General features: G+C 35.4%; 1 protein-coding gene and 2 pseudogenes across 1 annotated transcript; 1 reads left to right on the plus strand and 2 right to left on the minus strand.

The window, feature by feature from the left end:
• Nucleotides 1-9481: 9481 nt before the first annotated feature.
• On the minus strand, nucleotides 9482-14434 carry LOC149237988 (endochitinase 4-like; annotated as a pseudogene).
• A 5739-nt stretch (nucleotides 14435-20173) lies between these two features.
• LOC149237989 (alcohol dehydrogenase 1-like) lies at nucleotides 20174-29742 on the plus strand (annotated as a pseudogene).
• A 38997-nt stretch (nucleotides 29743-68739) lies between these two features.
• Nucleotides 68740-69987, minus strand: LOC149237990 (endochitinase 4-like). Its single transcript, XM_089366899.1, has 3 exons — nucleotides 69502-69987; nucleotides 69255-69369; nucleotides 68740-69131 (listed from the first exon to the last, which is right to left on the minus strand). The coding sequence occupies exons 1-3, from the start codon at nucleotides 69956-69958 to the stop codon at nucleotides 68837-68839; spliced, it is 867 nt and encodes a 288-aa protein (XP_089223025.1). The 5' UTR covers nucleotides 69959-69987; the 3' UTR covers nucleotides 68740-68836.
• Between the last annotated feature and the right edge of the window lie 2102 nt (nucleotides 69988-72089).

The following is a 72089-nucleotide window of genomic DNA, read 5'->3' on the forward strand; positions in this document are numbered from 1 at the left end:
AACCCTAAAACACGCGAGGAGTTGAATTAGTAGAGGAATGGATTTGCTTGAGAATGTCGTTTAGAACTGAACAATTCTACCAAGCTCCAGTACAAAATCCTCCAATAACCAAATCACAAAGAATATCTTAAAGTGGAATCCCGTTGCAAGGAAATATGTGATCTGGATCTTTTAAATAGATGAGTCATTTCCAATTTCTTCTTTCCTTTGTACAATGTCAAAATGGAAGCTCAATTATGGTGAAAACTTGTAAACACCAAATAAAACATAAGCTGCAATGGATCCTGTGCACAAAAATGATGTCCAAGTAGTTGAAAAATTAAACTCAAAATTCTAGTCATAATTGCAACCCTGGGCCTAAGGAATTGACCTAATACATAACTAATAGCTAGCACTGCTAATTAACAGCACTACCTTGAAAATACCTATTGCAATATCAAATTATATCATAAAGGTTTATTATATTATAAATAGAAGAAATACATGTGTAAAGCAGTTTCCTTAAACTTCTATTAAACTGCTTACTTCCTTAGCTGGTGATCGCACTTCACAATGACTAAAAGTTTTGCCATAATTATTTCATGCCATGTCTAGCATATCTTGAAAATCACATAATTTTAAATTCATCCTTTCAAACATTTGTTTCTCATAATTGTTTTTCCATAATTGTTTCATGCCATGTCTAGCATATTTTGAAAATCACATAATTTTAAATTCATCCTTTCAAACATTTGTTTCTCATAATTGTTATATAAATGATCCAAACAATTTCCACTCCTTTTTTAAAAATATTGGATACAAAATGCTATCAAACTCAACTGTAACTAAATTTCTAAGGCTCTATTCCTGCCCAGGTTTGAAACTGGGTCTTTAGTATGGCAAAGATCTGTATTGACCACACCCAACAGACTAACAATTTACAACTTTTAAAAGTGTGGGTTTCTATCATCTCAGCCAAAATGTTCACATGGAAAAGAGTGATATTATAGCCTAAAAAGAACCCTTTTGGGGAGAAAAGGTGCATCCAACAGCTCAAGCATGAATGTAAGTAATTTTCATAAATTAAAATGCAAGAAAAACAACAATTTCTTTTAAATATACAAATATAATTAAGTTATATTTATAAATAACATAGATTCATCTTAAATCTAAATTTTTCAAATCCAAGAAATTTACACTTAGGTTTCTTTTAATCCCTAACAAAACTTAATAAACCTCAAATTAAAATAAATCTGTAGCGGTATTAACTCCATTATTTTATATAAAAAAAAAGGTAAAACGACATTGCTTAAAACAACTATCTAGACAAACTCTGACGAAGGGTAATGGATATTTATCTGAATTATAGAAACCCCTAAAGCTTTGGCCAGTCTCACTCAAAAAAGCTATGGGCAAATCATATTTTAATCAGTTTCTACATGGAAATCAATGAAGAATTCAGTTAACCCTAATGTCATGTAAATCTAGCTATACCCCGTGTTTGATTGAATTTTGAATTGGAACGAACTCTGCAACATGACCCTTTAGCATTCTGAACTTCAAGACAGGTCACATTCGAACTTACCGTGTAACGCTCCTTTAATAGTTCTGCAATTGCTTAGCACGTGATAGAGCATGTGGAAAAGCAAAAGATCTTACCCACCTGCTAGAATTTGAAAAAGCATTTTCTATTAGTATGGAAGGCAAATGATAGTCATTCGAAATTTAACGCAAAACCCTCTCAGTAAACGGATCTGCAATCTTTAAATATTCGAGTATTATTAGCAGACGACAATAAAGAAAAGATTCAATAGCCACAAGATCATTCATTTCCACATTTTTACAATTATATCCCGCAACTGAAGTCGCTGGACTGGACCAAAAAGCCTTACATCGATTTCAATCTTGACGAAGAGCAATAACTAAAACGCTTGCCTGCCTCCATATATGACTGTACATATTCTGCCGAGGTTTCTCAAAAGAATAAGAGCAACTTCAAAGAAGAAATCACAAAATTACCATTTAAAAGTTTTTTTCCAGAGAGAAAAAGCAAGATATATTATATTAAGACAATATAACAGATGACAGATGAGTACAAAAGTCAAGCTATAACAAGCTGAGGATTATATTCCCCACGAAACATAAACCTGGAAAGTGTCCCTCCGAGGAAGAGGAAGAACATAAAATAAACTGTGCATATACACATCACATATAAGGAGCGTTACAGAGATCATGAACCATATGCAGATACAAATATGAGGAACTGAAACCATAGAGAGACAAGAAAATGTATACATCCTACAAGTATGAGGAAAGGGACATAAAGAGGAGATAACAAAATGAGAAATAAACAGCAGATCAGGGAAAGACCAGAAGAGATTATGTGCCAAGGAAAGAGAAGCCTTGCATGAGAAAGGATCTCCCTGTTGAGATTTTTCTGTTTTAGATAAAATAGGAAACAATCCAAATGTGTGACAACAATAGATATCTGTTGCTGGATTAGCTCCAGGTTGTTGGGAGAAAATTAATGCTTCCTAAATTTGATGTGAGAGACAGTTAGATTCTCCCTGCTATAAAAGCGGTGGTCATACGGATAGCTGGGAGGGTGAGTGTGAGAGTTTTATTGATGTAATCTCCTGTTTAATTAATAAGATTGTCGATGCCTTAGTTTGGTGGACGTAGCCCAGATTGGTTGGGTGAACCACGTTAAAAAGCTATGTTCCTGTGCATGATTTTAATTGCTGTGTTTATGTTTTATTGTTAGCTGTGCATCTGATCTCCAACAATTGGTATCAGAGCAATGTTGGAGGCCTGGCGCAGCGGAGGAGGTCGTTTTATGTAGCAGAACTGAAGTGCGTTTGAGAGCTGATCTGGTGCTGGTGCGTTATAGTTGCTGCTGAGTGCGCGCGCCTGAGTAAAGTCAAGCTAAGCGTGGAACGTCTCCAATCCTGGTGCGTTAATGTTCAGCGTGGAGCTGTGTGGCGTAATCAGCGCGGGCGTTTGTCTGTGGACTCTCAGAGGTGCGAGGCGTTTGGTGTTTCAAACTCTGCGATCTGCCATCAGATACTTCTCCGCCCGAAACAGCGATTGTATGTGGAACCGAACAGTTGGATATCAGTGTAAAGGACGCCCGGTTTAGAGAACTTCGTTTTGTGGGAAGCCTGTGGAAGCGTGGATTCTGTATTGACGTATTACTAGAGCCGTCCATTGCTGGAGCCGTCCATTGCTGATTGCTGGAGCCGTCCATTACCCTGCGTGCTGAATTGGTACATTGTGATTCACATAGTAGAATATTGTTTTTTGTTTTATTTAAAGGCAAAGACAGAAAGGCATAGGCAGTTGGTTTTGCTAATTGCTGGTATTTAATCACAAACTTCATTAAAAGTTGGTTTTTTTGTAGATTATTGTTTTTTGATTGATACAAATGGCGAAAACTCAAAGTGCCCGGTTCGAAATCGAGAAGTTTAATGGGAAAAATAATTTCGAGATCTGGAAGGTAAAAATGCATGATCTGCTGGTACAGCAGGGCGTGGCAAAGGCATTGTTGGGCAGGTCTAAACTGCCTTCCCCCGTGACAGATGATGAGTGGAGTGAATTGGATGGCAAAGCCTTGAGCGGAATTCGGTTGTGTTTGGCTGATGATGTTTTATTTAACATCGTGTCAGAGAAGACTGCAGCTGGTTTGTGGACGAAGTTGGAGAAGCTGTATATGACGAAATCCTTGACAAATCGGATTCTCCTGAAACGGCAGCTTTACGGTTTGCGGATGAAAGAAGGTACCTCGATCACTGATCACCTGAATGTTTTTAATACCTTACTGGTGCAATTAGACAGTCTAGATGTGAAATTTGATTCAGAGGATAAGGCAATAACTCTATTGTGTTCATTGCCTGAATCCTGGGATCACTTTGTTACTTCCATAAGCTTTAGTACAGCAGACATTCTTGAGTTTGACGATGTTGTTGGAGCCTTGTTGTCTGAGGAGATGAGGAAGAGGTCGAATGCAGACACCTATACGTCAGAGGTAATGATGGCCAGAGGTCGCTCAAGAGAGAGACACTCCGGGGCAAAGCATAGCGACTCTCGTTCAAAGTCCAAAGTAAAGAAGACAAAGGTGAAATGCTGGCATTGTGGCAAGGCTGGACATCTGAAAAAGGATTGCTGGAAGCGGAAGCAGGCTGCTAAAGAAGGCTCTTCGACAGAAAAGAAGGAAGCCAACACCACAGATACAGGTTCAGTATCTGGTTCAGGTATGAGTGATGAGGTATTGTCTGTTAATGTATCAAAACATGATCAACATTGGTTGTTAGATTCCGGGGCATCTAACCACATGTTTATTCATAAAGATTGGTTTAAGACATATAGATCAGTTGATGATGGAGTCGTGTACATGGGTAATGATGTCACTTGCAGTATTGTTGGAATAGGAAGTATACAACTGCAAATGTTAGATGGCACAACCAAATTGTTAACTGATGTGAGACATGTACCAGATCTAAGAAAAAATCTAATTTCATTAGGAGCACTGGATACGAATGGATATAAAACTGTAATTCAAGGTGGAGTTATGAAAATCTATAAAGGTATTTTACTAGTGATGAAGGCTAAGAAGGTAGGAAATCTTTTTCAATTAGAAGGTAGAACTGGGTCAGATCATGTGTCGGTGTCTAAACAGGACAGTAGTTCCATTCGCCTATGGCATCAAAGGTTGGGCCATATGAGCGAAGGAGGGTTAAAAATTTTGGCTGACCGCAAGTTACTTCCTAATCTAAGATCTGGAAAGTTAGATTTCTGTAAACATTGTCTGTTTGGTAAACAAAGTAAGCAAAAGTTTAAAACAGGCAAACATACTAGTAAAGGCATACTTGATTATATCCATTCAGATGTTTGGGGTCCAGCCCCTACAGCGTCATATGGTGGCTCATCATATTTTGTATCGTTTATTGATGACTTTTCTAGAAAAGTGTGGGTCTACATGTTGAAAAGGAAGTCTGATGTTTTTACAGTTTTCAAGCAGTTTAGAGCATTGGTAGAAAACAGCACTGGTAGAACTATAAAATGTTTAAGAACTGACAATGGTGGTGAGTTTTCCTCCAAGGAGTTTGACAGTTATTGCAAGGATGCAGGGATCGAGAGACATAAGACCACGGTTTATACTCCTCAGCAGAATGGAGTTGCTGAACGCATGAACAAGACTCTTCTAGAGAGAGCAAGGTGTATGCTGAGTAACGCCGGGTTGCAAAAGAAGTTGTGGATGGAAGCAGTGGCAACAACTTGTTATGTGATAAACCGATCTCCATCAACAGCGATAGGCTGCAAGGTTCCGCAAGAGGTATGGAAAGGACACCCTTGTGACTATTCTAAACTCAGAGTGTTTGGTTGTGATGCATATGCTCTAGTGCCTAAACATCAATGAACTAAATTAGATCCAAAGTCTAAAAGGTATATCTTTGTTGGGTATGGTGATGGAACAAAGGGATATAGATTGCGGGATCCTACTACCCGCAAAATCATCATCAACAGAGATGTAAAGTTTAATGAATCCTCTCTTGTACAGTTAGATGTAGATAGTAGATTGAAACAGGATGATGTATTTGATTTCCAGCACATTCAGTTTGACAGCATTTCTAATGATAGTCATAACGACCTTAGTTCAAATTCTAGTCATGAACAGGTTTCAGAATCAGATTATGAACAGGGTTCAGATGGAGGTCATGAACAGGTCTCAGATGGTGATCATGAAGAAGTTCCTACAGATGATAGACAGCCAATTGTGGAAGCACCAGAAACATTCTTAAGGAGGTCTACAAGGATCAAACGCCCTCCGAGAAGGTATGATGATCATGTTACTTCAATTGTTTTGACCACTAATGATGATGAACCTTTGTGTTATCAGGAAGCTGTAGAAGGTTCAAATAGTGACAAGTGGAAAGCAGCCATGAAGGACGAAATGATGGCCTTAGGTAAGAATGGCATGTGGGATCTGGTTGAACTTCCCAAAGGCAGGAAAACTGTGGGATGTAAATGGGTTTTCAAGATAAAACGGGGTGTGAATGATACGGAAGACAGGTACAAAGCGAGGCTGGTTGCAAAAGGGTTTTCTCAGAAAGCCGGTATTGACTTTCATGAGATTTTTTCGCCAGTGGTTAAAATTGTTTCAATTAGAATTGTGTTAGCATTAGTGGCTTTGCTTGATTTAGAGTTGCAGCAGTTAGATGTTAATACTGCATTTCTACATGGTGATTTAGATGAGGAAATATATATGGAACAACCGGAAGGGTTTGTTCAGCATAGCAATGAGAAATTTGTTTGCAGGCTCAAGAAGTCATTATATGGCCTGAAGCAATCGCCTTGGCAGTGGTATAAGAAGTTTGATTCTTTCATGTTGAGTCAGAAATATGTAAGAAGTGAATATGATCATTGTGTTTACTTTAAGCAGTTAAATAATGGCATGTTCATTATCTTAGTGTTGTATGTTGATGATATGCTTTTAGCAAGCAAAAGCATTGAAGAAATCAACAGGTTGAAGACTCAGATGGCAAGGACGTTTGATATGAAAGATCTAGGAGCAGCAAGACAGATTTTGGGCATCGAGATTTTCAGAGACAGGAGTAATGGTAAGCTGTGGCTATCACAACAGAAGTATGTTGAGAAAATACTTTTGAGGTTTGGTTGAAAGGTTTGCTTGGTGAGTTTGGTAGGTTACAGGACAACATCAGGTTACTTTGTGATAGTCAAAGTGCAATACATTTGGCTAAGAATCCGGCCTATCATAGTAAATCAAAGCATATTCCAATTAAGTACCATTTTGTAAGACAGGTTATCACTGAAAGGGGCGTTTCTCTTGAAAAGGTGCATACAAAGGAAAACTGTGCAAACATGTTCACGAAGCCAGTTTTGTTAGAGAAGCTACGTTGGTGTTTGGCTTCTCTTGGCTTGCAGAAAAGATAAAAATAATAAACAAACAGGGCATCAGGCTAATTGTTGTCAAGGTGGAGATTGTTGAGATTTTTCTGTTTTAGATAAAATAGGAAAGAATCCCAGTGTGTGACAACAATAGATATCTGTTGCTGGATTAGCTCCAGGTTGTTGGGAGAAAATTAATGCTTCCTAAATTTGATGTGAGAGGCAGTTAGATTCTCCCTGCTATAAAAGAGGTGGTCATACGGATAGCTGGGAGGGTGAGTGTGAGAGTTTTATTGATGTAATCTCCTGTTTAATTAATAAGATTGCCTGTGTTTATGTTTTATTGTTAGCTGTGCATCTGATCTCCAACACTCCCATCCAAAATTACCTCCATGGACCATGAGCTTGATTCTAACAGTATACCCTTCTTTGACAAGCTGTCAGCTTGTTGGTTTGGTTCTCTGTAGATGTGTTGGATAGAGCATTCATTTACAAGACCCTTATAAAACTTAATCTTGTCCATCCATCCAGTGAGGTGAGAACTCCTGATAAGGCACTTTCCATTGACATGATCGATCATTACTTTGGAATCCCCAAAAATTGAGATGGATTGAATATCCAGAAAAATGCAGAAAGCGAGAAGACCGAAGACCGGCAAAAGCCTTCACGTCAGCCATGCTATTTGTGCCCCTTCCTCCATTCCAAGATATAAGATATTGCAGATTCTAGTCCATAATAATATTGAATCCACAACCACAAGAATCTTGCTGTGCGGCCCCATCAAAAAACGCCCTAGGGGATCTAGAGAGAAGATCTAGCTAAAGATTTCTGTTAACATTTTCCAGATTGGGAGGCTTTATCGGCACAGAGTCATAGATGGAAATGATATGTTGAAATATATCCTTGGAAGGCAGGTTCGAATCTCTGAAAATTTTTCTATTCCTCCATTTCCACGCGCACCATAAGACAATGATAATGATAGGTCTCCATGACTCTCTCTGCCTGCTCCACCATGCGAAAGCTGCGTGCTAGAAACATGAGAAACTATAGGAAAACCATATAAAGAAGCCAGAGCATGCCATATATTCTGTAGAGAAAGGCATGGGAAGAACATATAAAAGTTGGATTCCTCAGCTATCATGTGCTTTAGGGAAGAATATATGCGTTCACAAAGCGAAGATATGCGTTCACAATTTTAAAAAATACATTCTAGAAATATCATCATAGAGTGTAAAATCAACCTATCCCTTGATTTCTCATAGGATTCAGAACATTCCTTAATCCCCAGTGCCTTCACGCCCTTTCTTTCTCTCGATAATTAAATCCACAATTAGATTCCTTTTACAGTCTGTCTGCAGAAATGAGTCTGCAATATTTTCTTTTGTCAAATAGGAAGACCCGCTATACCTTTTATGTTGCGGCAGTGGAGTTTCTATTGCGTGGCACCAGATATGTTGCGGCAGTGGAGTTTCTATTGCGTGGCACCAGAAAAGAGTTTCTATAGCGTGGCACCAGAAAAAACGAATGTAAGAAGGCTTTTCTCAATTTGGAATCCTCCACGCAACGTCACCTCTCTCTCCAGATGGCTGCAATAACTCTCAAAAATAACATGGACACTCACCTACAACTTCAAGCCCATCAGAAACAAAAATGCCATCTCCATTCTATTTATTTCTTCGCCGCTCACGCCTACTACTATCGCTTAATACGAATTCCTGTAATTCCTGCTCACAAAATCAAAATCGATATTAAAAAGCAATAGATGATAATCACTGCGTTGGATAGAGGATTGACTTAAAGGTCTTAGAGGAACTTGGATAGAGGATTGACTTAAAGTCTTAGAGGAACTTGGAGGCCAACATGAATGAAGTAATGAGCAACCTGTGGATGTTCGCAGACGTAATGCGGAATTGAGGATGGAATTGAATAAGGCGGTCGATGTAAGCATAGGCTGTCACAAACACAGAAAAACTGCACTTTAACATACCTCAAAATCCTTTGCAGATATAGCTCTATGCACATTTCTGGCACCTGTACACGCGGTATTTGGGAGGCAAAGAGACGGAGTTGTAAGACGCCGCAAGCCTCTCATTTTTGGGTAGAGTCCGCTCCACCAGAGATGATAACACCAATATGAATTCATGGTTAGAAGTTCCGGGTATGTTGATTTCTGAGCTTTTCTCGCAGCAATTCTCTCATTCTGCTATCTCCATGTTCCCTAATATAAATTCTACTGAATTTTGAGAAAATAGTGGACAGAGATGGGAAGTGGAGAGCTAAAATGTGTCATAAAAAATTGTGTACAAGTGTCAAATAGACAAGAAAAGTGCAGAGGATCGAACTGATTCAAAATAGGCCTATCGGCCTAAATATAATTTAAAAATGTTATTATTCAATATAAAAAAATTATACAATTTAGACTAATATTTAATTTTATATGTGAGACTCAGTTTTATAATTTAAACTTTAAATGTATTTGACATATTAATCGTATATTTGAAAAAAAAATACATACAAACTGAAAGGGATAAATTTAAACATTATGACCATGATAACATTGTAACGGAATGTACCAGCATGCAATGAAAATAGGTATTTAGCAGGAGATGTTAGTTCCAGGATCCATCCCCAACTGCATACAGATTTTCTTGTAGTAATTCACTGTGCTATTCACCTGCCTACTATTTCCACCGTTGCACTCCCCATTGTTGATGGCTCTGATTGTCCCACCGAAACCCTTCCCGGAGGTTTTGCCAGAACGGCACTTGCTGTTCTTCATCCAGAATCACACAGCCATCATGAACGAAATGTTGGCATCTTCCCCCACTTCTTTGGGTTGTTCAGCTCGTCAAACCTAACACTCTGCCCCGCCGCTCCATAATTGTAATTGCTGCATCCAGCAATAAAATCCAACTTACAGCCAGTCAACTTCAGCCATTACATTTTGTCATTACAGTAACATATGCCACTGTGGATTTCAGATTGAGTCACATCAACAATCAATACGCAACAACTTAGCTGGATGGGGCCACGCCCATGGTAGCTCTTCTCGCTCGCACACGGCCACGTGCTGGAACTCTGACCGTAGTTCGATGAAGAATTTATCTCGTTGATGTAGCACAGTCCTGACAACAAAAATAATTGGTAAAACCTTTGTCAGTCATCAAATAATTGAAATCAGAATATGCCCACTTAGTCTGGAAAAAGATGAGCTAGAACTCACACAACTTAACAAAACCAAATTATAAATCAATAGAACTCACACAACTTAACAAAACCAAATTATAAATCAATTTTAATTGAGCAAAATATATAACTCCAGTTTCGTGCATTACATTAATGAAGAAGACAGCGAGTTCTCTCTTATGGACGTTGTTGGATATGGTGGTGCCAAATCCAGAATACGCATTGGCAGCTCTGATAAAAGTGTTGTAAGTGTAGAAACCCTTGCCCTCGCAGGAGCTACCAGCAGCGTTCATTAGGCCATTGAAGAAATTCTGAGAAATTATACTTCCCACGCTTCCACCTCCATAGGGCCATGAGGGCTACGTCCAGCCCTTGGTACTTTTCTTTGCACAATCATCGATAGTTTTCCCTGGCGTGGTGGATAAGTATGTATAGACATTGATCATTAAGGCTCACTAATTTAAGGAAATCTTTAAGTCGATTTCAGATTCCTAGAATATTAGGGAATCTAAGTGACATAAGCAAGGGCCCATGTCGGTCGGATTCCTGAATATTCGAAGAATCTGCAATCGACGAATATTAGGGAATCTCACCGACATAGGCATGGGCCCATGTCGGTCGGATTCCTAAATATTCGAGGAGAATTTGGTTGTCATATTGAGGAGACCTCCCATATTCAATTACCATTTCCAGTCCGTGACCATTTCTTTGCTTTTAAGGAATGTATCGAACAAAATCCACGAAGGGAGGAGATCATTCTAAATTTGTTCAAAATAACATTTGTTGGTTCCGAACGAGTTCGCTAAAATCTTCAATGTGATTTCTTCCAAAAAAAAAAATATTTTTATATATAATAACAAAATTGTAAACATAAATTCTACTAACTAATTATCCTATATATATTTCATCTCCATAATAATAAGTGGAGAGAAATATTAAATAAATTATAAGAATTTATTTAATATTTATTTAAGAAATATTAAACAAATTACAATAATTTATTTAATATTTATTACATTCTTAATGATAATAAGTGAAGAATTACCTAATATATATTTCAATCTTCTCCTTCATAATAATTTGTGGAGAGAAATATAAGATAAGTTGTAATAATTTATCTAATATTTATTTAATTCTTAATTATAATAAGTGGAGATGTGGGGAATATTTTATAAATTAGAATAATTTGTTTAGCTACCATTAAGGGCTAACAAAATATTGAGTAAATTATTATAATTAATGAATTGGAGTTATAATTAATGAAAACGTAATCCCAACACTTCATATGCCTTCTTCAAATTAACTTAACTGTGCACAAAAGGAAAGCTCTCATCTTACCATCTCCCATCATTGCACACCCTCCCATCATTGCATAATGACCTTCGCTATTGGCCCTTTTCGATATACTATGGTGTGTGATGTTTCTCCTCTAAAAAATTGTCGATGTATTACTTAGAATTCCATATCAATAGGATTAGCACATGATTTATCATGTTAAATATCATCAGTACCATAGTATGATGGTCGCACATACGTGCTCACATACTTTTCATTTAAACCAACATGGCCTCCTACTAGCAAAGCTCCTATTATGAAATTAAGTTTGAACCACTATGTTCCTTTGTGTTTGGTTCGCCCTATCAAACCAGATAACCTCACTAATTTGGTACCTTGTAATATGGTTCCCTTGTTTCAATAATTCACAGATGTATTCACACAACCCACGGGTCTACCCCGAACATGCTTTATTGAACACAAAATTGGTGTGGAAAATTCTAAGGGTAGCATGGAAATTTTTCGATTTGGTGAGTTGGAAAAACATATGATAATTTCACTAAACAAATTCCTTGATGAGCATGAAAGATATTATTATGTTGAGTAGAGGAACCAAGAGTCCTACATTTATATGATCATTCTGCTACTCCATGCCATGATTTCTCCAAGGGTGGGTGTTATAGAGGACATGTTGTAGGGACCTTCATTTGGAAGCCACTCCTAATAATGTCGGTAGATGGTCCAGTGTTCGAAGAGGTAGAGAAAGACCTGAGAGTAGGTACACTATAAATAAACCTTTTGTTCGCAAAATAAGTTAGGTGGCAATAAAGATGTACATGAACAAAAACACTTTTCTAGAAAGGAATTCCTGTGGCCATGATAAATGTGATCCATTTAAAGGACATAGGAAAGATATGAAGAAACATAATTATCCATCTACAAATCTTGTTGTATAGTGTCAAATATTAACTCCAAGTACAGAAAAATTATAGTAACATAGAAGAATTATGCTCACAAATCTTCTCAACAAATGCCCCCTCTCAGAAAAATAATAGGCATAATGTTGGTGGTAATTTCATGCCGAGAGATTTACCTTCCCAATCAATTTGTTGGGATCAAATTGATGCAAACTCTTCAAAAGGTCTAGGTGCTCCATATGAAATAGATAAAATTCAACTTCAAAACCCTATGGAACATATACACTAGCAACCTTTTTGAAGCCATGATTTTCAATTTCAAATAGAAAACCTATATTCAAAGAATGGTTTGAATTCAACACCATTTCAGACCTTATGAGGGTATTTTCCTGCGCTTTTGGACCATTGTGTAAAAGGGAATTCCTTATCGTCTAAACAATCCCGTAGATCTAACCCTGGAACCAAATGCTATCATTTTCAGCTTAATGATGGTTGGAAATAAATTCCTGATGCAGGAGCATCCAACTCACCATGACCAGGTGAAGTCTCTGCTAGGTTGGAAAGTTGATTTAGCATTTGGATTGTCTTTTATGTTTAACTTATTAGGACATGTGATAGGATTTTGTTTTGTTTTACTTTTAATTGTTGTGTTAGTCAAAAGTTATTGGTCGGTTAGGGTTGTTATTTGTCCGACAGTAACAAACAATAGTTTAATAATTGTTCTGTCAACTTAAAGAGGAAAAGACAAAAATGTCCAGAGGAAATCTTGTCAAGTAAGCCGAACCGAGAGCTAGAAGTTACACAACTATATTATTTCTGTTCAACTGAAAGCAATTACAATTTCAATTAACTGTAAACCAAAGATGTATAAATGTAGCAATGTAAAACAGGGAAAAGGTTCAGCATTTTCAGAATCAAGAAATAAACAGAGACAGAACGTTTTTCTAAACTGTCCATCTGTGTCATTGCCTACATACTGTACTATTTTATTTTCATTCATTGAACTATTAATACAATGCTAGCAGACAGAAAACGACCACTGTAGGTCGTGTTTCCTTTTGTCCTCGTCGAACAGAAAACACTGTCGAATACGCAAATACAACCATAACCAGAACGAAGAACAAGCGAGTCGAAATCGCAGCTAGAACAGTAAAGCACAGCGAGACCACCGAGGAGATAATATCGAAACAGAGTGCTAGAGGAAATAGAACATAACAAAGGTAATTCAGACGAACCCTTTATATTTTCATAAGCAAACAAAGATCAACAAAATTGTGTTCATATTGTTGTTGTTCAAGTCACATACATATTACATTCGTTTATAAACCAAAATCAGTGCCAGCGTCCACCGAATGGACAAACCCTAGCCTAGGGTGTGATAACAGGGATCATCTTTAACCCAAAAGGGACAACCAACCGAAATAGAAATTGAAACCAGACTTAAGCTTCATCTTTGAAAGTGATTCAGACTGAATACGACTACAAGACGGCAAGTGACAAACCCTATAGAGATTCAAAGACCCTAACTACAAATTGACGGACTTTAAGAGCCAGAGCCTACCGGTAGAGGGTTGCCACATTTGGAGACCGAACCCATAAGAAATCTGCGTACCCAGGTCGAACCATTGACCTGCACAAACCAAACGAAGTTCAGTTAGTATACCTGTATAGTGAGACCTGAAACAGAAGCAGAATATAAACGCAGAAGGAAAGTATAACCTACCTAAGTGCGACCGGACTGAGGAGCTTGTGGAACAGAGCCACCGACAAACCAAAGAGACCTGAGATAGGAGGAGCAGGCTTGTTCAGTGCCTGTACCAGAAGAAGGTTGAATTAAATCAAGGAGGGAACTATTTACCTGGTTTGTAGCCGCGGAAGACCATCATGTTGTCACCTGAGTTCATGGGCACCAGAAGTTAATCGATTTACACATTGTAGCAGAGACAAAGGACAATAACAACAATGGCAAGTGACAATCATTGGACGAGAGACTAGATTCTGAAACTAAACCGCAGAAGAATGACAAAACGAGACTAAGAACTTACTGTGTGAAAAGAATTCGAGCAAGAGTCGCCCAACAGAACAGAACCATCGCGAATGACCGGAAGGCAAAAGCGTTTTGGGCAAAGACCAAACGGAGGGAACCAGACCCGAGGATCGTAGGTGAGCATTTATTAATGCATTAAATTATTCCCAGTTTCCAAACAAAATATCTGTTATCCATATTGCATACAACCGCCGAAACAACAACCAAACACACCACGTCATAAAGCCCGAAACAGGTGTAAAGCCGAGGCTACGTGGAAGCGTGGGCTGGGTCACATCAATTTCACTTGTACGTTATAATGTGGAAGGTGTTGTTGTCTTTCTTCCTTTATGATTCTCAAAAAATTCCTCTATAATCACTCCACCTATCAATCATTATGGGATTGGAGGGTGCTTAATTCCATATCATTAGAATCCTACTACACCTAACCTCAACTTACTTGATTAGCCTAGATATGTTCATGGTTCAATAGTTTAGGAAATAAATTATTGTGTTAATGATATCATCACTCATGCTCTTCCTGTTAACATAGAGCATAAGTCTGTATGTTGTCAACCTTCCTTGGAACTATTCAATTTTCAACATGCATCAAGCACTAGACAAGAGAGACTTATGCCAAGCTTAATTACAAGGTTTCTTTTTCATCGTCGAAACTAGCCAAGACAATAGATTGGGTCAATGTTGACGATAGATTGGGTCAATGTCACTTATTTGCAAAAAACATGTATTTACATGTCCCTAGGTTGGGGTTCCTTTTAACCCAAGCATTTCTATTGTTAATCAATATGGTTTTTCTTTTGCAAAGGCTCATCCATCCAATGCTATGTTCATGACAGGATACATGCTTATATTTGAAAAAAGTATATTTTCATTAGGCTATGGTATTCTTTCACAAATTTTGTGCCCTTCTCTTAATGTAAACTAAGAATCTATGCTCCATCGACAACAAAATCATGATATTTCAATTGGGGCATCTAAAATTGGGTATCAGGGAAAGGATCAAAAGAATTTTGGAGGAAATGGATTTTATCCCAAATATTGAAACTTTGAGCTATGATGGATGACCAATTTTCATCAGAAAATGTCCTTGTGAATCACATGGGACTACATAGAATCCATATGGGGTCATCTTTAAAATCATTTAGGAGATTCATTATAGAACTCGACGTATGTGTAATCTTTTAAATATAGTGGTAATCAATGAAAAAAGAATATACAATGATGTTGGCTATGAGAATCCATCGAAGGGATTTTAGAAATGAGACTGCATGGCGAGATGTTGTGAAATCACGGTGTGAATCCATACAAGATTCCAAGTGTGTTGTCATGTATTCAACTAATATAATATTTTTTCAATAAGTAGAGGCAATGGGTAAGACTAATATTTGTGTGTATACACATGGAGCACAGTTGACCAATACGATATTCATGAATCTTGGTGGACATGTGTGGGAAATGTTTCCCAATCGGTGCCTAGAATTTGCTAGCTCAAGTCAAAATATCTACAGAGACCTCACTACGATGATGTGATTGAAGGTGTTGAATTCTCATAATGGAAGTGGTGGAGGAAGAAGGGATGCTTCCATATCTAAACAATTACTAATTGGGCAACCAAAGAAAGGCATACTATTTTGGAGGAAACTCGTAATGAGGAAGGAAAAGCCTAATAATGTACTTATTATATCTAAAATATGCATTTGCTTTTTCTCATACAAACTAGTTGGGAAACTTAAAAAGGAAGGAAATATCTAAATATGTTTTGTTGTTTCCATACAAAAATATTTGAAATCAACGTAATAAAAATGTTCTTTGCTCATAAAAGGAGACCTCTCCCTTATAATGGAATGGTGGTATTATTTTCAGGATCTTGTTGTTTATGTCTATATTGTTGCATTCTGTCGTGCATGATTAATAATTTTTAGATCTACATTTAGATCATAACATGTTGGAAGAATTTGGATGAGGCTAAAGATTAGACCTATTGGCTGCCACTATAACAGAGAGAGAATATCCAAAAGCCCATAAGCTAGATACACTGGGAATTTATTATTTAGCAAGAGTTGAAGATCCATGAGGGTGGTAGAACCTTCTCCGTGATCCTTAGGACATGATTCAAGGATGAGTAAAAATAACCATATAAATGATTTCGTGATTCTACAATAGTGCAAATCTGCGAGATCACCATTTCGCCATGGTGAGGTCGAGCACGCTGAAAGAAAGATGAATAAATAGATGTGTGAGGCGGGGAAGAAGAAGAAGAAGGGTAACTCCCTGGGTACAATGAATTCCATGGGTTTGCAGGGGAGGAAGAAGAGTACTCAGAAGTAAAATATCGAAACGATGCACTTCTTTGAAATGACGAATCAAAGTAGATTATTCCTTGAAGGGTCCATCTCCCAAAACGATATTTGGCATTCAACACTGAAAATCCCTGCAAGAGAAATGTTCTTATGGAGACACCATCAAGAAACCATTAATCCATTAAGCAAGAAACAATATTAACTATTAGTTTTTCTTAACTATTAACTATTAATCTGATTGCTTAAAAATCTTCAATCGTCTAACATTCCATCCAATGGTGCATAATAGTACATAGTGGCAGATGGGGGAGTTCTTTTTAAAGGGGAACACCTTACGGTGTAGTTAAAATGTATTATTATTACATTTTACCTAATATTACATTTTACTCAATATTTCCCCTCAACCCTGCTAATTTTATAGCTGAGTTTGTTTACTTTCAAACTTCAAATATAAAGAAAAATTACAATAACAAGTTGGCCAATTAAGGAGATATATTGGGTGAAAGGTGAAATGTAATATTATAATGTTATGTGTTACCCAATATAACTTAGTAAAACGTGGATGGATGTAGGAAAATATATTAGATAAAATGTAATAATTACATTTTTCCAATATTTGCCCCACCTCTTGTTATTTCTAAATTTTTTATTATTTAATTTCTATATGGTTATTTTATTTTATTTTCACCCAATTAAAATGTTTATATTACATTGCACATTTGTAGCATACTATAGGCATTAGATCTTGACTCAATGAATAAATAACATATATCCTTATACTAAAAAGCAATTTTTTTTTTTACTTTATCTCACAATATGGAATCTCATGTAAAATAAAAGTGAAAATTGTAGTATTTTATTTATGACCCACATTGATTTTTAAAGTAACATTATTATTTTTTTAAAGTAACTTTACACACAACATCTCTAGTATATACATAAAATCGTTAAGCATAACATCTTTGACATATACATATATTAGCTAACACATATACATATATATATGTGTGTACACTGTGTGTGTGTTTTTTAATGTAACATTAAGTGACAACATCTCTCTTATGTACTAAGTTGTAGAGTGTCTTTCGATCTAGTAAATTTCACATTTTCATAGGAAATTCAGGAGCGTAAGTTGAAATTAACGCTCCCATGAGAAAATTGGTTATTTTGGTCACATTACTATGTATCATTAATATTTGGATGCATTAAAACCTATTGGTGGTAGATAAGTATTCTAGCTACCATTTAAAAGTGTTTCACGTGCTAATTTAAAGAGTTTTTGTATCATAGGGACGATTTAATTTTTGAAAATATTGGCCCTGAGACTCAACAGGTAAAATTTTTGGGAGCTCTCCTCAAACTCCGGTTTTTCACTTCTTTTGCTTAATGATAAAAATTACATTTGCATGTCCTACCACATGGACCCATTGAGATTGAGGTTGAGACTCAACACTCTGCCCCAAATTACATACCGCCCTACTCCCTCAAGTCCAACTATTGACAATGCCCAACCCAACTCACGGATTTGCATTATGAGCAACGGCAACACAAAATTCATGGTGACAAAATCCTCCATGGTTCCCCCATCTCCCCCAACAGATCGTGGAGACCTTCGCTAAAACAATGAGTTGGCCATTAAAAAATACGAACATTACATCAGTCTTTGAGGCGAAACAAATCGGAAAAAATGTACGGAGAGGCCTTATTTTCAGTGGCTTAATATGCTTTATCTACACCATTATATTCCTTTTTCAGCCTCCTGCGTATCTACACCACTATAATCCTTTTTCGGCTCCCTTCTTATTTACAGCACTATTTATCTTTTTCCCCGCATAATAACAGAAAAGGTGGTGGGGTCTATAATTCATGGAAAGAAAAGGTCATAAATGATAATGAATATATAACAAACTTCTATTGGGTCTTTAATCAGTGCTAGAAAGAAAAAAAAAAATTCAAAAAGCATAGATACAAAGTAGCTACAGCACACAAACCCAAACCCGACTGGCGTTGTCATTGATTTAACCAGTTTCACACAACATTCTTTAAAATGATTAAGAAAATTGCGATACTGCCAATGCATTCAGGTGGGACTTAAAAAAACTAAACATAATTGCAAAATATTATATTAAAGAAAATCACGTAATTTTTGTAAGACTAATAACTTTGATACATGGAAACATTCGTTACCCTTCCTTTTTGAGAGGAAAATAACTAAACATAAACCTAAACATTGTTAACTGGATAGCATTTAAAGTAAGGTTTATTCGGTATAAGTGTGTGGTAAAATATTTGGAAGAGGCTATGACTTTATTATTCGAACCATGGTAATTTAGATATCTAAGTGGATCTTCAAACCATAAAGAGGATAGCATTTAAAGTAAGGTTTATTCGGTATAAGTGTGTGGTAAAATATTTGGAAGAGGCTATGACTTGCATTTAAAGTAAGGTTTATTCGGTATAAGTGTGTGGTAAAATATTTGGAAGAGGCTATGACTTTATTATTCAAACCATGGTAATTTAGATATCTAAGTGGATCTTCAAACCATAAAGAGGCGTACATCTAAAAAAAAAAACCTAATAGAGAAGGAAAATGCGACTGAAACATAAGCACACAATTTTATAGGGTCATGCTTATTGTCATTAAGGGAAACACTCCATGTAATCCTTCCGATGTTTCAACTGTTGTTTTGTAACGATGGGTTTGAAAACCATAACCATGAATATAAATCACTACGATGATTGTGATCATACAGGAATATAACACTTGGATTGGTAATTTATTATCCTTTAAACATTTCAACTTTATTGAATTGAGCTAATGACCATATTTTCTTTGCTCACCATGACAATGTCGATGTCTAGGTTTTTTTAATTTATTATCCTCGTTTTAAACCAATAAATTATAGCCTATAATTCATAAAAGTTAAATGCCAATCAATAGATAAACTTGTTTTGGCTCTACAATGAAGTGATGTCTTCCTACATTTATCTCAACGCCAAATCCACAACTCTACTCAAGATTTCTTCCTTTTAAAATAAAAAAAATAGGTTTTTTTATTTTATTTCTATACTCCGTTAGTAAATTTTAAAATATTAAATACTTTATTTTAAAAAATTTAACTTCTTACTTATGTAATTAGTAAAAACTATTTTGTATAAAAATAATTTACTCAACTTTATAGATTACATTTATATAAAAACTATTTTGAATAAAAATAATTTACTCAACTTTATAGATTACATTTTATAATTGTGCATGATTACGAAAGAGCTTTTAGAAATAAAGCATTTCATTTAAAAACTTATCTTATTGTAAAACTAATTTCCTATAAATATCTTTACGCCGAAAGGCATTTTTTTGTTGGCTTTGGGTGACCAAACACTGTTCACCTCTCCAATCAAAAGTATCTATTTTCATTGTTCTATCCACTTAAAAATTAACATTTGTCTCAAACACCCGGGCATCTAAAGCACTCAGAGCTGCAAGCCTACCATATTCAGAGTACTTCGTCGCAATTAGCCAGGGTAAATATCTCCTTCTTCACCTATGCCTGCTTTGGAGAATGTCGGCTCTCAGGCCAGAGACTCAAAGTCTCCACTTCGGCTTGCAAGATCGCCCTCAGAAACCTGCCGCTACGAATGGGATTCCATTGACTTTGAAGCGGGTGTGGTGGTGTAGTAGTGTCAGGGATGCACCCAGATCGAACCCTGAAATAGATTTTCCAAACTGGAGGGATCGAATAATCTGTGTAGCAATGGGCCACAAGCTTTTCCTTCTGAGTATTCCATTTCTCCTTGCTTTCTGATATTTTAAATTTGACTTTTGTTATAGTGGTTGTTGCTTGGGGACTAGGGAAACCTCTGAAGATTGAAGAAGTGCAAGTGGCACCTCCAGAGGCCATGTAAGTTAGAATCAAAGTGCATTATACTGATGGAAATTTCTGTTTATTTCAAACACAAAATAAATTTGCACAGAGAACAACGCTCTGGTTTTCTACAGGATCTTAATCATATAAAATAATAATAAAAACTGTTACAGAATTTGTCTTCCTCAACTCAGAGGGATTTACAACAGGAACTTCAGTTCCAGAATTTGATTCCACTATCTCAGAAAGTAATATTTTCAGCACTGCTGTGCGTTGCAGAGAAGAATGAGCTCTTCTTGCTAATACTCTCTACACTCTCTACACATCTCTGCTCTTGCATATTTGTTTTTTATCCAATGAACAACACAAAACATCTTTTTACAATACGTGTTGCTTTTTCCCACTTCCGTGAAAATAGAAAATAGTAAAATTTAAGTTTTCACCTACATTTACCAACCCTAGTAAATGTCATTAATTACATGCCTCAAAATATCTTGCTGGAATTTAATGCATGGCTTATCAAACCATCACATCGCAAGAAGAGAAGGATGTGCCACCACCTCTATAACCTTTAAATCATGTGATCTGCGATCTGCGATCATGCGATCTGCGATCATGCGATCTGCGATCTGCGATCATGCGATTTGCGATCGCATCGCAGATAATTCAAAGGGTCGCAGTAAATGGTTGACAAGGAAATGTGCGATGCGATGGGATCGCATCGCAGGAAAAAATCTGCCAATTCATTGAAGTCAAGTTGCCGCTACATTTCAACTATTAGTTTCCGGCAGTTTAAATTATCATTCCAACACTCCCCCTTAATTTTAACTGCTGGGTTTTTTCTGCATACCCAGGCATTTCCTGAAATGATCAAAGCTTTTCTTTGCCAATGGTTTTGTCAGGATGTCAGCTAACTGTTCTTCTGTTCTGCAGTGTTGCAAAACAATCTCACCATTGTTAACCAATTCACGTATGAAGTGAAATTTGGTGTCTATGTGCTTTGTTCTTTTATGAAAAACAGAATTTTTAGACAATGCTATTGTTGAGCTATTGTCACAGTAAATGGTTGTGCCCTTTCCTTGTTCATGACACAAATCTCTGAGAACTCTTCTCAGCCACACTGCTTGGCATGCTGCTGCTATTGCTGCCACATATTCTGCCTGTGCTGTTGACAAAGCCACAACTGGTTGCTTCTTGGAAGCCCATGAGATGGCTCTCGATCCCATATGAAACACATATCCCGATGTGCTTTTCCTATCATCAACACTTCCAGCCCAATCACTGTCAGTGTAACCTGTCAACATGAAACTTTCAGAAGAGGAGTATAAAATACCAAACCCCTTCGTTCCATTCACATACCTTAGAATCCTCTTGGCTGCCTGCCAATGAGTCTCTTTCGGTCTTTCCATGAATCTGGAGATTAAACTCACAGCATGCATAATGTCCGGCCTAGTTGTAGTCAAGTACATAAGGCTGCCAACTATGCTCTTGTACAATTTTGGATCAAAATCCTTGCTGCTGTCTTCTTTGGTGAATTTCAACCCCACTACAGTTGGAGTCACAGCTGCTTTGCTGTTCTGCATGTTAAATTTCTTTAACACTGCTTCTACATATTTATCTTGAGAAATGAAAATGCCATTTTCACTTTGGTCTACTTCAATTCCAAGAAAATATCTTAAGAAGCCCAAGTCAGTCATTTCAAATTCACTTTTCATGACTGCTTTAAAATCAGCAATGAGAGAAGCATCATTGCTTGTAAAAATCAAATCATCTACATATAGAACAACGATAAGAATCTTACCGTCATTCTCCTTTATGTAGAGTGTGGGTTCACCATCACACTTGTCAAACCCATTCTCAATCAGATAAGCATCTATTCTGCTGTACCATGCTCTTGGAGCTTGCTTCAACCCATAAAGAGCCTTCTTCAGTTTACAAACTTTATGCTCTTGGCCTTCAACTTCATAGCCTGGAGGTTGATCAACATAAACCTCTTCTTTTAACACTCCATTCAGGAATGCAGATTTAACATCCATTTGATAAATCTTCCATTTGTGTTGTGCTGCAATAGACAACACTGTTCTAACTGTTTCCATCCTTGCTACTGGTGCAAAGGTTTCATCATAGTCTTTGCCTTGTTGCTGCTTGTAGCCTTTCACAACAAGTCTTGCTTTGTGCCTGTCAATCTTGCCTTCAGCATTGCTTTTGGTCTTATAGACCCACTTAACTCCAATGGCATCTTTTCCTACAGGGAGGTCCACTAACTCCCATGTTTTACTCTTCTCAATTGCTCCAATTTCTTCATTCATTGCTTCAATCCATTTATCTTCATTTACAGCATCTTCAAAATGGACTGGGTCATCAACATGACAATATAAAGCGAATAATGAATTCAGACCGGTATTGTTACTTACCTCTCCTTGTTCATAAATCTCATTCAGATTTTTGAATCTTGGTCTTCTTGGTGTACTTGGAGTTCCATCCGAACTTGAGGGTATATCTGATCCCTGTGATGTGCTTGGAGAAGCACTTCCTTGACTTCTTGAGGTTGTTCGAATTCCAGTTTGTGGTGTGGTTTGTTGTACTTGCTGTGGTGTAGGAGGGGCCACCAAGGAAGGATTATTTGCTGCTGTCCCTTCCTCTTCTTCTTCGTGAGACACAGTTGTCTTCACATTCACTGTCTTCTCTAAGCTTCCATCCCAAGCTTCATCTTCAATGAACTGCACATCTCTGCTTACTATCAATTTCTTGGTGGATGGATTATAGAGTTTGTATGCTTTTGACTCATCACAATAGCCAATAAAGACACACTTCTCCCCCTTACTATCCAGCTTCTTTCTTAGCTGATCCGGTACATGTGCATATGCCACACAACCAAATACTCTCATGTGAGTGACAATTTGCTTTTGACCACTCCATGCTTCTTCTGGTATTCTGTTCATGACAGCTTTAGTTGGGCATCTATTCAAGATGTAAACTGCGCAAGTGACAGCTTCTGCCCAATACTCATGCGGCAAGTGTTTTGCCTTCAGCATACTTCTGACCATGTCAAGAATGGTCCTATTCTTTCTTTCAGCAACACCGTTTTGCTGAGGTGTATACCTTGCGGTGAACTGCTTTTGTATGCCATTCTCTCTGCAAAAACGCAGAAAGTCTTGGGAGATGTACTCTCCTCCTCTATCTGTTCTGAGCACTTTGATATAATGCCCACACTGCTTCTCAACAAGAGTTTTGAAGTGGTGGAATTTCTCGAACACTTCACTCTTCTGTTTCAGCATATACACCCATGTCTTTCTGGTGTAATCATCAATGAAAGTTAAAACATATTTATTTCCAGAAAATGATGGTGTTTGCATCGGTCCACACACATCGGAGTGAACAATTTCCAATGGTGCTTTTGCCCTTATACTCTTTCCTGCTGGAAAGATTTCTTTGTGTTGCTTGCCCAAGATGCAGCCTTCACAAAGGCTGTCTGGTTTTTCGATCAATGGTAATCCCTTTACCATTCCCTTTCTGTGCAACAGATTCAAGCCTCCGAAATTGAGATGTCCAAATCTCAAATGCCACAACCAACTCACATCTTTCACTTGTTCCTGAAAGACTTCTTGTGTTACAGCCGCAATAGTTCTGCCTTCCTTCAAATCTGCCCTGAGTTTGAGAGGAAACATTCTATTGCTGGTCATCTGCACCTGTGCAATGATCTTCTTACTTGGAGGTATGTCTCTAATTGTACACAAATCATCTTTGAAGAACACATTGTAACCTTTGTTAATGAGCTGTCCAATGCTCAAAAGATTACATTTCAGACCAGGTACATAGTATACATCTGGCACAATCATCTGTTCTCCATTTTTTGCTCGGATACTAACTCTGCCCTTACCCTTGACAGATATCGTATCATCAGTCCCTTTTGTTACCTCAGATTTCACATTTTCATCCAGATTGGCAAACATTTCAATATTAGCAGTCATGTGATTACTACAACCTGAGTCTAAGAACCAAAAATCTTCTTGTTTGTCTTGTGCTATGTTACATGTTAACAGCACGTTCTTTGGGTTCTTATCTTCTTCATTTGCAAAATTAGCATTCTGCCTATTATTCATGTCACTTTGTTTTTTCCTACATTCATTGGCATAGTGCCCATATTTCTTACAATAATGACATTGGACTTGGGATTTATCATACCTTTGTCCATGAGCTTGCTGTTTGCTTGAACCTTCATCTTGGTTCTGATTGCAGCTCCTTCCGCTTGTGCTTGCAGGATAATTTCTGCCTCTATTTTGGCTTCTTCCACGACCTCTGTTATTTGCTCTGCCTTGACCTCTTCTTTGGCCAAAAGACATCTGAGTCTTGAATGCTTGCTCAAAAGAGGAATCTGTTCCTCTACTCAGTCTGTGTTCATGAGACAAAAGAGAAGCACTCAGCTCATCTACCGTGAACTGTGAGAGATCTTTTGTTTCTTCTATTGCTACCACAATAGATTCAAACCTTGAGGGTAAACATCTCAAGATTTTCTCTACAATCCTTCTATCTTCAAGAATCTCACCATGAGATCTTATCTGGGTTATTAAGCCAATAACCTGAGTGAAGAATGAATCTATTGTGTCAGATTCCTTCATGCTGAGATTTTCAAAGTCTTTCCTCAACATCTGCAACTTTGCAGTCTTCACCTTCTCCATGCCTTGATAGGCAGTTTTGAGAATATCCCATGCCTCCTTGGATTTTGTTGCTGCTGCAATCCGTGGAAAAACACTTTCATGTACTGATTGAAAGAGGAAAAAGAGGGCTTTGGCATCCTTCTTCTTGTCACTCTTCAACTGGTCTCTTTCTACTGCTGTCAAAGCAGCCAACGCTGTTGCATCTGCCGGTTCAGCATAGCCAGTTTCAACCAGCTCCCATATTCCTTGAGAAGCAAACAATGCTTTCATGGTTATGGACCAATAACTATAGTTTTTCCCATTAAACTGTGGCAGTTGGGGATTTGTCAAACTAGTTCCAGCATCTGCCATCTTAACTTGTGAAAAATAAAAAAGAGATACTGGCTGTAAAAAAAAACAAACAAAGACTTTCTATGCTGGAAGAGAAAAAGAAAAAAAACGCTCAAGAAACTTCTTACAGCTCCTACAGTGAAAAAACAATTTCTGTGTTTTTTTTAACTCACTGAGTGCCTAGACTAGCTCCGATACCATGATGGAAATTTCTGTTTATTTCAAACACAAAATAAATTTGCACAGAGAACAACGCTCTGGTTTTCTACAGGATCTTAATCATATAAAATAATAATAAAAACTGTTACAGAATTTGTCTTCCTCAACTCAGAGGGATTTACAACAGGAACTTTAGTTCCAGAATTTGATTCCACTATCTCAGAAAGTAATATTTTCAGCACTGCTGTGCGTTGCAGAGAAGAATGAGCTCTTCTTGCTAATACTCTCTACACTCTCTACACGTCTCTGCTCTTGCATATTTGTTTTTTATACAATGAACAACACAAAATATCTTTTTACAATACGTGTTGCTTTTTCCCACTTCCATGAAAATAGAAAATAGTAAAATTTAAGTTTTCACCTACATTTACCAACCCTAGTAAATGTCATTAATTACATGCCTCAAAATATCTTGCTGGAATTTAATGCATGGCTTATCAAACCATCGCATCGCAAGAAGAGAAGGATGTGCCACCGCCTCTATAACCTTTAAATCATGTGATCTGCGATCTGCGATCATGCGATCTGTGATCGCATCGCACATATCGCATCGCAGATAATTCAAAGGGTCGCAGTAAATGGTTGACAAGGAAATGTGCGATGCGATGGGATCGCATCGCAGGAAAAAATCTGCCAATTCATTGAAGTCAAGTTGCCGCTACATTTCAACTATTAGTTTCCGGCAGTTTAAATTATCATTCCAACATATACTACATTGTGCCACATTGACCTTGTATTTTGGGAAGAAAAGGATATTTGCAACCAAATTTTTCCATCTTAACATTAGTTTCAAGCATGAGAGGTATAAAAAACCTGGAGGAGCAAAGTCAATCATTATGTTAGAGGTTTACACTTTTGTTCTTTTAATCCCCATTGGTTCTTAGTAGATTTGAAATATATTTTATTAGGGTTACAAACACAGAAATATGCACACATGGATATCTGCCCACTTGGGCTCTACAACATCTAGCTTCTTTGGGTGCAATTAAATTTTCTTAGTAATGAAATGTCTATTATTGCTTTTGTTACAAGCTCAAGCTCCACTCTTTCCCCACATCTCTGTACATGAATCAGGAGGGTACACACTATGTTCTTGCAATGAAATTATATATTTTGAAATAATAATTCAATCAGGCATGTAGTATTTCATGGAAAAAACTTCATGGTTATTAATTTTTTTTGTCAATTGTGGCAATGGTTGACAGAGAGTCATTAAGAGTGATGGAGAAGGCGTTACTGACCTCAAGCCGGGTGACAAAGTGCTTCTAGTATTTACTGAAGAAGGCAGGGAATGCAGACACTGCAAGTTAGAAGAGAGCAACATTTGTGATTTGTTAAGAATTGAAACCGAGAGAGGGTTCATGATAAATGATGTAAAATCAAGCTTTTCCATCAATGAGAAATTGGTTTACCACTTCCTTGGTACATTGAATTTTAGCCAATACATCGTTTTTCATGCGGGATGTGTGGCCAAAATTAATCTCGAGGCTCCTCTTGACAAAGTTTGTATTTTAAGTTGTGGTGTTTCTATAGGTAAATTACTTACGGATCTTTTTCTATTCATTTTTTTCCAAGCACATGTTCAGTATTAGCTATATGTAGGACCATATTCACTGAAGTAACATGGATTGTAACTAAAATGCCCAAGAAGATTGGTCACTGTAGATGGGCGTACCAGGTCTTCTATGAAAACAGACTTTAGAACCTTACTCATCATTTTCTTCATACATTATTAAAGATTACCTCGTTGGCTTCTTTCCAATTTTGAGGAGGCAACGTCTTATTTGGGTTCACCTTTGCCCTAATAAGTTGGATAGCTTATTTTTTTCAAGAGATCTCGCTTTCCATTTTCCGAAAGTATTGTATGAGCTTTCCGATTGATATGGTCTGTAATAAGCTTCTGTTGTAGTTTTAAAACGACTTTTTTATGTTTTTTGTCCTTTCCTCTTCTATGCCCACATACCATTTCCTCCATATTTTCTTGATGCCAAAATAAAAATTCCTCCAATGAGACCATGGTCATCTCTGAAAACCACGCCTGCCCTGCCCTTCATCTCACTTCTGCAAGGCATGTCTTGCCCTGGGATGTTCTCCTTTTCTGGTTGATTATTAGATTGTGTATCCAAAAATTTAACATCCTTGGAATGTGACTATGCTCATAAACACTCCCCTGTGCCTCTAAGGTATGGGTTGCTCTAGGATTGTGACCATGATCATAAGCACTCTCCTGCCCCTCCATGTTTGGGTTTCTTTTGGATGCTCAATTAAAACTTTAATGTTACCCATGAGGAGGGACTCCAAATCTAGGTAAAGGTTTCCTTTGTTGAAACCCTTTTCTGCTAAAGGGAAAACTATTTCCTGGACTTGTTTATGCTTTTATAAGTAATTTCCCGATGATGATGAAAAGTTATCCTAGTTGACATTATTTTACAAAGTGGGTAAATCAATGTTAGGGAAGTTTCGGTGGTTGGACTGTTAAACCATATAATGGTTTCTTTGATCACTATTATTGTTTAAAGTTCATTTCTTTTGTGGAATCAAGGATGGGTGCTACTTTGAATGTAGGAAAACCCAAGAAGGGTTCGACAGTAGCAATATTTGGCCTTGGGAGTATTGGGCTTGCTGTAAGTGTTCTCTTTTTTATGTTCTTGTGTATGATTCTTAGTATATACTGTAGTTCTAAAATCTGAAAACTTTCCTTTTAAGGACCAATAATATCAGCATATTGTTTAATATTTGTTAATCTTCTAATCTGGATTTAACTACACAGGCTGCTGAAAGGGCAATAATTGCAGGAGCTTCTCAGAATTGGGATAGATTTAAGCAATGACATATATGAACCAGGTTGCTTATTTTGCTCATTTCCATTTCGGATATTCTGTGTATATATGTTTATTACTCTAATTCGTTGTTTACTTTTGTAATCTCAGTGAAACCATTTGGCGTAACAAAATTTTTAAACCCTAGAGACTAAGAAAACCCCATTCAAGAGGTATGTTGAGCTGCCTACATTACTGGATATTGTTGCACCTTGAGAAACTTAGTGCTCTACTCCCCAGGTGGGGAAGAAATCCCTCTGCTAATGTTTTATGTGCATAAAGTAAATTTCCTTGCTCTAATTATTATGCCTACGTAGATGTATCAAATTCCTTTTATAAGAAAACCTTTAATTCATAATGTATATATATTATAAAAAATATAGATGTGTTTTAACTCAGATTTATCCAATAATTTTTGAACTTTTTTACTATCAATAAAGTTGTTACAAAAGATTTGATCAATTAAGAGTTTATATCTCCCATCATTATTGTTTTTGCTAATATACATTGTTAGCAAAAATTTAAATTATGAGAACTTATTGCTATCAATTTCTTTTATAGGAAATTGCAGAAAAAACTAATGGAGGAGTATACTGCATAATAAATAGGGAAATATTAAGGCGATGATTCAAGCCTTTGAAGCCTTCCATGATGTATTATCTCTGAGTTCCCTTTCATTTAAAATATATTAGTCATTGAAAAAATAACTAATAATCATTGAAAAATAACTAAAAGTTGATTGCTTCTTTTTTAAGAAAACACCTGATCAATGAAAGGGAGTTTGATATCATAATTTTGTTTTTCAGGGATGAAGTATCTGCTTTAGTGGGTGTCCTTCATTCAGAAGCAGTGTTTGCAATGAATTCTGTGAACTTACAGAAATGGGAGGACATTGAAAGGAACTTTTTTGAAACTATAAACCTTGTTCAAATTTGCCAGGTTTTGTAGAGTTGTATTTGAATAAGGTAATAATTCAATTATTATTCAATTTGCATGACAACACTAGTCTCTGCTTGCCAAATTTAGTTTAGGTTTTTAATAGATCCTTCCTTGATTTTTGTAGCAGCCTGAACTGGATAGGATGTAATTAGTTTTTTAATTGATCATTACTTGATTTTTGCAGACTCTTGAATTGGATAAATTTATTACGCATGAGGTTTCTTTTGAGGATATCAACAAGGCATTTGACTACATTATTGAAGAAGAGGGTTTGAGAACTGTGATTAAAGTGACTGAGTAAACTGTCAATTGGAAGCCATGAATGAATTTTGTGATTATGGTCAATGAAATTTTGAGTTTAAAGAGGAAATCATGTGAATGAATTTTGTGATGGGGATGAGTGAAATTTTGATGAATGAATTTTGTGATGGGGATGGGTGAAATTTCGATGAATGAATTTTGTGATTAGGGTCAATGAAATTTTAATTTTAAAGAGGAATTCATGTGAGTAAATTTTGTGATTTTAAGTTTAAAGAGGAAGTCATGTGAATGAATTTTGTGATGGGGATCAGTGAGATTTTGAGTTTAGGATCCGTGAAAAATATGGTGCATTGGAAGATGTTAATAGTTACATGCTGTATAAATTTTGGTTCCCATAATTTTTGGCAATTATTTTAAATATGGTGGGGTGCTACAAAATATACAAATTATACATTATGGATTTTGTTGGAATATCCTATGTTAATCAATTTTAACGAAACTTACCTAAATAAATTAGTCTGGTATGCGGGTTGGATGATTTATTTTATTTTGCTAATTTATTTCATTGTTATATATTTAAAAATGTATGTGTTATACAAAATTTTAAAAATTAGAAATTATGGATTTCAGTCTAATACTATTTTATGGGTGTATCAATTTTTTTAGAAAGTTGGTTTGTTGGTTTGTTTTTTCAATTTTTTTTTTTTTCAAAAATTTCTTCCTATATTAAATTCATATCATCTAAATTAGTTATTTTTCAATATAAACAACTAATTGTAATGCTATTTTTTAATTATGAGTTCACAATGATGATATTGAATTTGAATTCAATCAAAATAATTATTTTTTTCGGCAAATAAAATATGTTTAAATGATGGAAGTTTTAAGAGATTACATAGGTTCATTGTAAATTCTAAATCTTCTAAATAGTTTGATTCTAAATACTAAATTTATTAAATTGAATTATGAAATTGTTTTCTAAGTAAATTAACAAGAAATAACGATAAAGAAAAATTATTTATGAAACTCAAAAATTCAATTGGAACCAGATTTACATGTTTTCTATGATACGTCAAATAAATAAGGTAACTATTTACAAAACTCAATAATGATATTTAAGTAGATTTACATATTTTTAGGATATAGAAATAAATGAGGTGACATGGAGTTTGACCAAAGGTTGCTAAATAATTTGATTGCAAATACTAAATTTTTTAAATTGATTTATGATTTTTTTTTTTAAGAAGATAAATTAACAAGAAATAACAATAAAGAAAAACTATATACAAAACTCAATAATTCAATTTGAAACAGATTTACATATTTTCTAGGATATAACAAATAAATGAAGTAGTTATTTACAAAACTCAATAATTATTTTTAAGCATTTACATATTTTCTAGGATATGACAAATAAATGTAGTTATTTACAAAACTCAATAATTATTTTTAAGCAGATTTACATATTTTCTAGGATATATAAGTAAATGATGTGACATGGAATTTGACCAGAGGTTGCATTGAGAGATGATTGACATGCTAGGAAAAGGCACTACGTTGAATCTCTGGCATACCAAATATTAGTTGATGGTTCATTAAAAAGAATCACCGTGATCACATGGAGTTCAACTAAAGGTTTGCATTGAGAAGTGGCTGACATAATAATAGAAGGTTTTGCATTCTCTGTGTTAGAGCCTAAATCTACCTCAGGTTGAGAAAGGTAGGATCTAGGATAACATCAAACCATGCTTAACCTGGTAGCTAGCCCTACCAGGTCGGGAGAGGGCTCTCTCCTTGTCAATCTCAGCAAAATATGATCAATGAGGCTTGAGATGACTTATGTGAAGACTGATTTTAGGCTAGGTATGTGTGCAGAGGAGTTTGATTGAATTTGATGATGTTTTGTTGGCTCAAATGTGAAAGGAAGATTTGGGTCTGGGGAATGAGGCTCAGTTTTGCAGAGATCTCTATGGGGCGAGGTAGGAAAATGGTTTGGTACTTCAAATTGAGTGAGATGGAGAGCTTTTAGACTGGTGAGGAGTTGAAGAGGGCATGAAAGTCTCAGGGATCCTCTTCAAACAGCTGAAAACATAAATAACTAAACAAAACCCTAGGTAGAGCACTGCAAATCAATGAATTCTACCTTTATCCTTGTTTCATTTAGTTAAGATGAACAAAGAGAGATAATGGCATACATAAAACACATGTAAACTTGCAATTATAGAAGGAAACACAATACCAAATCAAGTTGCCACAAGAATCCCATAAAGTGCTACAGACCCTAGTCTATTCCTTTTCCAAACTATTGAAATGAGCATACAATAAAGCTCCAAGCTTTCCCAAAAGTCCAACCTTTACCAATGACTGAAAAAGTACTAGATATAGGCAACAAACAACTCATCCTAGCCTTTAGGGGTTTAGTTCATAAGTTTAGGAGTTGTTTCAACAAGATATAAACTGAGAACTAAAAAGTAGGCAGTGGAACAACTTGCCTCTAAAAACTAGTAAACTGATTCATTTAGTTGCAAACTACCTTTTCATGATGAATCCACTTCTATGAGTGAAAATTTAGCATAATTACATCAAAATAAATCAAGTCACATTAAATATATCATGAGTTTGACTATTAGAAAGAGGAAAGTCAAACTGTGAAGAAATTGAGCGAAAAACAGAGTTTTTTTGGCCAAAATGAGCAAATTTCATCCTATGCGCCGTGGCTGTTTGCAGCTAATTTTGGAAGCCTTCCCGTGCACTAAATTTTCTCCAAGTGGACTTTTTGGAAATATCTGTCTGTCTACTTTCTAGAACAGGTGGATTTTTTGAATATGGCATCCATTTTCCCCTCCAAAAATGAGTTCTCCCAACACTGCTTCCTGTGTGGCCAAAAAGGGGAAGAAAGGTCATTTTTGAGGTGTTTTTGACCTTTCTGGAAGCTCGAAACCTGTCAAAATTTCTTTGCCATGTGAGGGAATTCATATTTTTCCATGAAAAATCCAAAAATGTTGAGTTTTCCTCAAAAGAAGGTCTCTATCAAAAGCTCATGCTAAGTGGCACATCGCATCAAGCAGAAAAATCTGTTTTTTAGGCCAAAAATTTGAAAATTGCAAAAAGTATCCCAAATTTCTTTAAATTTGGGTTGAGTGTCCTTCACTAAGTGTTGTGTTGGGCCAAGGAGGCCTCAGCCAATATTTGGAGTCTATCTTGCTCTTTTCTCTTCCTCAATGCTTTCTTCAACTTGGCCTTCAAAATCCCGATTCTTGCTTTGCACACCTTGTCTCTCGCCAAGTAGTGGTAGGCCATGTATCTCAACATCTTTTTCTCCTTGTTGGCCTTCTCTAGCATCTTCTACAAGTGCATATTTTCCATCTCAAGCCAAGATTCATGATCAGCATCAATTTCTTGTTCAAGTGGTGTTAGCATGATTTTCCTCCTCTTGGCAACTTGCCGGTTTTCTCGTATGTTTTGTAGCTCCATAATGGTTTGCTGATCCTATAGTTGTTTGTTTCTTTGCTCCAGATATTTGACTATCCATTTGGCTCTTTCCAGGTTGAGAGATAAATCATTAATGTCCTCTTGCTGCTCTCGAATGATCTATTCAAGCTTTGAGCTTTGTGAGCCCAAATCAGTGTCCTCATCTTGAATGAGGATGAAATCTGCCTCTTGACCTCTTGAAGGAACCTCATCATGCAAGGGCTACTTGCCCTTGTCTTGTACCTACTCTGTTGATGGAGGAAACGAGACCCCTTCCACCCCGGGTGGAGATAGTACTCGTTTTGATGCTCCAAACAACCTTCTAGTGCCCTTTTGGTATGTCACAAACATAGGCACACTATTGGTTTATGTCTCATGAACCTCTTGCTAATGTGAAGGCCCTCTTGTCTCATAAAAAACTACTGGGGGTACTTCAGGACCTGTAAATACCTAATGTGAAATGAAATCCTCCCATGATATGCTCTGTAAACCAAGCTGATGCAAGACCACAATTTTGATTAGTGCAAAATAATATATGTTGTTATATTGCTACTAAGGAGGCTTCCTATGAACTAAGGTGATCATCTTCTCAATCTTTTGGCAAATAAAATAGGGGAGATTCATCATTCTCACCCTAGTGAAGTGCATCAATAATCTTATGTGATAGGCATATAGGCGAGAAAATCTACCCTCACAGCTGAAATATTTAATTATGAGTTTCATCAAGGGAGCATATGTGTCCTTTAGATACCTGAAGGGAAAAACACTACTGACATGTCTCTGAAAACTACCCTTGATGTAAGGCTCATAATGCTCTCTGTCAATCAGCTGCCTTTTATTCCACTGCTCACCGACATTTGGAATGCCAATTGCTTGAGAAATAGTCTCGGGTGTCAAGGTGAATGTCACACCTGCCAAAGTGACTTGGCCATTATGAATATGTAGCACAAAAAATCTAGCCAGCTCATGGTTGTACCTGACTCTCTCTACCATCTCACAGAATTGATAACAAGATTGGTGTTGAAAGCATGTAACAACAAGAGGACAGGCCAACAACTCGGCAAGTGAAATAGGCTCCTCACAGTTATGTTTACCACCCTTGTGGGGTCTCCTTGGTACATGCATTTCTCTAGAAGAATCACTAACTGTCTCCTCATCTCTGTCATAGGAAGAATCTGACTCCATGTTTGCCAATGTTTCAGTTTTCTTAGATGAGTATGAAGATATTTTATAGTGTCTTTAGGTTTTCGCTGCCAAAGATATGGATGTATGAAGGACTATGGAGGGAATGTGTATTAGGGGTATGGGAATGTTACTGACATGTTTTTGGGGAATAGAAGGGTTTAGGGAATAATATTTAGGCTTTGGGACAACAATCATGGTTTGGGAATATTTAGTTAGGGTTTGGGATAATGGGATTTAGGGATTTATGATTAGTAATTTATGGATATGGGGTTTAGGGAGTCGGTAGATGAGAATGTAAAGAGAGGGAGAAAATTAATGAGGGAATGAAGGAGTGAGGGAGTGAGAAATGTCTGGGAGTGGAATTAGCAACAAGAAATACAATTTGTAAACCCTATGCAATTGTTTTTGACAATAAATGCAAGGAGGTAGGGTTTTAATTTTTTCCAATTAAATCACCATAAGCACCAAGATAAACTCACTCAGTGGTCATGGAGGAATGTTAACTTACTTGAACAAGTGAGGATTTAGCAAATTTGAAGTTTTGGATGAGGTTGTGAGTAAAATCAGCCTTGTGGCCCTATGCACCGTGCCATAAACCCAGTGCACCACGCCCTCTCAATCCATCATGCCCATTCAAAACTTACACTACAGAGCGATGCCCAATGCACTGCGCCAGATGAATGTGCTGTGCCCACGACCCAGTGTGTCGTGCCTCTGAAAATATCAAACTAGCTGTGATTTCTGCCTCCTTTTCTTCAACATGACTTTTCAATTGCTCACTCTTTCTCCTTTGGATACAAATGAACTCTTTAAACATGAAAAATGGTTTATATACATATAGTTTTGATTTTTCATTTACAAAACCCATTCTTCTAATGTTTGCCTTTGACTTGCTTTTAAAACTCCGTTTTTGGGTAGTTTGCTTTATTTTTTCCTTTGATGGACTGAATGCTTTGACTTTTTGTTTGCTTTGCAGGTGATGGAGTTGCAGAAGCTTGGCAACGTAACCAAGGCTACCTCTGAAGTTATTACATATTTCCAGAACAAATGAAATTACAAAAAAATTGTAGATGAAAACATAAAAAACTCTGTCTTTCCTCAAAATAGGGTTTTGAGTAAAAAGCAATCACTGAGCATGTGATTACGGAAATTATTGTTGCTAAAACTTTGATTGGCCTCCTCATATGCCTACAGACCTTTATTGAACGTTTACAAGACCTTATTGATGAAACCCTAGACCTAATGAAACCTAAAACCCTAAAATTGACTTTTTGGAAACGTAAAGACAAAAATGACTGTAAATGACCTGAAAATGGGCTAGTAGGTAAAGATCATGAGGGAAAAATTTATAAAATGCCACTGCCATCAGATGATCCATGATCCTAATGGAATGCAGTTGATCAGATGAGACACCTAAAATGCAATGCAACAAGAAAATTTTGATCACTGAGGGAGGGATGAAGATACAGACACTAACATTGGCTCCAATGGGTATGGTAGCTCCATGGAGGTGCCAAGAACTATAGATCTCTGGGGAAAGTAGGTAGTGCCTTCGTCCATTAGGCTATGGAGTCAATAAATTCAAAAAACTAAAATCATTATATTGTCAACAAAACATGGAAACTCAAGACTCAAGACTCGTAACTGAAATGAGTAAGACTAACTCAAACTGAAACAAGACACTCAAAAGCCGAAACTAGACATTCAGCAGCTGAAACTAGACATTCAGCAACTGAAACTAGACACTTAAAACTGACAAAAATAAAAAATGACTCAAGACTTACTTAACTGAAACAAGTACTTACAAAGCGTTTTAATGGCAGCAAACCATCGAGATTTGAGGGCTTCAAATCATGATGACAACCACCTTCCTACTGATGAAATATGTACAATCATGTGAAGTGGGCCTTCCAATGTAACCAATCTAGCAGATGGCTACATATTGAAATTTTTCTCTCATTTTCCCTGAGCAGGTAGAACAATTTACATGTAGGAAACTCACAATAACAACTGAAACCAAGGCTTATGATAATGAACCAGGAAACATTTATCTTCTCTAATGCTTGCAAAAGAATGTCGAAGGGATCTTAAAATCTTGAAGCACTAGCTTGTCTTGAGATCCGGCAACAAAAATACAAGTACTCCCTTCATTCTGATCTGAAAGAACAACTGATTGCTGAGTGATAGGAAGGAATAAAGCAGTATAAGCTTCTCCCATCTGGGTGTTAGCTGTAAATTCCTCGAGCATGAGAAATTCTGGCATATTGTCTCTCTCAGGCTCATATTCCTCAATTTCATGATCTAGGTTATTCTTAAACAGAAAACAATCTTCAAGATCATCAAAACGACAACCTTATCATCTTCATGAAAGAAAATATTATCTGTTCATTGATCTATAAATCTAATTTCAAGATTGTCATCATTTTCAAAAGAGGAAAATGTTTCACCAACACCTTCTTGATCATGTGCACACTGCAGATCTGCGTTAGCTTGGGCTGTAACATGACCTTTCAGGAGTCAATCTATCGCATCTTCAGACAGAGGAGATAATACTTTCTGTTTTGTTTTGCTCAAGTGATTATTGTGTTCTTGAAATAAAATTTCCAAACATGAAAAACCTGAATGATTGTCCTTAATTCCCCGGTCTTCTAAAATTTGAAAACATTGTTGATCATATTCATATGACATTGCAAACAAATTATCATTTACCACTGAGTTATCGAAAGAATATTTTTCACTTACTTGAACAAAGATCTCATATTTTTTTCATAAAATGACTGGATTACCTCCTCATGAAGGCGTTGTTCTAATGAAATGAGAACACTCGGGTCAATACCGTTGTCTTCTTCATTCCAGATGATCTCAATAGTAGAGCTCTCCTTCATGGGATTCAGAACAAGGTAGTCTTGATCATCACAATCTGAATCTAGATCTGAAATAACCGACTTGACTTTCTCCTATTCTGGAATTGAAACTTAACTTTCCTGCATATAGTCTTCTTCTATGGACAAATCTGAAATAAAACCTTCTCTTTCCTCATTTTTCACTGTACTAAGATCTTGATCCTGTTGCAAATTTTCTTGATCATCTTGATCAGTATCACTCTCTTTATGCTACTAAAATGGATTTTCATACAGGGCTTCCATGATCTCATCATCCATGAAGGTATCATCTTCATAAACTCTCTCAAGATTTTCAATAAAACCATAAACATGTTTGCAACAGTTCTGAACTAATAGTAATGATGGATAAGATTGTTTATACCTTTCAAAGAACATGGTATGAAAATCCTTTAAACAGTAAATACAAGTAGGCGATAAACTTTCATACCAAGATCGGGCTTCACCTTCTAGAGTGGCCATGAATATATTTATCAAGCAGTCTTCAAGAAAATCAACCTTCAACTGGTGAATATGTATGTGAAATTTAACCAGATGTAAAGCAACATCATTCCTATTATCATCTTTAAACGTAGGCAAATTCCTTTGCCAATCTACCTTAAGAATTTTATTTGGGAAACCTGGAATGTGATCTTGGCTCATGGGAGCATACCGTCGAGCAAGAAAATCCATTTTAATAACAATGAATTGACAAGAAATTCTTCAGGCTACTGATTCTTGAAGAGTAGAGTCGCCATAAAAATTCTGAACCTTGGAATTTTTCGACACTGGAGTTGCCAGGTGAATGATTTTAGCCTTCCAGTGTCTTACTGTTGTCCACCATCAACAATTAGATCTAACTTGATACATGTACTGGGGCAATTTGCAAGTCATATGTTCAGTTAACAAACTAAACCGGAGATTGACTGAAGCAACATTGATCTACTTATGCACTCACAAAACAATGTGCAGTTTGAAGGCTACCTGACATAACTTTAGGCTCCATCTGTAGTTTATAAAATGAAGAACACTAACAAACAAACAATCTCTTCCCCAGTATGGTCGCCACTATGTTAGAGCCTAAATCTACCTCAGGCTGAGAAAGGTAAGATCTAGGATAATATCAAATCATTCATAACCTGGTAGCTAGCCCTACCAAGTCGGGAGAGGGCTCTCTCCTTTTCAATCTCAGCAAAATATGTGTATGAAACCAGCTCAAGAAAAGATAGATCAACGCCTTAGAATTCAGCCTCTTCGAGGGGGCAACCTCCTTTACATTACATAAATGAACAATTCTTGGATGATAAAATGACAAAACCTCATTTCTATATATAGGAGTCTAAGGAGTCACAATATAATCTAGCCGACCTAACAATAATAATATAAAGCCACAAAAATAACAATAGAGGGATTCTATGGGGCACAGAAATAACAATATGGGGGTAATAGGGACACAACAATATAAATAAGGGGTATAACTACAATAGTAATGGGGTAATCACTAGTATTATAGGGACCCAACATGCCCCTCTCCTTCAAAAAAGTGTTGTCCTCAACGCTTGAGTAGTTTTGGATACTTCTGCATAAAATTCTCATCCTCCCATGTGGAATCTTCAGCGGATAAGTTCTTCCACTTGATAAGATACTCTGAAATTGATCGATTTCGTAGCTTTCGAGTTCTTGTTTCTGTGACTGCTTCCGGTTCCAATATAATTTTTCCTTCCTCGTCAAGTTCTGGAAATATTGTTTGAATTGGGAGCTTGTCTCCTATAACTTTCTTTAAACATGGAACATGGAAAATTGGGTGCAATTGAGAAGCTGCAGGAAGCTCCAATTTGTATGCCATAGTACCAATCTTTTGCAACACCTTGTACGGACCATAATACTTTGGTGATAATTTATTATCCTTCTTAGCTTGCTTTATGGAAATTTTCTTATATGGTTGTAGCTGTAGGAATACCCAATCACCTACATCAAAACTTCTTTCACTGCGATGTTGATCTGCCTGTTGTTTCATTCTATTTTGTGCCAACACGAGGTTATCCTTTAAGAGTTGAAGGACTTGTTGTTGATGTTCGATGTGATGTTCCACTGCCTGAACCTTATAATTTTCTCTTAAATATGATGTGATGGATGGTGGTTGATACCCATAAAGTGCCATAAATGGGGTCATTTTTGTTGTTGTATGGAAGGAAGTGTTATACCACCATTCAGCCAGAGGCAACCATTTGACCCATTGTGTCTGTTTATCAGATACAAAGCAACGAAGATATCCTTCCAAACATTTGTTCACTATCTCAGTTTGCCCATCAGATTGAGGATGATAAGATGAGCTATGAGCTAACTGAGTACCAAGAAAAGAAAATAATTTTGTCCAAAAATTTCCAGTGAAAATGGGATCTCTGTCACTTACAATAATCTTTGGGTTTCCATGTAGATTTTGAACTGTTTCCATAAATGCAGTAGAAACTGTAATGTCTTTAAATCGATGTGATAATGCACAAAAGTTTGCATACTTGGTATGTCTGTCAACTACCACCATGATGACACTCTTTCCCTCAGACTTGGGTAAACCTGTGATAAAATCCATTGAAACCTCCTCCCAATGTTGGCTTGGAATGGATAAAGGTTGTAATAGACCCGATGTCGTAATTGTTTCAACTTTATTTTGTTGGCAAACCAAACATTCCGCCACAAACTTTTGAATATCTGATTTAAGGCCATCCCAAAAAAATTCCTTCTTAATCCTGTGGTAAGTTTTTAAAAATCCTGAGTGCCCTCCCAAGGGAGAAGTGTGCAATTCCATAAGAATCTTTTGTTTTAGCTGAGAATTCTTACAGAGGTATAGGCGATCTTTGTACCATAACGAATCATTTTACCAGCTAAATGTATCAGAAGTACTGGAATCTTGTTGTAGCTTTCGAATAAGTGCCCACACTTCTTCGTCATTCTTCCATTCTTCCCTTGCTTCATTTATCCAATCTGGTTGGATAATAGAAATGGCACACAACAATGCTTCCACATCCTCATCCTTTCTTGAGAGTGCATCTGCCACCACATTTTGATTCCCTTTTTTGTAGATGATTTCAAAGTCATAACCCAACATCTTTGTGACCCACTTTTGTTGCTCTTCAGAGGATAATCTTTGTTCTAAAAAGTATTTAAGGCTATCATGATCCGTTTTTACCTTGAAGTGTCTTCCCATTAGGTAGGGTCGCCATTTCTTAAGTGCATGGAATATTGCCAACATTTCCTTCTCATAAATAGCTTTGCTTAAAAACTTTCCCTTGATTCGATGACTTTCAAAAGCAATGGGTATTTCATCTTGCATTAGAATAGCACCAATTCCATTTCCTGAAGCATGACATTCCATAATAAAGGTTTTTGTGAAGTCCGATGTAGCTAAGACCGGTGCTTGGCACATTGCCCCTTTAAGATGTTCAATGGCCTTTGTTGCTTCCAGAGTCCATGAAAATGAATCTTTCTTCAATAATGTTGTTAGAGGTGCTGCTATTCTCCCATAATTCTTAACAAACTTGCGATAATACCCTGTCACCCCAAGAAATCCTCGCAGATGCTTTATGGATGTGGGGATTTTCCATTCCTTAATGGCTTTAATTTTGCTAGGGTCTACCTTAACTCCTTCATGAGATACAATATGACCTGAATATTCCACCTCCTGGACTCCAAAGAAACATTTGGATCCTTTTGCATATAATTGTTTCTCCTCCAATAGTTGTAGCACCCTCTCAACATGTTCAACATGATCCTTCCAAGACATGCTGTAGATTAGTATATCATCAAAAAATACTAACACAAATTTTCTAAGGAATGGTTTGAAAATTGAATTCATCAACCCTTGAAATGTTGAAGGTGCATTGGTAAAGCCAAAAGGCATGACCAAAAATTCATAATGACCCTCATGAGTTCTAAATTCCGTTTTCGGAATGTCTTCAATCTTCATTCTGATTTGATGATATCCTGAACGAAGATCCAACTTGGTGAAGTAAATTAATCCATGCAATTCATCCAATAATTCATCAATGACAGGAATGGGGAACTTATCTTTAATAGTGAGCTTGTTGAGCTCCATATAATCCGGGCACATGCGCCATGATCCATCCTTCATGTGCACCAATACTATTGGAGATGAGAAAGAACTTTGACTCGGTTGAATTATACCAGCCTCTAGCATTTCTGCAACCATACGTTCAATTTCACTTTTTTGGACATAGGGATATCTGTACAGCCTGATGTTTGGAGGAACACTTCCTGGAATTAGATGAATAGCATGATCATGATCATGCATAGGTGGGAGGCCTTTTGGAGTCTCAAATACCTTGGAATGATTGTCCAGGACTTTTTGGAGATCTGGAGAAATAGATGATTCCAATGTGGAAACATCTAGCGAACATAATTGTGCAATTACACCTCTTTGCTCCTTTTTTAGAAGCTTAGTCATGCCATTAGCGCTGATTATCTTTCCTGGTTTCCCTGCAATACCCATTAATTCAACTTCCTTTCCTTCCATAGAAAATTTGATGAAAAGTTCTTGAAAATTAAAAGCTATTGTACCCAAGGATTGTAGCCATTGGACTCCTAGTACAACATCAACACCTCCCATTGGAATGGAAAGCATTGGGCTAGTCAATACATATTCTCCCATGGATAGCTTGATTTATGGCACTTTCCAGAGCAATTTATTGTTCCTCCATTTGTGATCATCACTTGACACTCTGGTGCTGGATATAGGAAGCAATTCAATTCTTTTTCTACCCTACAATGAATAAAATTGTGGGTGCTTCCTGAATCAATCAACACTATTACCCTTTTCTTCTTGATTTGTCCTTCTATCTTGATGGTTTGAGGAGTGGTAATTCCCGCCAATGCATTACAAGATATGGTCGAATTTATTTGTTCTTCATCTAGGCTTTGTTCCTAGAGTATATCCTCTTCTTTTGACCTTTATTGCTCCTTTTCTTCTTCCTCTTCACAATCTATGTAGAATAATTTCTTCTCAGCACACTTATGACCTTTTGTGTATTTACTAGATCACAACTGTAACAAATCCCTTTTGCTCTTTCTTCTTCCAATTGTTGTGGTGTCAACCCTGTAGGTTGTGGAAGACTAGGGGAAACAACACTTCCATCTTTATAGTTGCGAGTGGTATGCTTCCTAGTTGCCATAATTTTTCTTTCCATTTTTCTTGCTAACCTGAATGCTTTCTCTAATGAATCAGGTTCCCAAAGGTGAACATCATGTTGGATATTATCCTTTAAAGACCCTATGAACACATCAATCCTATGCTCCTCTGGAATATCTTTTACCCTTATGTTCAATTTTTGGAACTCCTCAATGTGCTCCATTATTGAACCCTTTTGTTTTAGACTTATCAATTGGCTAAAAAATGTGTTGCTTTTTGTATCCTCATAATGTGCTATCAATTCTTCCGTAAAAATTGCCCAAGTGATAAATTGTTTACGAGAACAAAGCCATTGATACCATACAAACTGATTTGGTTCCAAATATACAGTTTCCATACGTACCTTCTTGCGAAATTTCAATCTGATTCACAAAGAGAAAGTTATGACGATTTTCCCTAGGTCACCTGTTTTGAATGTAATTCAGGAGTCTGCAAAAAGACCAACTTCCTCAGATCATATCTCCGCAAATATCGCACGAAAAGCTCTGAAATTCGGACCCAAGGTTCAACGCGATTTCTTCTCAAATGGGTTTTTTTTTCTGAGTTCTAAAACGTCGTAGAAAAAAAGTTATAGCGAAAATGCCACGATGACCTGTTTGGAGTAGCGAAACCCTAGAATCCAACGCTCTGATACCAAATTTTATGAAACCAGCTCAAGAAAGGATAGATCAACGCCTTAGAATTCAGCCTCTTTGAGGGGGCAACCTCCTTTACATTACATAAATGAACAATTCTTGGCTGATAAAATGACAAAACCTCCTTTCTATATATAGGAGTCTAAGGAGTCACAATATAATCCAGCCGACCTAACAATAATAATATAAAGCCAAAAAAATAACAATAGAGGGATTCTATGGGGCACATAAATAACAATATGGGGGTAATAGGGGCACAACAATATAAATAAGGGGTATAACTACAATAGTAATGGGGTAATCACTAGTATTATAGGGACCCAACAATATGATCAATGAGGCTTGAGATGACATATGTGAAGACTGATTTTAGGCTAGGTATGTGTGCAGAGGAGTTTGATTTAATTTGATGATGTTTTGTTGGCTCAAATGTGAAAGGCAGATTTGGGTCAGGGGAATGAGGCTCAGTTTTGCAGAGATTTCTATGGGGCAAGGTAGGCAAATGGTTTGGTACTTCAAATTGAGTGAGATGGAGAGGTTTTAGTCTGGTGAGGAGTTGGAGAGGGCATGAAATTCTTAAGGATCCTCTTCAAACAGTTGAAAACATAAATAACTAAACAAAACCCTAGGTAGAGCACTGCAAATCAATGAATTCTACCTTTATCCTTGTTTCATTTAGTTAAGATGAACAGAGAGAGATAATGGAATACATAAAACACATATACACTTGCAATTACAGAAGGAAACACAATACCAAATCAAGTTTCCACAAGAATCCCATAATGTGCTACAAACCCTGGTCTATTCCTTTGCCGAATTGCTGAAATGAGTGTACAATAAAGCTCCAAGCTTTCCCAAAAGTCCAACCTTTACCAATGACTAAAAAATTACTAGATATAGGAAACAAACAACTCATCCTAGCCTTTAGGGGTCGAGTTCATAAGTTTAGGATCTGTTTCAACAAGATCTAAACTGAGAACTAAAAAGTAGGCACTGGTACGACTTGCCTCTAAAAACTAGGAAATTGATTCATTCAGTTGCAAACTACCTTTTCATCATGAATCTACCTCTATGAGTGAAAATTTAGCATAATTACATAAAAATCCATCAAGTCACATTAGATTACATCATGAGCTTGACTATTAGAAAGAGAAAAGTCAAACTGTGAAGAAACTGGGCGAAAAACAGAGTTTTTTTGGCCAAAATGAGCAAATTTCATCCTATACGGGTGCACCGATTTGCAGTGGATTTTGGAAGCCTTCTCGTGCACCAAATTTTCTCCAAGTGGGCTTGTTGGAAAGGTATATCTATCCACTTTCCAGAACAGGTGGAATTTCATAATTTGGCATCCATTTTCCCCTCCAAAAATGAGTTCTCCCAACACTCCTTCCTGTGTAGCCAAAAAGGGGCAGAAAGGTCGTTTTTGAGGAGTTTTTGACCTTTTTGGAAGCTCGAAACCTGTCAAAATTTCTTGCCCATGTGAGGGCATGCATATTTTTCCATGAAAAACCAAAAAATGTTGAGTTTTCCTCAAGATAAGGTTACTATCAAAAGCGCACGCCAAGTGGCGCGGCGCATTAGCCAGAAAAATCTATATTTTAGGCCAACAATTTCAAAATTGTAAAAAGTGTCCCAAATTTCTTGAAATTTGGGTTGAGTGTCCTTCATTAAGTCCTGTGTTGGGCCAAGGAAGCCTCAGCCAAGATCTGGGGTCTATCTTTCTCTTTTCGCTTCCTCGATGCTTTCTTCAACTTGGCCTTCAAAATCCTGATTCTTGCTTTGCATACCTTGTTTCTCGCCAAGTAGTGGTAGGCCATGTGCCTCAACATCTTTTTCTCCCTGTTGGCCTTCTCTAGCATATTTTCCAAGTGCATATTTTCCCTCTCAAGCCAATATTCACGATTAGCATCAATTTCTTGTTCAAGTGGTGTGAGCTTGATTTTCCTCCTCATGGCAGCTTGCTAGTTTTCTCATATGTTTTGTAGCTCCATAATGGTTTGCTGATCCTCTAGATGTTTGTTTCTTTTCTCCAGATATTTTATTATCCATTTGGCTCTTTCCAGGTTGAGAGATAAATCATTAATGTCCTCTTGTTGCTCCCGAATGATCTATTTAAGCTTTGAGCTTTGTGAGCCTGAATTGGTGTTGTGATCTTGAATGAGGATGAAATCCACCTCTTGACCTCTTGAAGGTCCCTCATCATGCAAGGATTGCTTGCCCTTGTCCTATACCTACTCTGTTGATGGAGAAAATGAGACCCCTTCCACCCCGGGTGGATATAGTACTTGTTTTACTGCTGCAAACAACTTTCTAGTGCTCTTTTACTATGTGCCAAACACAGACACACTAGTTTTTTGTGTCTCATGAACCTCCTACTGATGTGAAGGCCCTCTCATCTCATAAAAAACTGCTGGGGGGTACTTGAGGACCTGTAAAGACCTCATGTGAAATGAAATCCTCCCATGATATGTTCTGTAAACCAAGCTAATGCAAGACCACAATTTTGATTAGTGGAAAATGATATATGCTATTATACTGCTGCTGAAGAGGCTTCTTGTGCACTAAGGTGGTCATATTCTCAATGTTCCGGCAAATGAAATAGGGGAGATTCATCATTCTCACCCTAGTGAAGTGCATCAATAATTTGATGTGATAGGCATACAGGCGAGAAAATCTGCCCTCACAGCTGAAATATTTAATTATGAGTTTCATCAAGGAGCTTATGTGTCCTTCAGATACCTGAAGGGAAAAACACTACTGACATGTCTCTGAAAACTACCCTTGATGTAAGGCTCATAACGCTCTCTGTCAATCAGCTGCCTTTTATTCCACTGCTCACTGACATTTGGAATGCCAGTTGCTTGATAAATAGTCTCAGGTGTCAAGGTGAATGTCACACCTGCCAAAGTGACTTGGCCATTATGAAGATGGAGCACAAACAATTTGGCTAGCTCGTGGTGCTACCTGACTCTCTCTACCATCTCAAAGAACTGATAACAAGATTGGTGTTGAAAGCACGTAACAACAAGAGGACAGGCCAACAACTCGGCAAGTGAAATAGGCTCCTCACGGTTATGTTTACCGCCCTTGTGAGGTATCCTTGGTGCATGCATTTCTCTAGAAGAATCACTGACTATCTCCTCATCTCTGTCATAGGAAGAATTTGACTCCATGTTTGCCAATGTTTGAGTTTTCTTAGATGAGTATGAAGAGATTTTATGGTGTCTTTAGGTTTTTGCTGCCAAAGATATGGATGTATGAAGGACTGTGGAGGGAATGTGTATGAGGGGTTTGGGAATGTTGCTGACAGGTTTTTGGGGAATACAAGGTTTTAGGGAATAATATTTAGGCTTTGGGACATCAATTAGTGTTTGGAAATATTTAATTAGGGTTTGGGATAATGGGATTTAGGGATTTAGGGTTAGTAATTTAGGGATATGGGGTTTAGGGAGTGGGTAGATGAGAATGTAAAGAGAGGGAGAAAAAGAATGAGGGAATGAAGGAGTGAGGTTGTGAGAAATGGCTAGGAGTGGAATTAGAAGAAAGAAATACAATTTGTAAACCCTATGCAATTGTTTTTGATAAGAAATGCAAGGAGGTAGAGTTTTATTTTTTTCCCATTAAATCACCATAAGCACCAAGATAAACTCACTCATTTGTCATGGAGGAATGTTAACTTACTTGAACAAGTGAGGATTTAGTAAATTTTAAGTTCTGGATGAGGTTGTGAGTAAAATCGGCTTTGTGGACCTGTGCGTCGCGCCACAAACCCAGTGCACCGCGCCATCTCAATGCGTCGTGCCTGTTCAAAATTTACATTGCACAGTGCTGCCCAATGTGCCACACTGGATGAATGTGTTGCGCCCATGACCCAGTGCGCCACGCCACTGAAAATATCAAACTAGATATGATTTTTGCCTCCTTTTCTTCAACACGACTTTTCAATTGCTCACTCTTTCTCCTTTGGATACAAATGAACTCTTTAAACATGAAAAATGGTTTATATACATATAGTTTTGATTTTTCATTTACAAAACCCATTCTTTTAATGTTTGCCTTTGACATGCTTTTAAAACTCTGTTTTTGGGCAGTTGGCTTTATTTTTGCCTTTGATTGACTGAATGCTTTGACTTTTTGTTTGATTTTCAGGTGATGGAGTTGCAGAAGCTTGGAAAGGTGACCAGGGCTGCCTCTAAAGTTATTACATATGGAACAAATGAAACATGAAAACATAAAAAACTTTGTTTTTCCTCAAAACAGGGTTTTGAGGAAAAATCAATCATTAAGCATGTGATTATGGAAATTATTGTTGCTGAAACATTGTTTGACTCTTCATGCGCCGTCTAGCCTTCATTGTATGTTTACAAGAGCTTATTGACAAAACCCTAGACCTAATGTGACCCGAAACCCTAAAAATGACTTTTTGTAGATGTAAAGACAAAAATGACTGTAAATGACTTGAAAATAGGCCAGCAGGTGAAGGTCATGAGGTAAAAATTTATAAAATGCCACTGCCATTAGATGATCCATGATCCTAATGGAATGCAACTGATCAGATGAGACACCTAAAATGCAATGCAACAAGAGAATTTTGATCACTGATGGAGGGATGACGATACTGACACTAACACTCTGTACATAACAAAGACTAATTGATGTGTCATAACATGGACTCATTGATATGTCATAACAAGGACTACTTATGGGTTTGTCCCATGCAAGTTTGGATGATGAGGCCAAGTAGCCTTTCTATTGGTTTGTATAGTATTTATAAGCACCTAAATGTGAAATTGTTTCCCTTGTTCATTAATGCAATGTGAGGTGGTAAGGTATTTGCGGGCCATACTAGAAACAAATACCATGCCTAGGTGAAGGGGTTTGGGTGGTATGAGCTTGGTCCTATTTTCATTGGACATAACTTTTAAGGTGGCATTCTTTGTATTATCAAGTATTTAGGTGGTAAGGTATTTGTGGGCCATACCCGAAACAAATACCATGCCTATGTGAAGGGGTTTCGGTGGTATGAGCTTGGTCCTATTTTCATTGGACATAACTTTTATGGTGACATTCTTTCTATTATCAAGTATTTTTTGAAGCCTGTAATGGTTGGTGTGTAGTAAGGAAAAATATCTAACTAATTTTAAGATTTAATATTAAACTACTTTTTAATTATGCAACAATAAAACTTTATAAAAATTAGATTTTCATTAATTTTTTCATTAAAACCAATGAAAAAACTCAACATTTTCTTTTACTCAATTTTTAATTAAATTCAATATTATAAATCCATAAATTTTTAATAATATAAATAAACATACTTTACACTTATATCTTAAAAGTTCTTTGAATAACATCTCCCTTCTTAATATAAGAATCATTTGTACTATATATTCCATTATGCTAAGAGAAAATAATCATAAATAAAACTAATCACATATTATATAAATTAAACTCTTTTAATAAACCATCCACATTGTAGATTGTGCATAACCTTTACTATATCTCAGGCATTCAATGTAGATAGATTATTCTTGTTTTAGTATGGCCATTCAACTCAACATACTAACATTGTGACTAAACATGGTTAAATGATGAATTAGTAACAAATATTTTAATGCTAGGGAATTATTAATGACTCATCATAATAACATTATGATTAAATATGGTTAAAAGATGAATTAGTAACAAATATTTTAATGCCAGGGAATTATTAATATTATTAATGATACTATTATATAATTCTGGTGAATATATCATGTATTCCAATAATTTGGATAAGGCTTAAGAGAAAATCTTTTGGCTGCCTCTATAACACCAAAAGTAACCATAACTTAAGTTGTTTATGGACCCTAAAAAATATTCTACTATTCAATTTGTAACCTTAAAAAATAAAGCTAGTGTTTTTAATCATTAGACTTATTCAAGTTGCACTAATTTAAAGTCTCAACTTACTAGAACCCAAAGAGACGTCTTTAGAAGAAAAAAATAAGTTGGGTATATATTCTACCCTTATAGAGTCTAAACTGTGACGTTTCCCACTATTTAAATATTGAAATGTATATATCCTATTACTTTGGATTTTGTTTTGATACTTTAGGAAACACATATTCTTAATTACAATACATTCAAATTTTTAACTCTACATATTTATGTTGATGAGTATATTTTTATGAAAATCAAATAAATAACCCCCATTGATCCTACCATGGATGTTAATTTCATTTATACATTGATTCATCTCAACCACCCATCTCTCTTTATAATCTTTTCAACATGTGTACATGCAACACATTAATATTTACAATACTGTGGTAATAAGGATGTCTCTTATTTACTCTAATTCAATTTTTTGGCAGATGCATTAATAAAATAGATTACAACAAAGATTTTTATGGCATAACCAATCATAATATTTTCAACTCTTATACATGCAACACATAGATCCATCGAACTCCAAGTGCAAAGAGGAATAATGGAAATTTTATCTATCTTTGTTACACTTTTATTGATTTTTTTTATATGTGCATCTTTGGTGAGTGAGAAGATAGCAAAATATTAACATATTATGGTCGACATTGTGTTTTTTCTCCCTTTGATCTTTGTTATTCATGTCCTTTGATCATATTGTGATATTATGTTAGATGTCTTCTCGTTAATAATTTTTATTTTTTTTCAAATATATATATATATATATATATTAAAGATTGTTTTAAATTTAATTATGCTAAACATCATTTTTCTGTAGAGTTGGGATGAGCATACACTATTCATTGGGCTTCAGTTTCATCCTCCTTTTCCCATTGAAAATCTGACACATTGCAGCTCAGTGATCATTTACCAACTACACTCATGGCTCTGTCACCATTTTTCAACTACGTCATGGGACTGGCAACACAACATACTGGCAACTTCTAGACATTCCTTAATGATTTTCATGAACTTTCCCAAGTAATGAGCATTGAGTTGTTTGCGTTGAACAACGTTCAAAATTGAACACGTCAGATCCCTTCAAAGGGCCTCTGGCACATCAGAGAAGTAAGGAGACATTTTTACCCATCAAAAAAAAATTTAAATATGATTTTTGTCATCTAAAAAAAAATTGGAATAATATCTTAAAATTTTTTAAGAAGGGTTGTTAAATTTTCAACCCTTTTTTTAAATTTCATTTTTTCAAAAATTAAAATTTTAAGAATGTTGAATTTGGGAATTTCCTTTCATGTTAAAACTTAAATCCCATTCGAGAAACTCCCATTTCAAAAACAACAGTTTCTTTTTGAGTTGCTTTTTCTAATTGTGCATATGATGCAAGTTCTTATTACTTATTATGTCAAAATTACCTTTTCATACCATTACATTTGGCAGTTTCTAAGATGCTCCCATTTAAAAAATAACAACTTCTTTTTGAGTTGTTTTTTCTAATTGTGCATAAGATCCAAGTTCTTCTTAATTATTATTTCACAATTACCCTTTGATACCATTTCATTTGGTAGTTTCAATTGAGAGCCACTAGATGTCAATATGGGTCATGTATTGGGTCTGTAATTTTACTGGGTTGTGCCTGAAGGTTGCCCAAAGCAAGGTTTGACAACGATTTAAGCTAGAGAGGAGCATAGATTCATGATTCAGCAAACCAAGGTTTAAGCACAATTTATGCTTGGAGAGGAGCGCATTCCATAGGCTTCCTAACATATTGGATTTTATTCGTTTGCGGATTCCCAATTCCTGGTATGTTTTCATATTCCCAATTTCTGAATGAGTTACTTGTATTAGTGTTAGTAAATGAGCTAGTTACTTGGAGGCAAGATACTAGTAATCAGAGAACAGATTTATCTTTGTTCATAATAATTCTAGATGCCACCCCAAATCTGGAAAGTATGTTGTGGAATGCTTGTAGTTTGCTTACTTTATTTTTCTAGAAAACAACAGGTCATCCACAAACATGAGATGTGAAATACCAGTGGTTCTTATTACCCCACATCTAGCAATTAGTCCATTTTCTCTAGCCAACTGAATGCCTCTGCTCAGACCATCAATAACTAAAATAAATAGTAATGGAGAAGGGGAACAATCTTGTTTTAGTCCCTTGTAGAGTTTGAAGAAATTAGTCGGTTTCTGGTTGATGAGTATTGACAGTTTTGTTGAGGAAATGCATGTCATAACGTAACAAGATTAGTCCAGATCGGTATAGCAGGCAATTCTCTGTGATCTGTAAATAAACATGTACTCATTTTTAATCAATCAATATCATATTATTTCCCCATCAATATCAATATTCAATAGGATGGTCCATTTCATCATCACCCTTTCATTTGAACTTAGAGTGATCTTTCAATTGCAATACAAAAACAATGTCCCCAGTTACAGTGTCCGGTGCTTCATCAGCTTCACCCTGAAAGACTATCCTCTATCCATGCAACAGTCCCTTCTCGACGTGTACCTCTAGTACTTTCTTGTCTTGAACAACTTTGTTCCCTTTACACTGACCACACTCATCCTTGCCACTGATTGTCTCGTCTGAGCCTCTACAATCGGGACAAACATGTTGCATTTTCTGTATCATGCAAGGAACCAGTTGCCTAATAGAGACCTTCATACCAGAAATATTTTGAATTGAATAAAATATTTCAGAAATGTGCAATTAATATAAGAAATTGAATCTCCAAAAATCTGCTCGGTGAATTTGAATTAAAATAACTTCACCAAAAATTGAATCACCATATTCCAATTAAGGGATGTTCAAAAAATGAGAGCAGAGACAAACTACTAAATAGTGGAATCCCACAGTGTCCCCATTGATTAAAAAAGAGTTGGTCCTGGTAACTGGACATTTACAATGACTATATCGTGCATTTGGCATAATCAGTGAATAGGGGTGATTTCAATCTGTTCCAATCAATTGAGATTGTAACAATATAATGAGACGACATTTAGTTCAAATCATAGTTTGATATATGCCCATTAGTTTATTCATCTCCTTTCACTCAGAAATATTATATAAAATTTTCACAATATATCAATAAAGAGTTACCAGAACAAGAAGACATCACAAATAGCATTATATTACGTGATTTTTTTTAATGGAACGTTACAAATATGTTATTAATATATATAATTAATACAAAATATAAGTTAAAATAAAAATATATAAATGAGAGTAAATATTTTGTTTAATTTTAGTTTTATTAAATATTGGTTATTAATTATTTATTTAAAAAAACTACAGAATTTTTTTTTTTTTTTTGATATATATGAACATTTGTTATATTATAGAATTAGATTAATTCCTTATTGGTGATAATTTTGAATTAAGTTAAGATGAATCTATGATATAATTTTGGACTAGGTTAAGATGAATCTATGATATATTTTTAATGTATTCAAATGATTTTTTTTATTATTGTAATATTGACATTAAAGGCAGATGATTTTTTTTTGTTTTTCAAGGAAAGTTATAGGGGCCAATGTTTCCAAGTGAGCTAATTTTCCATGTTTTTCTAAAAAATAAAGTTTTGCAAATTTCCATTTATTCTAAAAATGATTCACCTAAATTTTATACTAATTTAGAGACTATAAAATAATTAAAAAATTTAGTATTCTTACAAAAATATTGCTAAACATTTTTTAGCTTAATATTGAGGATTAATAAGATTTTCTAACATTTTTAAACTTGGAAATTTTTTTCCATCCTTCAAATTTTCCATGTTCAATTTGAAGAAAATTTTCGGTCTTTAAAATTTCCATACTCATTTTAATTTAGACACATAATTCATACATTTAGTTAATTCAATTTAAATGCAAAAATACCTCATTCTCCTAGTTGCAATTAAGCTTAATTTATTCAATTTATAAGAATTAATAATAATTTCAAATGAGTGGCCATTAATTTTGCTCATACATTTGTGTTGACTATGAATGTATGCTCTAAAACATAATATCCCAAAGTCTAATTGGTGAACGGGGACCAAAGTGATACATTGATTGATTTAATAATAGCGCAATATAAGAGATTTAAAGTGACCAAACATTGAAAGATTATCAATTTCATTAACATTGTATCCCAAATGAATTATGTATCCCAAACTCTAATTCATGAAGCTAGACCAAAGTGATACATAGATTGATTTAATAATAGCACAATATAAGATATTTAAGGGGAACAAAAATTGAAATATTATCAATTTCATTGCAAATAAAGTTAAGGGTAAAGTGATTCACAATCAGTTGTCTCTCATAATAACTTATTTTGAACATAAAAGTTTAGTTAATGAAATGCACATAGAAGAATAATGAGTAAAGAGAGAATAATAAGATGTAAGTGGAAAAGATTTAACAATTTTTTTTTTCAATATGTCAATCATCTTTTTTACCAAATGTAATATGGATTTCAATTTTATAAATCAAGAAGTAACAAAATAATTTTTTTATATCTTTTTAAATTAAACAAACAAATTTAAAATGCTATCTTTTAGAGTAGAAACACAAGTTTTTGGTCATGATATACAAAGCAATTTAATTACACTAGAAAAAACTCACACTCATGAGTGAATTGATTATTGTTCATTCACTTTATTTAATTTTACAAAAATATAAACAAGCATTTTGAAGGATAAAAATATTGGAAGTTATTCAATCAATCAAAGTATTTTTTAAATCCCTATACAATAATGACATTGATCAAAGTATATCTACCTATATTTTAATCCTAGAGACGTCTAATATCACATGTTTGCAATAGTGAAATGAATAATGTTAACTTATTATAGAGAAATCCAACATACAAAAAACAATAGATATAAATCCATATAGGACAATAATAATGAATAAGATAGAATGAGTGATGGCTTTACAATGTCATGTGATAATATGTTTATATGTGTTGACTAGTCAATATTATGTTCATTATAACAAGTTGACTTGAGATGCAATGGAATGATTTGAAACATATGTACATTGTTCAATGTATTTTTTTTTACTATATAAAAGAAGGATAAATAGATGAAGAAAAATAGTCCACTAATAAAGGCATGTAACAACTCAGAGAGAGAGATAGAGGCATTTGTTGTTTTTATTTTCCTAAAGCAAAACACACAATAAGAGTATTTGAAACAATTGAAATGTGCACTCTTTCATGTTTGTAATTTTATTTGAGATGTAATTAGATCCATAACGTTGAAATGTAAACACATGCATGTCTATAATTCTATGTGTGATGTAATTAGAACCATAATATTTAAATGTACAGTTGTTGAGCATTGAAATTTGGACTTCTAGTTGCCCACCTCCACTCTCAACCATATGTAGTTGTTAGCATACATAACAATCATGGAACCATGCATGTTAATATTCATGGCTATCCTAATCATCTGGTGTTAGCAGTGTTGGGAGATAACCGTGTGTGATTTTTATTCATTATTTATTATCTAGCCACACCACCTTGTACAGCTGAATTTTCTTGCTAATTTCTACCTTCTAATTCTGGGTGGGTGTAATTCAATTGCTGAGAATCACTTTCTTCATTTGAGACAAAAGGAAGCATCTTAATGCTCTTCTCTGGTTGGAAGTGTTTGTGAACTCTTATCAAGAAGATTCCATACATGACACATGCTACATAGATTTGCCCCACTCGAACTGCCAACTGCTGGTGTGCTTTGTGCATCCCCTTTTTTGTGATTGTTGTCCTTGTGAATCGTGATGCCTTCTACATTACAATTACTAAAACACAATTTGAGATATTCCTTGTTATAGAAGAAATTTCATTTTGGTGATAGCAACGTGCATAACCTTCCATGAAGATCAATGTTAATTTTAATTTTCAATGATCAACAGACCTATGTGTGTGAGATCTATTTGTCTCTTTTCATTAGTTTTCATATGAATTTTGTTGTATATTTTCTTATTTTCAAATAATATTATGTATTTTTATATTAATTTATATTTTTATATTTCTTGTTTTGTTGATTATAGGTATAAAATGCCACCTCTTGGTTGCCCCAAAAAGGATCTGAAACAACTTTCACTTTCCGATGCATTTGGTATCTCTCAATGTTCTAATCAACCGCATATTTTTGAAAATGAAGTATATGATCATGTGGATGAGGACCATGAATCAGATAGTGCAGAACTTCTTGAAGAGGAACCAACATCCAAGAGGTATAAAAGAACATTCAAGTCCAAATGGAAGTTGAGATTTCCATGGGCTGATGCTGTAAAATATTTTAATGGTGTTGAAAGGATAAAATGTTCATGGTGTGTAAAATTTAAAAGGGAAACTCCATTTGCTAAAGATGGAAGCACAACCCTTCAAGTTAGTGCTTTAAACATCCATGCAACATCAGAGGCTCATAAATTTGCTTTGCAACTTGTAGAGGGAGAAAGTAAACAGAGTACTCTTCTAATTACAAAACATGTAGAACTAATGGTTGATGCTCAGAAAGAGAGAATTATATCAGTTATTGAGAACATGTATTTTGTTGCAATACATGATCTACCTTTGGAAGTATATAAGCCAATTTTTGACTTGAATAGGTATAAAAAAAACTCCTCACATGCCTCTAACAGATGAATACTCAGCATATACAAATACAACATCTGGAAAAGACTTTCTAGAAGCTACTAAGAAGGTATATTGGAAAAATTTAAAAGATGATATTTTCCAAAGTCCATATTACTCACTTTTAGTTGATGAAAGCACTGATTGGACTATGGTGCAACATTTGATTATTTATATTAAATATTTGACCAATGAAGGAAGAGGTCCATGTGCTACAAAATTCATACAATTGCTACAAATTAGAGATGGAACATCACAGTCTATGTATGATGCTGTGACATCTCTTTTAGTAGACATGAATCTATCCATGACAAAGTTAGTTGATTTGGATCTAATGGAGCATCATCCATGAGGGGTACTCGTGACGGTTTATCTACTAAGCTTCGTCAACATGCCCCTCATTTAGTAGATATCCACTGTATAGGTCATCGAGAAGCATTAGCAGCTAATAATTCTTTATCTTATTTTGAAGAGTTGCAATCTATTGATAAGTTCGAAAAAAAGATCTATTCATGGTTAGGGAAATCTACTAAAAGACATGGAGAATTGAAAGAGCTAATGGAGTCATTTCAAATCAAAAGGCTAGAAGTGTTACAAATTCATCATATTAGATGGCTTTCTAGAGGAAAAGTCATGGAAAGACTCGTTAAGCTCATGCCTGCTTTGTTAAGGGACTGGGAGTTAGTGGAGAAAAAAACGTGTGAGATGGCTACAGTATTTCAAGCTCAATTTTGCATCCACTTACTTGCAGATGTGCTTATTGAATTAAATAGGCTGAATCAAAAGTTTCAAGAGGATCATGTTGACATTACATCTATTGGAACAACTTTGGATATCACTATTAGCTTGCTTCATAAGCGATTTCTAAGAGGCACATTTGGGGCAGGTGCAATGCATTCATCATCCTTCTTAAATAAAACACAACAAGGAACTCTTTAGTTTGCAAATTGCACAGGTATAGTACATGTACATGAATTGAGGTTTAAGATTTTGCCAAAGTCACAAAGATCAGGGACACTAGATGACTACATTACATTGGGAAAAGCTTTTGTAATGAAGGTGATTGACTCTCTAAATGCAAGGTTCAGAGATTTACCTATTTTTAATGCAGCTAATTTTTTTAGTCCTTGTAATTATTATGAGGATATGGATGAGAGAGACTCTCAAACAAGAAGATGGTTAACATGTTTATGTTAAAAATTTAGTGCTGGAGGCTTGCTTGTTGTGGACAACATTAAATGTATGGGTGAAATGGATGAATTTATATGTACTATGTATAAACCTTACCGAAAAAAGCATATGTTTGGAGCATGGGATCTATGTGGAGGTGAAATTGAATGGTTTGAAGGATTTCCATGCTTAATGCAGTCATGGCAAGAAATTCTTGTTATTCCGGCTAGTACAGCGGCTTGTGAAAGAGGTTTTTCAAAATTAAATCGGATAAAAAATGAGGATAGGTCAAGGCTTTCTTTAAAAACATTGGATATGTTAATGTTCATCTCTCTCAGTGCACCTCATGCTCTAAATGAGGTAGATTGGAATGCTATTTATGATGAATGGAAAGAGATGAAAACTCAAAAATCTCTTCCACTATGAAAATAGATTGAAAGAACTAGTAAGTTTCAGTGTTTATTACCATCATTGTCTTACTCTATCGAGCACTTGAATGAACCATTTTGGTAAGTGATTTTTTTTAGTTTTATACCATTTGCCTTTTGTAAATGAAAGCATAACCATATTTTTCATGTTTGTATGTGAAGTTTTTCTAACACATATTGAATGTAATCATTGCAGGATATTGCACAAGATATGTTAAGATGGAGGACCACAACTGTCAAAGTTTTATAACTGAAAGAAAAAGCTATCTTAGATCAATTTTACGGCCAAGTATAGGGACTGTAGTTCCAATAATTTGAGATGTGCAAATATTGGAAGTCTTAGCTTTCCAAAAGAGTTTTAATAGACAATAGAATAGTGATTTGGTCAAATTTGAAGTTTATAAGCTAGAATTACACTGATACTTCCTATATAAGCTAGAATTTATTTTTAATTTTATAAATGATACCTTCCATATACTTTTAATATAAGTATTTTTGTTTCTTCGTATTTTTATTCTTATTTCAATTTCATTAAGATGCAATTATGTATATATGTTTATTTTTTGTACTCATATGCAGTTTCCCAACTATGATTTTGTCCCTATAGTTGGTTCAATTGTGGTTGAGTTCAAGGCCTGCGCAATATGATATTATGTAGTTACATTTCTCAATCACACATGTAAGAGTAATTCATTTACTAATGCATCCTTTGACATAGTAGTATCTTTTTGTTTGTGAAAAAATAAAAAGAAATTTGAAAATAATTTACTATTGTCAATTGAATTGCTCTTTTTTCATGCTTTTCATTATGGAAGTGTGACCTAGATGTGTGCCCTTCAAAATGAAATTAAGACCTGCCCTTCAAATTTGATCACTGGTGTTGAGCCCTCTGAAGTTGTCTCCCCCCTTCTTGAAAAATTCAACAATATCCCACAAAAGCAGGCCCAGTTAAATTTGGTATGAAAGAAAAGAAATTAAGACTCAATATCGCCCAAGAAAACTGCGAGCTTGCAACAAGTTACAACAAGGAATGCACATGATCGAATCCAAGACCACCAAGAAAAATACAGAAACAAAAAATAACCAATCAGAAAGATAGAGCTCTTCTGAGCACGAAACATCCATTGAACTTGAATCCTATAAATTTCATGTAAAAATTCTAGCCCTTCGTAGACACATCGATATCAATGGAAGTCTACCACCGAAGACATAGTTTTTTTCCCTTCTGCATTCTCACCAGAGCCTCGAATTAGGTTTCGTGCACAGTAAATTATGTTTTATTTTTCCCAATGAAACGTCGAATACAGTAAATGGAATCATGTTGTCAAAATCTTCACCACCAAATGAGAAGCCTGCTGTCAAAATCTTCACCACCAAAACTACACGTCCCCTCCGACAATATTCACCTCAAATTTGCCTCTCTTGACATTAACAATGGATACATCAAAGGTGCCTTCACCTAGGTAAAAAATGAAGACAATCTTCTTCAATCGAAGGAATACACCTCTCTACCAAATCCGTAAGCTATAGTTGTGGCAGGGGGTTAATAAATAATTTTCATGGCATTAAGACTGGCAATAGGGGTTAATTAGTAATTTTCCTGGTGTCCAAGCTGGAAATGGGGGTTAATTATAGCATTAAAATTGGCAATGGTAGCAGCATCTCTAGTGGAAGTTCTCTAAGAATCGGACTCAGAAACTTTACATAAGTAAGCACTAAAAAATTATTTAAAAAACAACACTCATGAACTAATAAAATCAAATAAAAGTACATGAAATGTCCCACAAATACAGTCCTTGTAGATAAAATATTAGTGACTGGTAGGAAAATATCTCCTACGAATAAAAGAATAGCGACTAGCAAGCAGATGGGATATTAGACTCTTAAGGAATTTGATGGTATTAGCCTTCCTCAACTTAACGGAAGGGTAGGTGCATATCTTTCAGGCCCTTTAGCTTCTCTTTCCTAATGTCCGACCCAATTAGAGCATATCTAACAATGATGTTTATCCCTAGTTTCTATTGAAACTTTGTGTCTCTTTGATTCCTTAAGGAAAAGTAAGCATTGTAACATGGTGCAGTCACATAACAATGAACTGTTATGTGGAATACCATGAAATTACATATTATCTTTTAATCTAAATTTATGGGTAATTTAAAGGCTTCTTTCTTGTGCCAAATTCCAAATTAAAAATAATCATGAGTTGTATCATATTATATTTGATAGTCATATTGATCTTGTTGAACTTCCATTTGGTTCCTTTCCCTGAAATCAAATAGTTTAGTTTCATTATTATGGTGGGACACTGTTGTGCAAAGGAAATGAAAATTTCTTTGAGCCCGGGGAAGATGATGGCTAGGGAATAAAAGTAAATGTGCATGTCAATTTAAACCAAGGGAGGAGTTAGAGGTTGACATTTTTGTGCTGGAATAACAACATTAATCTAAAACTTCTTCTTCAAGTTAATGAATCATCGAAAAGGAGCCAAAATCAACGGCAAGGAAAATTGAGACAAATATGGAAAAGATTCCAAAATTGTGTACTTTGAATACTTTGAAAAAAGACCATGCCTCAAATACAATTTAGTGTTTAAAGATTAATTTGGAGCCCAAACGAAAGATGAGGAAAAAATAAAATAATTCCAAGGACACTTCTAAAGGCCTGTGGAAGATGATGGCTTGGGAAGAAAAGTAAATGTGCATGTCAATTTAAACCAAGGGAGGAGCTAGAGGTTGACATTTTTGTGCTGGAATAACAACATTAATCTAAAACTTCTTCTTCAAGTTAATGAAAATAGTCATCCAAAAGAAGCCAAATCAAGGGTAAGGTAAATTGGGACAAATATGGAGAAGATTCCAAAAGTTTGTTCTTTGAATACTTTGAAAAAAAACCAAGCCTCAAATACAATTTAGTGTTTAAAGATTAATTTGGAGCCCAAACGAAAGATGAGGAAAAAATAAAAGAATTCCAAGGCCACTTCTAAAAGATCTTCACCTTTGGGATGTGGTTATAATAGAATGAGGAGGATGTCATTATAATAGAATGGGGAGAAAAGGCCATTGGATGGGCTGTTCTGATCAAATACCACAGTTTGAGCAAGTTTATCTATCATTGGCCTTATAAATGGATGAGTATTTGAATGCAATAAAGGGCATCTTAAATGAAAGTCACCTTGTATGGATGGCTTCTTTTGTGAGCTTTACAAAAATCTATGAGTAGTAATTGGTGATGATATAAAAGCACAAGTTGTAGATGATATGGGGAATATGTAAATATATGTTTGATCAAAATTATTCCCAAAGGGATAGAAAGGGACATGGTGGAGGTGGAGGCTAATAATTTAGTTAATGTCCCTTACAAGCTTCTAGCTAAAGCCTTATCCAACAAAGTTAAATCCATTGTTGCAAGGATGGTAAGGAATCAAGAAACAAGATTCATGAAGGGAGAACTCATACTTGAAAATCTTATGACAAGTTGGAAAAGCATTTTGTGGGGAGAAAAATTAGGAAAAGGAATCAAGAGATGGCTCATACTTGACAACCTTTTACAGAATCGAAAAGCAATTTGAGGACAACAATTTTTTTAGAAAAGGACGCTTCCTAATGATTAAATTTGAAAATTTTTATGACAATATTAAACTGGACTTTTATTTTGATTTGTTTTTGGTTGATGTTTAGTAGTTTCTTTAATTGGTCCACTAGAGCACCTTTTCTATAATTCATCAACCAAAATTTGTTAACTTGGAATTTGCTAGAGGTGATTTTGTTTTAAAGATCTATTAGGTGAGTGTATCCACTTGCCCCATATTTATGTGGTATTGTAGTGATGTGTTATTATTTCTCCTTTAAGATTCTTATTTATAACAAACGTTGTGAGGCATTCTCCTCCTTTATGGGGAGAAATTGCTTATGTGCATTTTATAGATGACCTTGCTCTCACTAAAAAGCTCATTCAATCGTTTAGTGGAGGGAATGACACAATGTTTTGATATCTTCACTACAACAACAAAGATCTTGGTTAATCAAGAAAAGATAGAGGCCTTTATTATTTGGGCAAGAAGACTTTCTAGTTTGGCTTGTCAATTAGGGGATTCTTGTTTCTTAAGAGAACTTAAGGTTGAGTTCCCTCACTTGCCTTGATAGTTCCTCTTCAAATAAACTTCAGGTAAGAGAATTCAAAGAAACTCTTCAAGTTAAGATCATTTACGTGTTATTTTCACATATTAAGGAAGGAACTAAAACTATTTTCTACTATTTTATAGTATACCTTCATGCTTGTCTCTAAAATAGAAGCTAAGCTTCCTAAGACCAATCATTTTGTTCAAAATAAACATGTTTCCTCTTCTCAACCCCACACCACTTCTAAGGGATAACCCAATAAAATGGATTGAACTTGGTGTCCCCCAATGTAACACTTACAAATACGATAGGAAAGAAGAAAAGGTGATTCTCTTTTGATAAGAAGTATGAACATTTTGATGACAAATGTAGGGTCATTCAAGCTAAGATCACTAAAAAGGCACATGCCATCCTTGTTGAGCAACATTTTTATCAAAATTATAACATAGATATCACAAAATCATTCCCACTCTTCTTATCGGCATTCCTTTGCACCTCTTGGTGCAACTGCTAGTTATAAATACTTCTATTTTGACAATCATAATTATATAAAAGTTATCATTTCATATTTTGGGATGTCCTTTATTAACTTGAAGAGCTTCTAGTGTTTTCTCTCATCACAATTGTTTCTAAGAGAAGCCATGTATGTTAGATTGGTGAAAATTTCAAGAAGCTGAATTTGATATTATTTTATAAATATAAAACATATTTTCTAATTATTCAATTATACAAAGTAAATGGGACACTATATCAAAGTGGAATTTACTATTCATGTCTTTATTAATCAAGTAATATTATACTCTGTTGTTTCCACTTTTAAATTTGCAATCTTGAAATTTTAAATATATTTTATATTTAATATGGTTCAATAAAATTGGAATGTTTTAATGAAATTAGAATTTAAAATATAGTATTATTTTAGGAATTTGATTCCAACTTCCATATATTATAACTCTTAGATCATTAGTAGTACTCTATGGCTATTGAAAACCACTTTCGTTCGCCCAATGACTCTAATTTAACTATACTTAAAATGAGAAAGAGTATCTACAATATAGCCCTTGTTCAAATGTTGTAGCTAGTCCATACCTTTCAAAGTTCAATAAATAAACTAAAGGGCTAACTATGTTGTCATCTTTATATTTTATATTGATTTATTAAGATGCTAAAAATGTATTCGATTAAATTTTATATAATTATGATTCATTTTTAATTTCATTAAAGTAACATGTTGAAGAAACTTAGCACAAGCGCTAAAGATACATGTTTTTTGGTCAAACTATTTGGGTTGGAGAGATGTTGTTAGGCTCGCCCTTGTAACATTTATGAAATTATTGTTCTATTTTTGTTATTTATATGAAGTTGATTGATTGGACCAAATCATTCTACCAAAATAATTATTACAAAAATAACAACAAATCATCCTATCAAAACAATTATTAAAGTAAATACAAGTTGAGTGTTTTTTTATATTAATATAAAATGTGATTTAAAAATTTTAATTTTCAATATAAAAAATAAATTATACAATTTAGAGTAATATTTAATTTTATATGTGAAAATATATATTAAATATTACTCAATTTTATAATTTAACTTTAAAGGTATTTGACAACTTAATTGTCGTATATTAAAAAAAAATACATACAAATGGAAAGGGTCTAAAATTGCAAAATAAATTGAAACATTATGACCAAGATAACATTATAACGGAATGTACTAGCATGCCACCAGGGGCACGAGGGGGAGAAAATTTTATTCACGAGTTAGTCACATTTTCTACTTGTGATTATTTAGTTATACATTTGCGGGCCATGAAAATAAATATTTAGGAGGAGATGTTAGTCCCTGATCCACCCCCAACTGCCTACAAAATTTCTTCTAGTAATTCACTCTGCTATTCACCTGCCACTATTTCCACCATTTCATCCGCTCAATGCAGTAATTATTATCTGATACATATTTCATCTTTGCTTTCATAATAATAAGTGCAGAGAAATATTTCATACATTAGATATTTATTATAATAAGTGGAAGTGTGGGGCTCTAAGGGATAGCTTAATTTACTGAGTTCTTGCTGTTAAGTACCTTGCCAATTGGGAGGCCACAGGGGCAAATCTCCTTGACACCCTTGGGGTAGGCCCAACCAGATAAGTCGGTTGGTCGATCTCTTCGGGTAGATCTTCCTAGATTATTAGCCATGGATGTAGCGGTCACTCAGTGATCGTAAACCACATTTGCAAAAAATGTGGAGGTGTAGGGAATGTTATGTAAATTATAATACTTTGTTCAGTGTTGCTCTAGCCCACGACTAGGGGTTAGAAAAATATTGACTAAATTATTATAATTAATGAATTGGGTTTATAATTATGAGAGCTTGGATGGGAAGACATCCATCTATTCAAATTCTTTTTTTTAATAGACTCATGGATTAACAATTCCAGACTCTGAGTTGTTCAACACCCAATCCAGTGTGCCTTCCTCGAGGCAATTGGAGCCATATCATCATAGAGATCTACATTTTGATCTATTTTGGTGGATGAAAATCATGAAAGAAAGGTTCACATCAGAGGAGTCAACCAAGGGCTCACCAATCTAGGATATGCTTTCAATTTCCCAAAATTTTGGCCAAAATTAATTAAGAGGTTATCGATTCTTGGATTTGTTGTCTTTCTACCTATGTCAAAACATGTCCTAAGATGGCAAAGGACATGTAGCTTCAAATCACCATCCTGCAATTGGAAGGAATGGCATAACCATGGTGGCATACCCAGTTAGAGAATATATCCTTGGTCATTGAGCTCAGAGAGATAGAAGAGACCATCTCTACTCGTATCAGATCTTGGCATTACTTCTATCAAACATTAATATCACAATTCTATCCCTTATAATATATTTAGAATCTCCTTGAAAAATGGATGTAGCTCCACAACTACAAAACCAATTAAAATAAGCCTACATTGAGGTCTTCCACAAGTTGTGCATCTAGCTACATATCTCTAATTTGGAAGAGGTAGTCCCTCCACTTCACACCCCTTCCCCAAATTAGCTTAATCGACTACAAAAGGAAAGCTCTAAGCTTGCCATCTACCATCATTGCATATCCTCCCATCATTGCACAATGACATTTGTTATTGGCCCTTTTTGATATATCGTGGTGTGTAATGTTTCTCCTCTCAATTTTGTTGATCTATTACTTAGAATTCCATATCAATATGATTAACACACGATTTTTCATGTTAAAGATCATCAACACCATAGCATGAGGGTCACACTTATCTGTTCACATCCTTTTCACTTAAGCCAACATGGCCTCCTACCAGCAAAGGTCCTATTATGAAATTTAGTTTGAACCACTGTCTTCCTTTGTATTTGGCTTGCTCTATCAAACAAGATAACCTCGCTAATTTGGTAATTTGCAATATGGTTCCCTTGTTTCAAGAATTCGCAGATGTATTCACACAAATGACGGGGTTACCCCCAACATGCTCTGTTGAGCACAAAATTGGCGTGGAAAAATCTATCGGTGGCAAGGAAAGTTTGTGATTTTGTGAGTTGAAAAAAAAAAGGAGCATTTCACCAAACAAATTCATTGATGAGAATGAAAGATAGTATTATGTGGAGTGGAGGAACCAAGAGTACTACATTTACTTGATCATTATGCTACACCATGCCATAATTTTTCCAAGGGTGGGTGTTATATAGGAAACCTTGCAGGGACATTCATTTAGAAGCCACTCCTAATAATGTTGGTAGATCGTCTAGTGTTCGAAGAGGTAGAGAAAGACTTGAGAGTAGGTCCAATATAACTAAACCTTTTGGTGGCAAAAGAAGTTAGGTGGCAATAGAGATCGGCAGGAATAAAAAAGCTTTTCTAGAAAGGAGTTCTATGTCCATGATAAATAGGATTCATTTAAAGCACATAGGAAAGATATGAAGAAAAATAATTATTCAACTACAAATATTATTGTAATGTCACAAATCTTAACTCTAGGTACAAAAAAATTGTAGTCACATAGAAGAATTATGCTCACAAATCTTATCAACAAATGCCCCCTCTCAAAAAAATAATAGGTAGAATGTTGGTAGTCATTTCAATCTGAGAGATTTACCATCCCAATCATTTTATTTTGAAAAAATTGATGAAAACTCTTCAGAATGTCTAGGTGCTCCATCTTTAAGAGACAAAATTCAACTTCAAAACCTTGTGCAACATATACACCAACAACCTTTGTGAAACCATGATTTGCAATTTCAAATAGAAAACTCACATTCAAAGAATGGTTTGAATTCAACAAAATTTCAGACCTTACGAGAGAATTTGCGTGCGTTTTTGGACCATTGTGAAGAAAGGAATTCCTTATCGATTCTCAAAAAATTCCTCTCTAATTAGTCCACCTATCGATCATTTTGAGATTGAAGGGTTCTTATTTCCATATCATTAGAATTCTACTGCACTTAACCTCAACTTAGGTGCTTAGCCTAGATATGTTCATGGTTCAATAGTTTAGGAAGTAAATTATTGTGTTAATGATGTCATCACTCATGTTCTTCCTGCTACCATAAGCATAAATCTGTAAGTTGTCCACCTTCCTTAGAACTAGCCAATTTGCAACATGCATCAAGCACTGGGAAAGAAACACTTATGCCAAGATTAATTACAAAGGTTGTTTTTCATCCTCGAAACCAGTCAAGAGGATAGATTGGGCCATTTATTTCTTTTTACATTTTCCTAGGCTGGGGTGCCTTTTACACCGAGCCTTTCTAATGTTAATCAATATTCTTTTTATTTTTTAGAGGGGCATCCATCCAATGCTATGTTCTTGAGAGGATACCTGCTTAAATTTAAAAAAAGTGCAATTTCATTAAGCTATGTCATTTTACACAAATTTTGTGGCCTTCCCTTACTAGAAAATTGAGAATCATTGCTCCATCGACAACAAAATCGTGATCTTTCAATTGGGGCATCTAAAATGCCATTTTACACCAATTTTGTGCCCTTCCCTTACTAGAAAATTGAGAATCATTGCTCCATCGACAACAAAGTCGTGATCTTTTTATTGGGGCATCTAAAATTGGGAATCAGGGAAAGGATCAAAAGAATTCTGGAGGAAATGGATTTTATCACAAATATTGAAACTTTGAGCTACGATGGACTGCCAATTTTCTTCGAAAAATGTCGTCGTGAATTACATGGGACTACATAGAATCCATATGGAGTCATATTTAAATTCTTTGGGAGATTCATTGTAGAACTCGACATATGTGTAATGTGTTAAATATAGTGGTAATAAGTGAACAAAATAATGGGTGGCTGGATTTGGCCAGCTCGAGTCAATATATCTACAGAGCATTCACTACGATGATGTGATTGAAGGTGTTGAATTCTCATAATGGAAGTGGTGGAGGAAGAAGGGATCCTTCCAAATCTAAATAGTTAGGAATTCGGAAATCAAGAAAGGCTTACTATTTCTAAACAGTTAGGAATTGAGCAATCAAGAAAGGCGTACTATCTTGGAGAAAACTTATAATGAGAATGCAAAACCTAATAATGTATTCCCATATTTGGGAAAATATATTAAAGTGATATTTTTAATTTGTTTTTTATTAATCAAATAATATATATAAATTTGGTTGTTTCCATTTTTAATTTTGTAATTTTTGAATTTTCAAATATATTTTATTTTTAAAATGGTTCAATAAAATTAGAATTTTTTAGTCTGGAGACTCATTTTACAGTCCAATATAAGGGAAATGTGTAAGTTTGTCTTTAAGTTAAAAACAAAAAATAAAAATTATGTTCTCAATAGAAAAAATGTATGGTGTAATAATATATATATATATATATATATATGAGTAAAATATTCAACAATAAATTTAAAAAATCTATTTGAAGATTTATGTTAGCAAATTTATGTTGATATCAACTTCATATATATCTATATGTAGAAAAAAAATTGTTAAAATAAAACAGTTTAATGTTAAATATAAGAAAATATTGAACGTGGGTTATCAATGAAATATTTAATGAGAATTAATATTGGAATATACTTCAAAATATATTAATAAATAAAAACCATTTTAATTTTTGTGATAGAATGTTTAGATGTACATGTGATGTACACTGTTTTAGTGTAAATTAAGTATATATAATATATATCATTTTAAAAAAACTATGTATATATATGATGAAAAAATTATGTTTTTATGGTTAAAAAGTTTATTTTGTTCTCTATACTAGTTCAGCATTCAAAAATACAATTTAAACAATGAAAAATAACACATTGTATTTTGCACTCTAAAGAGGTTTGCACGTGAAGAAATTTGATCCCTCTGGGCTCATGTTAGGTTAGTATTTAAAATGGATCTATGCTGGTCTAATAAAATTGGAAATTGAAATATAATATGGTTCTAGGATTTTGATTCCAATGATATAATAATTTTGAGGTCATTAAGTAATGGCTCCTGAGAAAAACTTTGTTCGTCCATTCATGTATGTCTTCATTGTTTTGACTCTAATTTAATTATACTTAAACTGAGCAAGAGTATCTACACTATAGCCCTTGTTCAAATGTCGCAACTAGTTCATTTCTTTCAAAATTCAATAAATAAACGAAGCAACTAGTTCATGTCTTTCAAAGTTCAATAAATAAAGGAAGTGGCAGGAAACATTAGCTATGTTGGGTTGTTTATATTTATATTGATGTATTGGGATTCTAAAAAATATATTAGATTAAATTTTATACAATTATGTTTCAGTTTTAATTTCATTAAAGTAACATGTTGAAGGAACTTACTACAAGTGGTTAAGATACATGTTTTTTGGCCAATTATTTAGGTTAATGTTTTTAGAGATATTGTTATGTCATTTATGAAACTGTTGTTTTACTTAGTGAAATAGTAACTATTTATGATTCCATCAAATCATCCTATAAAATAAATTAGTGAAATAAATAACAATGAAGCGTTTTTAATTTTAATATAAAATATAATTTTAAAATGTTATTTTTCGATATAAAAATTAAATTATATGATTTAAATTAATATTCAATTTTATAAAAATTAAATTATACGATTTAAATTAATATTCAACTTTATATGTGAAAATATATATTAAAACATTACTCAGTTTTATAATTTCATATAAAAATTAAATTATACCATTTAATTTAATTTTCAATTTTATATATGAGAATATATATTAAACATTACTCAGTTTGATAATTTAACTCTAAAGGTGATAATTCATTTGAAGTAGGACCTCAAAACTATTTGACAACATAATTATCGTAATATTAAAAAAAACCAATACATACAAACGGAAAAAGTATAAGCAATTTAGAAACCATGACCAAGATGAAGATAACATTGTAACGAAATGTACCAGCATGCACGAGGTGCTGCAGCGCAACTTTTATTCACCGGTTCGGCATAGACTTACATTTTCTAGTAGCGATCATTTAGTTATATATTTGGCGGCCATGAAAATAGATATTTAGCAGGAGATGTTGGTTCCCGGATCCACGCCCAACTGGCTACAGAATTTCTTGTAGTAATTCACTCTGCTATTCACCTGCCCACTATTTCCACCGTTGCACTCCCCGCTGTTGATGGCTTTGATTGTCCCACCGAAACCCTGCCCGGAGGTTATGGCAGAATGGCAGTTGCTGTTCTTCATCCAGAACCACACAGCCGTCTTGAACGAAATGGTGGCGTCTTGCCCCACTTTCTCTGGGTTGTTCAGCCCGTCGAAGCCAATGTCCTGCCCCGCCGCTCCGTAATTGTAATTCCTGCATCCATTAACTTACAGCCAGTCAGCCTGTCTTAGCGGCTTCAGCCATTACATTTTGTCATTACAGTCACATATGTCACTGTGATTTTAAGAGTAAGTCACATGAACGATCAATACGCACCAGGTTAGTTGGATGGGGCCACGCCCATGGTAGCTCTTCCCGCTAGCACACGGCCATGTGCTGGAACTCTGACAGTAGTTTGACAAAGGATTTCTCTCGTTGATGTCGCACAGTCCTGACACCAAAAATAATTGGTAATTGAGCAAAATATATACCTCCAAACCAGATTATAAATAAATTTAAATTGAGCAAAATATATGCCTCCAAACCAGATTATAGATAAATTTAAATTGAGCAAAATATATACCTCCAGTTTCGTGCATTACATTAGCGAAGAAGCCAGCGAGCTCTCTCTTCTGGACATCGTTGGATCCGGTGGTGCCAAATCCAGAATACGCATTGGCAGCCGTCATGAAAGCGTTGTAAGTGTAGAAACCCTTGCCCTCGCACGAGCTACCAGCAGCGTTGGCTAAGCCATTGAAGAAATTCTGAGAAATTATAGTTCCCACGTTTCCACCTCCACCAGTTGGAGATCCTCCACCTGAGCCGTAACAGGGGCCGCTCTGGCAGCCATTGCCGCAATAAGCAGAGGTGGTGCCGCAGTATCCCCACTTACTGCAACACAGTCCGCTGGCGCAGCCACAGTTTTGAGCATAAACAACGTTAACACTCACGACCACCACTAACAGTAGCACCATACTCATCCTCAGCACCATATGCTCATAAGGGCTAGCAATCACCGATCTACCAGTACGAGTCCCCATTACTAATAATCTCTTAGGACTCTCACATTCACTCTGAATATTTGAAATCAAAGGGATGGTTGCTCTATTTATACAGAAATTCCACAGCCATGGTCGCCTAACCGTACCACAGGCTACAATTGACTTGACTTGTTAATGAAACGAATGGCGATGAGTTCATACGAGACAGGACGCGCTTGGCTCTGCACATGGAACGCACCCAGGTAACTTTCCTGTGAGCCGCCTTCTACCAGCACTCGTGCTACTTTTCTTTGCACAATAATCGTATTTTATTCGCTGATTTCTAGATTATTCATAGATTCCCCGGCATGTATGGCGTGCTGGATAAGTATTCATAGACTTTGACCACCAAGGGTCAATAATTTAGAGACTTTGCCTCTCATAATAATGAGAGCTCCCATATTCAATTCCCATTTCCAGTCCGTGACCACTTCCTTGATTTTAAGAAATCAACCTAACAACATCGTCGTATCGATTTTTTTTATTTTTTTAATTGTTCAATCGAGACTGAGGGAGCAGATCATTCTAGATTTGTTCAAAATAAGAACCCTGTAAACATAAATTTTACTAACAAATTATCCGATATATATTTCTTCTCAATAATAATGAGTGGAGAGAAATATTAAACGAATTATAATAATTTATTTAATATTTTTTTCATTCTTAATTATAAAAAGACCAGAAATTATTGTACCGAGAAGCCCTCTACAATCTAGTATGGGGTAGATTTTATAAACACGTAACATTTAACATGTTTTGTTTAACATTTAACATGAGAAACCTTCTACAATCTAGTATGGGGTAGATTTCATAAACCTCTTTATATTTATGTACACTCAAAAAAGGAGTTTTATTTAGGTGAAGCCTATGGGCAAAATACCATGGGAAAAAATATTTTTTTTTTGCTGAAGCAAGAGACGGTCCTTCTATTTTAATAAACCAAAAGAAATGTTACAAAGTATACACAATACCCTGAAAAAGTCCTGGATTACGGCAACATCAAGGGTATACTGTCTTGGATGTGACCCTCTATATAGACAAAAGGACAAACTAACCATTCAAAAGGTTCCCTCGGTAAAACGCTAACCCGAAGTTGAACTCCGTGAACCTTCCACCAATAACTAGCAAAGTTTTAATAATACTAGCGACCCCACAAAAAAGCACGGTCAAATCTGACTGTCGAATCCCATTACAAAAATGAACAACGTGGAGAGACATCGGAAAGCGAAGAAGCTCGATCTTTAAGGAGAGATGGATGGTGGTATTACGGACCCCACCAATGCCACGTGTTGAGAGCCTAGTGGAATCGCTCTCCACAGGCCAATACCACTTACCAATCGAAAGTCTCACAATCACCAGGCAACCACTCAAAGCCTGGAAATCGTTTCGAAAGAGGAATGCGGGAGAGTTTCCCGCGCGGAAGCGATCAAGCCATCCATCCCGCGTAAGCTGACTTCGGAACGCGAGACAGAGACATCCGCTGACAGAAAATTAAACTCCTTTGGCCCAATATTTAAAAAATTCTCTGTCCTCTACTGCTTGCTCATTGCAGAGAGCTTTTAACTTGCTTAGAGGTGTCTCCTGCCAATTCATCTCGATTTTGCAATCTGAATTAATCACTCCTTGGTTGGCCAATAAATCTGCAAGTTTATTTGCTTTCTATCGAACATGATTGAAGCTAACAGTTCAAAGACTCAGGAGATGTTTTTGAATTCTTTGGTACACTTGTATTAGTCTCCAATGTTTTGAGACCCTTTCTGGCACTGTTCCACAACTAATTTTCTTAACTGCATTAATAGAGATCTATGAGTCTGCTTCGATAATGACATTTGAACTCTGATTGAGTTTCAGCAATTCTAGACATTGTTCCAATGCCATTAATTCAGCCATGTTGTTGGTGGTTGTGCCTAAATGACAATGGAATGTCAAGGCTATTTTACCTTCTTCAGCTCTTAACACTCCTCCATAACCTGCTGTCCCCAGATTGCTTTTTGAAGCTCCATCAATGTTGCATTTTAGATAACCTTTCGGTGGAGGATGCCAGAACTCCTTTTCCATTTCCAACCTTCTTTCCTTTCTGCTAAGACTATGGTGAATGATTTCTTGCATTCCCAGATGCTTGAGAGTTCTC

The sequence above is a fragment of the Pinus tabuliformis genome, chromosome 8 (genome assembly GCF_031772625.1).
Source record: "Pinus tabuliformis cultivar Carrire ecotype Pingquan chromosome 8, CPIR1, whole genome shotgun sequence".
NCBI classification, from domain to species: domain Eukaryota; kingdom Viridiplantae; phylum Streptophyta; class Pinopsida; order Pinales; family Pinaceae; genus Pinus; species Pinus tabuliformis.

Excerpts from the sequence above, each read along its gene's own strand:
- LOC149237990 (XM_089366899.1), bottom strand. The coding sequence starts at position 69,958 with ATGGGGACTCGTACTGGTAGATCGGTGATTGCTAGCCCTTATGAGCAT. Across the intron at positions 69,370-69,501 it reads TGTAATGCACGAAACTGGAG|GACTGTGCGACATCAACGAG; the intron begins GTATATATTTTG and ends TTTTGGTGTCAG. Across the intron at positions 69,132-69,254 it reads GGCCCCATCCAACTAACCTG|GAATTACAATTACGGAGCGG; the intron begins GTGCGTATTGAT and ends TAATGGATGCAG.